Below are 72,089 nucleotides of genomic sequence, written 5' to 3'. Positions count from 1 at the left end.
TTTTTGATGGGCTAGATTATTTGGCTGCAGGCAAGCTTTGCACCATGGCAGAAGGCTGCAGCAGGAGAGTAGCACAAGGCCAGCAGGGGACAGGAGGAAGCAGCAGGTAGAGTGGATTCCCATGCTGCCCCTCCATCCCTTCCAAGCTCCAAAAAGCAGACAGCTGCAGCAGAAGAGGTGGGAAAGGAGAAGAAGATGCTGTCACTTCCTCCAACAGCTTATGCCTCTTTCTCCTTCAGGGGGTAGGGAGCAGATCGGTGTTTCCTCTTCCACCGTCCTCACCTGAGTCCACACAGCCCTTCACGCTGCCACTGCCCACCTTTTAAACTTTGCAGCTCCAGTGAACCTTACCCCCACCCCACCCCCTTTGCTTCAGTTTGGGAAGATTTGTGGTTTGACATTGGGATTCTCTAGTTTGACATTGGGATTCTCTAGTTGACATAGGTTCTCTTGCTTCACTTTGGTTCTGTTGGGCTTTGTTGATTTAACTTGCATTAGCAGTGCGTCTAGCACTAGGACTGGCTTTTGGCTTTGCTTAAGATATCTCTGCCTGGAAAGCTTGGGAAATGTATCCCCCATAGGAAACAATGGAGAGTGGCTGAGGGCATCACAGAATTGGACCCAGGGGTTCAATCTTCCTGAAAGTTGGGGGATCTTTCATGGACAGGAAGGAGTTAGTTCTCTGGAAATTTGATGGTGTTTCCTTGAATACGTCCCCTCTCAGTCCCCTGAATAGTTTCCCCCATATGGAAATAATTTTCACCATAGGAAATCACTGCTCACTTCTGTAGGTATTGTGAAATATCACTAAGTGAATGAATGTTATATTAAAATTTGTCTATTTATTCCTCTTTATCAGTTTGACAGTGATACAGTCTAATTCTAAAATGAAAATAGACTTCATTAAAAGAACTAGCAGTTTTCTGAGGACATGCAAAATAAACCCTCGATAATAGTTTTCAAACTGATTGTATTATGTGCAGCTAATTCTGAAAGCAGTGGCTCAATATGCGGGTGCTCAGTAGGTTACTCGAAAATTTGAAAATGACATTATTTAATGGTAGCATAAATGTCTAGAATTATGCATGTATCTTGACAGGGACTTTGACCTCACTGCTGTGCAAGCATAAACTGGGGGGCTTTAAATAGATACTCTGAGTTGTCAGCCAGTCCATTCTTACTCTGAGGAACCCATTCATTCAACATGCTTTCAGTCACAGTGTGATCTTTGCCTTGATTCCCATCACTAGATTCATATGCAAATGACTTTTATGAATGCTTCAAAGAATGAACTCCTTTGCTGACAGCTCTGGGAATGGCAACTTGTGCCTGTAAGGCGTAGCTGTTCCTGGGCCCATTGATGAGCTGGTTTCTTAACAGGAGCTCTTCGTGCATTATATGTTTTGTATATATACAGTTTATATATGTGCTGGGGGGGGGGCGGAAGATAGCTTGTTTCCATTTATGACTTACATCCATGGAGCTTCAAAAGAATTTGTGCATGTGATGGTTGCAGTGAAGTGACCCACTGGGATAGATCAAAGTAGAGAAGAGTTATGACTGATCAACTAGAAGCTTACATAATAAATCTGGTTGTAAACAGATGAGGAGGAAGGCTAAGAGCATGTCACCACTCAGTTCCTAGTATGGTGGCTTATGATGGTGAACAAATTTGCAATTTCTGCTCACCTATACACACAGTAGCCATATACCGCCAGACCACGGATCTATCAAGGTTGGTGTTAGCTACTCTGACTGGTAGTAACTTTCCAGGATCCCAAGCAGAGGTGTCTCACATCACCTGTTACCTAGGGTTGCCAAATCTGGGCTAGGAAATTCCTGCAGATTTGTAGACTGAACATCAGTTATGATCTCCAGGCTCCATCCGGAGACTGGAAAACCAATTACTGGATCATTTTAAAAGTGGAGTAGTTGGAGACTGAATCTAGGACTTTATGCCTGCAAAACATTCTTTGCCATTGAGTCACAGCCCCTCCCTGAAAACCCCTGATGATCTCCACCATGAGCATGAAGCTGCCACTAGAAGTGAATTCATAATGTTATTGTGCCTTTGTTACATCTGGATACTTCACAAGTGTAGAACCCAATGTACCTCTAATATGAGATTGCCAGATAGGACAGATGACATTTAAAATGTAAAAATATCAGGGCTCATTTGGAGGGGGAACACACCGAAACGGCATTCCAGAACATCTGAAAAGAGATCACGTGGGTTTTGGCCCCGCCCACGTGATTCCTTTTCCTCCCCGCTGCCTCCCCGCTGCCTGTGTCTTTAGCTACAGAACCCAGGGTGAGGGCGGCCACATGGGCAAGGGGGGTAGTCGCACGGGAGGGGGGGCAGCTGCATGGGTGTGTGTGTGTACGCGCTGGCGGCCACATGGCCCGTCCTCCGGGCCTGCAAGTGGTGAGGGCTCTCCAGAGGAGGGTAAGCTGCTTTCAGTTCATTCTGCTTTATTTTCATTCCTGACGAGTGAGTGAGTGAGTGAGTGAGTGAGTGAGTGAGTGAGTGAGTGAGTGAGTGCAACTGAGCTGCTGGCACTGGCACTCCAGAGGAGGGTAAGCTGCTTTGAGTTCATTCTGCTTTATTTTCATTCGTGACGTGTGTCAGTGAGAGAATGAGTGAATGCAAGCCGGGCTGCTGGGGCTGGCTCTCGAAAGGAGGGTAATCTGCTTTCAGTTTATTCTGCTTTATTTCATTTGTGACTCATGAATGTGTGTGTGTGTGTGTGAGAGAGTGAGTGAGTGAGTGCAAGTAGGGCTGCTGGGGCTGGCTCTCCAGAGGAGGGTAAGCTGCTTTCAGACCATTCTGTGTTATTTTCAGGAAATACCTGGAGATTTTTTGGGAAAGGGGCCTGAGGGGTGGGTGTTGCCTTCACTGTGTGGCATATGCAAATCAGTTATGCCAATGACACACTTCCGGTGATGTCAAGGGGCATGGCATATGCTAATGAGATATGCTAATGAATTATGCTAATGAGTTCCTGCAGTTCTTTTTCTATGAAATGACCCCTGAAAAATATTGTTACATTTAAAATACCCCAAATATATCTGTACCCCCATCCAGTAAGTGTTTTTCTGTAAACTTGCTATTCATTATTTTGCTTTTGTCCTCTCTATTATGCATAGGACAAAGCAGGGCACAGCACTTGGTGATGATGTCAGGAACTCTGTCTCTCTGACAACTGAACCATCTCACTTCATTCATTTCAAAAAAGCAAGGAAAAAAACTGACACCAGATCTTGGTGCCTGAAGGACATTGAGTTAGTAAAGGAAGGATGATTAGATTCTCGGGGGAGAAAGGACAACAGGTCAGCTGCTGTCATTAAATATTTTACCCTGATATATTTCACATGAGAAAGGCTCTTTCTCAAATTGCATTCGCAGTATACCTACTTGTCTCTTTTACACGTTGTATTGGGAATAATGCATCAAGATGAAGAGCACTGAGTATTAAACTGCAAATTCTTTGGTGATTCTAGGTTGACATTACTTGCAAAGCAAATACTTGATTGTAAATATATAAAGTATTGTAAATGTATAGAGGAAGAAACTAACCTGATTGGGAGATGGGGGGAGTATAACATGGGGGAAAGCAGCCTGAATGCTTTATGCCACAGTGAGCAGGGAGTTGTGGTATATCTGCATGGGAAAATGGGGTTGGTAGCCTGCTTGTAGCTTAGAATGAGGCCTGTGACCTTGCCTGTCTCTCCTGTGATGTACTGATGTCACAACTTATTCCTTGGCCCTGTAGACCTTGGACTGTGAATCTCACTTTGAATCTTACTTCCAACAAACCAGCCAAAAAGAATGACCATTAGTACCCAGAATTGTCAATCTCAATACTTTAGTGTAAACTTTAGCATTTAGTGGTATTGTCCATGGTGGGTCTTGGTTTCTCTCATCCCAAAAGGGAGACAGCTACTTGGTGTAGCTGACTTGGTGAAGTTCAGCTTGTATTGTTCTATTCTGTTTAAAGAAAATAACACCTGCATTTCCACCTATGGTGTTGTTGCTGAACTCAGAATGAAATCTCTTTCAACACCTGAATATGTGTAGTGTGGGACAGAGACTGTGGTGGGACCCAGAAAATCTGAGAGTTTGGCCTCAAGCTGATTAAAGTGAGTCATTTGGTGGTTCTTTGGATAGCCTCTTCCTCTTATCTTATTATACACACTTGTGCAAGTATATAACAAGCCTCGGTTTTCACAACTCCTTTTAAAGTGTTCCTGGGATCTAGGTACTATTATTCCAGGAAGCTATTTTATTTTCAAATGGAAACTAAACTCAATCACTTTGTGTTCCCAGAAAACAGATACTTGGCAGAGCATTTTCAATCTCACTGGTTCTAATTCATGAGGAGCGTTTGGATATTAACAAACCACAGGATAAAATAGCACAGTGTAAAAGCAGTATCCAGGAGTAGAGATGGGCACGAACTGCATCACGAGCATCAAAAACCCACAAAAATGGCAATCACGCGATCGTGACCTGGTGGATCGTGATAGTCCACGACCAATGATCCAGCGGTCGGGAGAGGCCTGAATCGTTGCATTCGGGCTCAGTTCAGGAATCCAGACACTCAGATGCCAGCAATCTATTCCCCTGGCAACGGAGCCAGGGGAATGCTTGAGCTCTGTTTGCCCTTCTTCTGTTGCCCTGGAAACCCGAATGGAAGCCCAGCTTTCCTTGATCAGCAGGGCTTCTTTCCAACCACACAGCAGCAAAGGAGTTACAAGTTGGGAGAAGATACCCAGGGGAGGGAGGGGGAAGGGGGTGTTCTGTAGCCATGTGAGCTCCAATCTCATCCCTGCAAACCCTGATAGGCAGCTCTGACGGCCAAACACAGACCTCCTGTGTTGCTGAATGGGACCCATGCTTATAAATAGCCATGGTCTCCCAGGCTGGGTTTCACTTTCTGTTAGCAGTGGAGTGGGACAGAGCTCTTGCTTGCCACTTGCTAGCCTTTGGAGAGAGAGACTGAGAGAGTACAATTGAGCTTGGCTTTGGTGGATAGGGATCTATCTCCTCTGGTTCTAGGGCTGCTGCCTGGCTCTGGGACACCCCTCTGCTTTGGCCTCCATGATCCATGAGCCATGGTTCAGTTCAGGAACGGGAGATGTTCGTTGCTGTTCAGGAATTCGGGATCGTGGTCTGCACTGAACCACAATCCTCTGGATCGTTAATTTTTTTTGGTTCGTGCCCATGTCTATCCAGGAGCAATTGAACAATTCAGGACATAAAACAGCAATCAGGCTAGATGCAGCCATAAAATACGATGGGACGATCCTGCAACTAAAAGCCTGAGTAAAGAGAAAAGTGTTATCCTGGTATTGACAAACTTCCTGGTATGCACCAGTCTAGCTAAGGTACCATCACTGAGAAAGCCCTGTCTCTAGTCTCTACTGACCTCACTGAGGAGACATAGTGAGCAGGGCTTGGGAGGAAGACCTTGAAAATATAACTGGCCAGAGCAAAGGTCAGAAAAGTAGCATTTGTCGCAACAAGCCAGGATTTGAGTGGTCACCTGTGAGCTGAATTCCAGCTTCACAAGCTAACTGTAGCAATAAATTGTAGGTTTGTATTACACTGAAGCAAGCTAGTGTGCATGCAAAATATTTAACCACATTGCTGTGTATTTGGAGACGGAAAGATCAAATTGTCAAATTTTTCAGTACTGCACTACATTTTGGGTTGTATCTTTAAAATTCATGATCCTTGTAAATTTCAGGTACCAATTTCCTCTCCTCCTTTTTTTCTTCCTTCCGCCTCCAGCTGTGATAAATCTTCAATCTTTCAGTCATTTGTTAGGATAAATCATAATGGAACACGGCACTGGTATGACTGACATAGCAAAATGTGATGTACATTATGGAAAAAATTACCCAAGGTACCTAAAAATAGTCTTTTGAGATTCTTGTTCTTACAAGTAAAGCATCTTCTTCCTCCCATTACAATTTCTGTGATAATTAATTGATACCAGTGGTCTCAGCTGGTTAAAGATGCTTTAGCTGATTAATCACTTAGCTGTCAATTAATGGTTAAATTTAAGTAAACTTGCAAATTGCAAAACTTCAAAGGAGTTATCTTTTGAATGATTTCAGAGAAAATCATAGTATTTTTCAAAAGTATGAGATTAATTTACAGATTTAAAAAAACTAGAGCTATCATTTATTGTTAAAAACGATATTTTCAAGCAATATTTCCATTGCTTGTGAGGGAAGGCAGCGTGGTATAATCTGATCTCATCAGATCTTGGAAGCTAAACAGGGTCAGTATTTGAATGGGCGACCATCAAGGAAGAGTCTACGGAGGAAGCAACTGGCAAACCACCTCTGCTTCTCACTTGACTCGGAAGCCCCTTGCTGAGGTTGCCATAAGTGGCTGTGATGTGACAGGACATATATGTATGCATTTTCATTGCTTAAAGAGTCAGAATTATAATCCATTCCTTATTTCAGTAAACTGCCAGGATAAAACTGAATTGTCAGGTTCAAATCCCATTTATACTATGTAGTTTAAAAGATTATTGACATTGATTTCAAACAAGAAGCATCAGTTTCAGTTGCCTCCCAGTCTCCTTACTATAAAATGAAACCCATAGTGAAACTCAAAATGTTTGCTAGCTTGGCATACAAACTGGCAGAGAAGGTATTTTAAGTTTCATGTTTTTAAAATATAAATTTGACACCCAGATGAGGGAACCTGCAGATCTATACAACATGCATTCTTGTATGACTTTCAATCTAAGCCACCATCTATTATTGTATCAAAATAAATCTATTAAATTTCATATCTCAGGATATGAAATGGTATTTATATCTCAGGATATAAAATGATATAAAACATTTTATTCTAATATAATTCACTTAAATTTTTATTGCCCTTTTACATACAATGATTCCATAGTGTGGTCATATATACATATTGTGATTATATAATTTCTTCTAATACAGTACTCCACAAATACCAATTTTATTATAACATGTTGGAGAATATTTTGTAACATTTTCAAATTGCAGTACATTGGTAAGTACTCTGTGTTAACGTTTTAACATGTAGTGATCTATCATTCTCTTCAGCCTTTCTAAATGAATCTGAATGGCACAAATTCATATTTTGAAGTGAAATATTAAGTTATCAACACCCACTGTAATAATACAGAATATCTGGATCTGTCTAATATCTACTTGGGCCTTTTCATTTGGTATGCTTCATATGGTTTACCCAGTACTTCAGTCCTAATTGGAGTTGCATTGCTGTTTACTTGAACATCAGCTGGGTTGCTGGGGATCTCGCTTTGTCCATCTTTAGCGTGTGCCACCCCTCTCTTCAACTGGATTACGGGGAGGGGAAAGGTAATTCTGCCACCTCTGCAACTAGCACAAACAGTAACTCATGCTACAGAACTTCTCCTCCAAGGAACAGGGAAATACATTTGCGAAACATATTAATAACATTCCAACTAGAATAGGCTCTTGAATGATTATTATAGACAACTGGGTGAACATTAGTTAACATTTAGCTACTTGGTTAGATGGAAGTCAGACAGTTAGGGAGACCCTCCTGGCATCACTGAAAAAGAGAAGAACTTAATGAGCTCCCTTCAGTCTCTTTGGCAGCCTTAGGCAGCGTTGCTAGCTGTTAAATGGTCAGGCAGAATACACTGTTATAGCCCCTTTACAGAAGGAATAGACACAGTTGAGTGGATACATTCATAAGGGTATTAGAGGACACAGTTCTACCCTATTAAGCAATGTGTTAATTAAGAATTGGATCAAGTCCTGCACAGAGGTTCATGATGATGCTGGCTGGCCCCACCCCTTTGCTTGCCCACTGTCCACATATAAATGTTAGCTTGGGTTTCTACATGGCTAATTAGTGTTTCTGAGCATGTGAACCTCAAAAAGGCAGTGAAGTGCCAAAGGTTGGGGACCATACAGATTAAAAGTGATGCAACATGGATGGCTGCTCTGAAGAAGGGGAGGTGAGGGAAATCGCCTGTTCCATCAACAGAGACTGAAAGCAATACTGGGTAACAGGCAGGCAGGACAATTTTTCCCAGTTCTCTCTCTTCAGCATAGGCTCCAATGTGGCATGGCTTTTCACAATGTGTCTCCTAAACTCTGGCATTCACTGTTGGATGCTTACAGCCAGCTTTGGAGATAGGGAGTAATCTGCTTCTGCCAGCCTCTTATCCTGGCCCTCCAGAGCCCAGCCCCTAATGTTTACACATTCAGGCTCCGAAGAAGGATCCATGGTCTTCCGTTCGTTTCTATTTATTAAGTGTGCAAATGTCTTCCATGTTATGCTCCAAACTTTTAGAACAGAAATTTTATTGCCAATACTTTGACAAGAACTATACAGCCTTTCTGGGATTTATACTGTCTTGTAGCTAGAATTATGTGAATCATTGAGAACAGGTGCAAACTTGACTTTCTATCATGTACAAAACCTGTAGCAGTTGTAAGATTTTTACATTAGTGCCACTTCACTTGCTGCCGGCACTGCCAAAGATATAACAGCACTAATATCTCGTGGCCCTGGAGTCCAGATTCTTGTTTACAAAGAGCGAGGCTGGTTTCATTACTGGTTTAATATAATATCACTAGCTTAATCATATAGAAAGAATATTATTTAAATTTGAGAGCTGAAATAGAAAAATGTCAAGGAAATGTTACATTTTGTTGGGTTTTTTTAGCAATTCTTTCAAAGCTACTATAATAGCATGTACCACAATGGATAGCACTTCAACGTGTTTTTTAAAAATTATTTATTTGTCACATAATAGCTCTTTTGTAAATACAACACACACATAGAGCATATCTTGGCTGCTTTATAATGGAAATATCATAAGTGTATTTCCAAAGTATTAAAGAATCCAATAGCATCTTAAGACTAACCAACTTTATTGTAGCATAAGCTTTTGAGAACCACAGCTCTCTTCATCAGATGCTTCAGCTTTCTGTTCCTGAACTGAAACATGCAGTCAGAGCCAACAATACACCTGTTTTGGCTCCCCAAAATGGCATGGAAAAGAAAGGTGAAGCCCCTCGTCCCTCCACACTACTGTCCCAAGCTGAATCAGGTCCTAGTGTGTTTGGAAATTTTAGATCCCTGACATAATATGTGTCTGCAAGTCAGGTTGGGAAACCCAACCCAGCTTGAGGCAGATGTATCACTCAGTTTGGACCTTAAGCTCTGTCATTGAACACCTGCATGACATTCCCTTTTTCCTCTACTTTCAAAATCCGTCCTGAAACCCCACATGTTCTATGAGGCCTTTGGTACAATTTGTCAACTGGACTAAATTCCTGTTCACTCCTACTGTGTTCTGCTGTGCCTTCATTTTTCTCTTTCCTCTCTTGTATCAAATGTTATATTGAATGATCCTCATGGCAGGGACTTTTATTCTTGCTGTTACACCTACCCTTTGGTGCATTATATAAATAAGTATTAATACCAGTGATTAAGATTGCGGTCTCCTTATCCTTCTGGAAGGAGAGAGGAGATATGGAGGTAACCCTTTTCAACATCTTTGCACATGAGCTTTGCATGTGCGCTCCCACGGTAATACAATGACGTCTCTTCTGGGAAGTGATTTCACTGTGCAGGGGGTGGGAGAGTTCCCACGCTTCACAGTTATCTGATGGGGCTCCAAATGGGCCTGATTTGGTCTGCTTGTGGCCCAAATTGGTCTGCTACAAAGCATGAGATCACTCCCAGAGTGGCGCGATGATATCACTTCTGGAAGTGACAGGTCATATGAATGGTGGTAGGTTGTGGAGGGTGAGAGCAGGGATCCCCTGACCCCACCAGGGGACCTGGGATCCCTTCCAGTGATTAGTATAAACTACAGAATAACTTGGTGATGGACTAGGAGCAGAACCACAAGTGACAAAAGGCACAGATTGGACACTTGTCTGCTTCCCTCAAGTTTTGATGGGAAATGTAGGCGTCCTGGTCTCGCAGCTTCGCTCTCTGACTGCTGTCCAATGGACTTTTCAACTGCCACTTGTCCAACATTCCGCCAAGCTGCCTACATTTCCCATCAAAACTTGAGGGAAGCAGACAAGTGTCCAATCTGTGCCTTTTGTCACTTGTGGTTCTGCTCTGATTTTTAATTTACTCCATGTTGCCACAACTTGCTAAACAAGAAGTGAAGGAAGAAAGACTACTGAGAGAAGTAGGCCCTTTCCCAGCCAGATGAGCAGTGGCTTGGGTGGGGGCCGCATTTGCTGACCCGGAAGAAGGAAAGGCAGTGTGAGCCTCTCCCAGGCATCTGGGTATCACTGGGGTGGGAAGAGCAAATGACATATAAACCTGTTCTGCCCCTTCACTGCTGTTGAGGTGCTGGGTTTGCTTGGCCCACCACCCTCCCTATTACAGTGCAGGATTAGCCGGTTGCTATTAATCTGGTCCAGATAGGAATTTTTTCTTTTCTCCCAATTGGCAATCAGAGAGAGGGGGTTTCTGCCTACCCTGCACTGTGGGATGTGTTTATGTAATTGGTTGGTGGAGCTATAAATAGTTTGGCCACTGGCAGGTTAAGATGGAAAAATGAGCGGGCCGGGGACCCCCTTGACACATCCTCATTGGTGAGGAATTGGGGTCTGTCAGGAGTGGCTGGTGGGCTGTACAGCAGCTAGCTGTGAGGGCAGACTGCTGCGAGGCTCCCCTGTACAAGTAAAGCTCTCCTGCTGTACGGCGAGGTGCTGAAGGCTTGGAGAGGGAACCATTTGCCTGGTCGCCAGGTACAGTCATTTGTTTGGATAGCTCACCCCTGGGGCAGTGGGGGCTCACCCACACAGGTCAAGGCGGAGGTCTGGAGTGACCCCAGGGCTTGACCTGTACCACCAGTTAGCTAGATCCCTTGCTGTAGTGACAAGTTATGTTGTAATCAATAAAGTGGCCCAATGTTATTCCCAAGCTTTGGAATGTAGAACTACCTGAACAATGAAGTGTGTGATTGTTTAGCTAAATTTCTTAGCACATAAATAATGTTTCATTTCTTTGAAAAACATATGTGTACAATATGCTATGAACTCCTATTAGCAGTATACACAACCAGCAAATTGTAGAAAAAAGTTTCAGATGCCTTTGCCATTGCAGTCAGGAATATGGAAGAGAATGTACTCTGAAAGGCAGTTAGAGCTAATTACTACACTAGCAGCCATTGTAATGACTATGCAAGAAGAATCAAACCAAAATGTATAAACTGCATGAGAACATTTTGACCAGTTGTGATGGCATTTCACAGGTGTCTTTATTGCTGAGAAATCTCAACAAGCCAGTTATGAAACCGCAAACTAAGTATATACAAACTAATGAATAATATTCACAGAGCCATATCATTTCCAAGACTAGATAAATGAAAAACAGTTCAACATTTGGATGGGCCCTTAAGGGAATCAAGAGTCTGAAATGTTTCCTGCAGCCTAATTTCTTACAGCCTCTTGAAGTATCTTAGATCCCTCCTCCCCCGCACACATACCAAGCTGCTGGCAGCCTAGCCTTCTTTTTCAACAATATGCACACACTAAAGTGAAAATTAACTGTAACTAATGATCAGTTTAGACATTCATAGTAATAGACAACATGTGGAGAAGCATGAGCCCAGGTCTTGGAATTGTGGCAACCACCGTCATATACATGTTTGATTAACCTGGTGACTAAAATTCTTCCTTGTTGAAAATTCTTCCTTCTTGAAAGACAGTTCCTGGTCCAAGATCACTAGACTACCATGGCTGAATAGAGATTTGAATCCAGGTTTCTCAATCCAAATCTTATACTCTACACCACGCTGGTTATCAAATAAGGATTTTTTCATATTTGCAATGGTTTCAAAAATGTCTCTGGGGAAAATGAATTCTGGATGGACTACCAGTATGTTTTTTTTAAAAGCTATGTAGGGGTTACTTAGCAGAAATACAATACATGTTAGAATAATATCTGTTAGCTTGTTAGTAATCATGTGTGTGTGGTCAAGGGGGTGATTAGGAAATTACACATCCAGGAGCATGATAGTATGACTCTGCTGAGCTGTGAGACGCTATTAGCAGAAGTGCTCTTTCACATATCCTTATTAGTCCTGCTTGATCACCTATTTGTTCAGCCCATGTCCTACTTGCTGCTTGTTAGCAGGAAGCCAATAGTTTGACAAACTGTGGATGAATCTTAGTGAATGTGGAAGTGCCAGATATGCTCAATTACAGTGATTTCTTGTAAAATTAGATTGCTCCCCCTCCCCAATTTTAAAATGCATCTAATAAAAAGAAAAAAACAGTCTGAGAATTTTTAGTTAAGACTTCCTACTTAAGTGTAAGGATGCATAAGCACCCACTTGTTCAGTGCATATTTTTCTTGCCAAACATGAGTATGTAACCATTTTTCATTGAACAATGCAGGGAGCTCAAACAGGGAGCAAGGAGCTGTTTGGTAGGTTACCATGTATTCAAATAGTACAGTACAGTACAGCATTTCACATATACACATTTGCACACAGCCCAATGGGAGTTCTAGTTTCCCTCACTACAGACTTGTTGTTGCTGCTCCAAGCCATTTAGGACCTGAAAGCTAAAACCAGTACTTTGAAATTCAACAGGCAGCCAGTACAAGATACTTCAGCACAGAGGGATATGATCCCTCTGTTGTCAAAGGATAGATACTACCCTTTGACAACAGCCTGACTACTACATTTTGGACCTATTGAGGTTTCAGGATGTTTTGTAAAGGCAGCCTCATATAATGTACATTGCAGTAATCGAACCTGTATGTGATCAGGGGATCCTCTGTAAACCCCCCTTCTCTATAGTGTTTTATGCATGGTCACTTTATAGCATCTTTGAATCAGTTCTGCTTCCCATGTTCTCCAGAGTTCTGCATGTGTTGGGGGGTCATGGGAAGCAGAAACAGGGTTTGACCAGTTTTAACCGGTTTTTCCACCTGCACTCATTCCCCGATTTTTTTTAAAAAGCCGATGGCATGCCACAAGCATTTTGGGTTCTGTCAGTGCAGAATCAAATACTCCAGTTCTGCTTTTGAGCCCCCCCCCTTTTTCCTCGGGAGCTGATTGGTTTATCATCCTCAGCTCCTGTTACTTTTTCCGCCATTTTCCTTATTAGTGATACCTCAGTAATGCTGCAGTGATATGAGAACCAATTTTTTTTAAATTAGCAGAGACGCAGTAACGCTGCTATAATATGACCACTCTTTTTTGTTTGGCGAAGAAGTAGTATTGCTGCTATGATATGTAAACAATTTTGTCCATTTTTTTGGGTGTTGGGGGGGAGTCAGTGGTACTGTGGTAATGCTGCTGTGAAACGTAATACATTTGTAATGCATGATTTTCCTCAGAAAAGTGTCATAATTTGAAATTACAGCACTGAAAATGCCATGAAGCATAAAACATCTAATATGGAATAAGTTTAGTGTTCCTCCTGAAATGGCGGCTCTTCACCCCTGCCTTTTTAATCTAATAATGAGGTAACATTTCTGCGCTGTAGATTTCAATCCTGTTAGGTAAATTGTCCTCTTGGCGCCAAAAGCATTTCCCCCTCACTGTGCTGTTTAGTGTCATCCTCCTCATAACAGGTTCATGGATATGGCTGCTTTTAGAGCCCCTGGAGGCAGAGGGGTATCTTGGAGAGAGCGGAAGATGCTTCATCTCCTTGATACATGCAGGGAGGAGAAGGCGCAGGAGGCTCTGGCAGTGAGTCACCAGAACATCAACACCTTGAGAAGATTGCATGGGAGACGTTGGTCAGGGGGCACAGGAGGACGGCTTTTGAATGCCGCACAAAAACCAAGGCTATGTGGCAGGAATACAAAAAGGTGGTGACATACTGGAAAGGAGGGGAGGAAAAGTGATAAGTTCTTTGGGGGACTGGGGGTGGGGTTGGGATGGAATAATGACAGAAGAAAGCAAAGGGAACGGGAAAGGAGAAAGTGGGAAGGACCTGGAGAAACAGCTGCCCCTCTGGGTGTGTGCTTTGAATGAGCTGCTGAAGATGCAATCCTTCTTCCAGGCACAAGCCTACTGGACGCAAGGGCACCCAAAGACCATTCCGGGGGTGGGCTGCTGCTGCTCTCTCCCAGAATGCCTTCGAGTTGGGGATGGGGAGGGGGGCTTGTGCCTGGAAGAAGGATTTGCATCTTCAGCAGCTCATTCAAAGCGCAAACCCTGAAGCACAGCTGTTTCTCTAGATTCTTCCCGCTTTCCCTTTCCCCTTCCCCTTTGCTTTCTTCCATCAGTATTCTGTCCCCTTCCCTTCCGCAGTCCCCCCCCCCAAATTTGCTGCTGCCACCGCCGCCACTAGTACACAGCTGCGGGCCATGAGGAAGGGTCTGCTGAAGTAGTGTAGCAACGAAACTACGCAATCATGAATAAAAAAACCAAACACCCCCCCCCCAGAAAACATGCCACTACATTGATTCATTCAAACGAGGTATTCGATATGTGTATAATTACACCCAGACTCCAACTCGAAGCTGCTTCTGACGGTGCAGAATGCAGGAGAGCCATGCTGACTCCATTTCAAACAGATCGAATACTGATTTACTGGCTTCATGCAAAAAACACTTATGTTCCTTATAAGTATGAATCTCTAAATTATAACAATTGCAATGCTGGACTACTGTTGTGGCTGTTAAAATGTTGCAGGACAGCCCATCATTGACTGGCCTATTGTGCTGAAGAATGAGTGAGTCAAGAGTTTTGATTACCTTACAAATAAATCTGGTTAACTGTTATATTAATTAAAATGTGCAGAACTGAGGCTATTCTGAACTATTTATACGTGATTTAATTCATATCAGCAGCTAATTTGTATTTAATGCAAACTAATGGGTTTTATGTAAATGGAGCATGTGGCAGTCTATTTAAAAAACAAATTATCTCTAGTTTCATTTCAGTTATTTTAATTAAATTTAGAACGTGTGGGTGTGGGGGAGGGGATATGGGATGCATTATATATGAAAGGATGATGGTTAAATCCAATTTAACTCTACTGCATAAGAAACAAGTAATTCTCCTAGCAGAAACACTAAATCATGTTCTAACCTTTGATGATGTTAAAGTTGATGGCATGTTAAAATAAAATGTCTATAGTATGTGTTGAGGATATACAGAATGGATGAAGCATACTGGGATTTTAGGGGGCTGTAGGGAAGTACAAATAAGATGGTCCAGGTAGGATGATCCAGATAGCTGATCTCATCAGATCTTGGAAGCTAAGCAGTGTTGTCTGGTCAGTATTTGGATTGGAGACCACCAAGGAAGGCCAGGTTGCTATGGAAAAGCAGCCACTGGCAAACCACCTCTGAACATCTCTTGCCCTGAAAACCTTGCAGGGTTGCCACTTGAAAGAGGGGGGAGTATACGATATCTAATCAGATATCTAATCAGATATCTAATCAGTAGTCCTATGAACTTTTATTCGTTAATATTCATTAAAACCTTTGAAGATAATTGTGAACATATTGTATGAGCATGTGTGTACACAAACAGGTATCTGAACTAAATAGTGGTGGGATGGCAGGGTTTGTAAGAATGTGATATGTGACCTGAATTTTCCATATGATATTATAATTATTATTCAGTTTATAAAACAATTTACACATGCTGCCTCATTTGTCATTTGCTAGTTTGGTGTGGGAACCACTTTGGTGTAGTGGTTAATACTGGCAGGACTTTAACCTGGGGAACCGGGTTTGATTCCCCACTCCTCTGCTTGAAGCCAGCTGAGTGACCTTGGGTTAGTCACAGGTTCTAGGAGCTCTCTCAACCGCACCCACCCAGGGCCGGTGCATCAATGGAGGCAGGTCCGGCAATTGCCTCCAGTGCAGAGGTGCCGGAGGGGGCGCGGGGGCATGCACTGCAGAGCAACTGAGTGGGAGGGCTGGGAGGACACATGCACGCCAAGCATTCCCCCCTATCTCCTGCCCATTGCCTCACAAACTGGAAAGGAGCATAGGGAAATTGATGTTTGTTTGGGGGAACTGGGGGTGGGGATGGGACGGAATAATGACAGAAGAAAGCAAAGGGGAAGGGAAAGGAGAAAGCAGGAAGGACCTTCTTCTAGGCACAAGCCTGCTGGACATGGGGGCACCCAAAGACCATTCCGGGGTGGGCTGCTGCTGCTCTCTCCCAGGATGCCCTCACATCGGGGGGTGGGGAGGGGGGTTTGTGCGTGGAAGAAGGATTTGCATCTTCAGCAGCTCATTCAAAGCACACACCCTGAGGTGCAGCTGTTTCTCCAGGACCTTCCCGCTTTCTCCTTTCCCTTCCCCTTTGCTTTCTTCTGTCATTATTCTGTCCCATCCCTCCAAGAAAACTTGCATGACCCTCGTCTTGTTTGGTTCAGCTCTAAGTTGCCCCATGCTGCTGCTGCTGCCGCCGCTAGCACACAGCAGTGGGCCAGGTGTGGCAGGTGGCCAGGGCGGTGCAGGGCAACTGAGCAGTCTGGGTGTGCACATGTGTGTGCATGCATGCACGCACACATGGGGGCAGCAACAGCTCTGAAGCTGCCCCCGAACTCAGGCACCAGAAACTCTGGCACCAGTCCTGCTCTCACCTCATAGGGTATTTGTTGTGGGGATAATAATAACATACTTTGTAAACCACTCTGAGTGGGTGTTAAGTTGTCCTGAAGAGTGGGATATAAATTGAATGTTGTTGTTGTTGTTGTTGTTGTTGTTATATGAATCCTGAGAAATAAATTAATGGGGAGTTAGTTACTTGCATGGATGTGTATATAGAACATAACTAATCAAAATCTAACCTAAATATGCCCTGTTCACATGTGTCCCATGTGGGCTTTGATTTTCATTTTCCTGCAATGGTAAGAGAACAGGCAAGATTACTATATGATGAGAAAGTGACAGGTTAGATGTGTGACTGACTAGAACCTTTTCCAATCAGAAAACTTGCCAATTTCACACCAAATGGGATCATCCTGAACAGCACAACTATTCGCAACAAGCATATTTTCCAAACATTGCATAGACATGTGGAGGACTTTCTCAACTTTGTATAGAATAGGGCATGTTAGCCGGAACTATTCCATTGCCTGGGGCTTCACATATGTTAGGCAGGCAACAGTAAAGCTGAGCTACAGCAGGGGACAGTAGAAGCAGAAAACCATGTTTTGCCTAACTACATTCAGCATGTTGGCTTTTGCAATGAGTAAGATAGAAGCTGCATTGGGGACCCTGTAAAGAAACAGCATCTCTTGCCTCACATGTGGTTTGAGAACACTAGATAACATCTGGGCAGTATGTAATTGATGGAGTACAGTGTGGTTGTGAATCAAATCCAATGTTAATTAACCTGATTCTGGATATAACAAGCATGAAATCCTCAAACTTCTACCTTCAGATATAAAGAATTAATATGCTTCTGGAAATACTTTATAAGAATGAAATATAAATATTAAGCAATTAAATTTACTAACCATGGGAAGATTATGCAGGATGTTGGCTTTATTTGGTAAGAGACTATTGAGGGATATTTATTCAGGACAGTAATATATTACTTCCTATATCTGATGAGCCAGTTTTGCATTCTGAAGTATCAGATTACTATCTTACATCTTATTTGTTTGGCTTTCCTCAAAGAGGTGGAATAAATAGATTGAGTCCTTCCTCTACTGGGAGGAAATCTGGCTCAGAAATTCAGGTCAGTTTCTTGCCAATTCATTTCTGACCACTCTTGACAATTAAGATGATTTTTTTTTGAAATGTTGTAATAGTTGTAATAATTCAAGCATATGAGCTGTTTCTTTCTTCATCGCACCATATGATTTTTTGTCAATTTATATTAATATTGTCCAATTATTCTCCAGTCTTTTAGTTTTCTTAATAATCTGAACAGACAGATAGGCAGACAGACAGACAGAAATAGTGAGATAGAGAGATAGGGATGGGTTAGAACCAGACAGATGAGTTGCAGGAATGACAACTATTTAAGGGGAATAAAGGATCAGGGGGAAATGTGGGCACTGAATGCTTGTGTAAGGAAACAAAATATAATCCTTAAAACTAATATGGGATGGGGAAAGATAGAGGGAGGTTGTTATCCCTGAATGTAAACTATACATAAAGGTAGGGAAGAACTCTGGGGTTAGTCAGAGAGAACATAGAGTCAAATAAACTAGAAATATTGACTATGTGTAATACTGGTAAAAAGGGAAATTCTACATGTGGTATTATTACCAAGGGACAAAAAATACATCAGTCACTATCATGTACAGATTTGTGGTGTGGTTTTGTTTAGAATACTCTGTACAGTGCTGGTAGCTATAACTTGGAAAGAATTTTATGGGGCTGAAAAAGATGAAAAGAAGGCAAGCAAAGTGATCAAGAAGTTAGAGCATCTTCCTTATGAGCAAAACTACATGGTTCGAGCATTTTTAGTTTAGGCAAAAGATGACTAATTCTCTACAGGCAATGCAGCCATGGGAACACCAATCTTAGCCCTCAAAACCTTGATAGGCAGCTCTACCTGCTAACCAGAGAGCTCCCATTCTTCTCTATGTGAGCAAGGAGCGTGAATTAATTCCCTAGGCAATGGCTGGGAAGGTGTTTGTGTGGTGAGAGAGGGGGCTCTTCCCCCACTGTTTTCTGTTTGATTTTGCTTCATTGCAACTTTTTGGTGCTGCAAGACAATACAAGTCAATTGGCATTTGCGACCCCTAGTATCTACTGGAAGTTTTCTGGGGGCAACTGCTTTTGGGATCTGTAACTCGGACCTCTGAAATGCAATCTTGACCAAACTTGGAGGGTAGCTGGAGGAGAGGCTACTGAAGTTTTACTGTGGGTGTGGGCTCTTTGGGTGAGAAAGGGCAGTACCAGGGCCTGCAGAAATGACAGAACATGGACCGACGAACCGGTCTGGGGACATGCTAGTCAGGGAAAATTTCGTGGTACGTGGTCTGTGAAAATCAACGGACCACAGACCAGCAGTTCATGGAATTTTCCCAGTACGTGCCCACCTCTACTCGTGATGACAGACAAAAACAGTACTTTTTAACTCAAATAATAATTAACTTTCAGAATATGCTTCTATAGGATGTACTGATGGACTCTTTCATTTGCCTTGAAAGGCAATTAGACTCATTCATGGAGGATAGCTTCATAAATGGCTCTTAGATATGATGACTAAAGAGAATATCCATGTTTAGAAGGAGTAGCCTTCTGAATACCAGTGCCAAGGGGAAACATGAGTGAGAGACTCTGTTTCCTACTTGTAGGTCTTTCACTGGCTTCTGGTTGGTAACTGCGTGAAATAGGATGCTGGACTAAGTGGAACATTTATTGTCTTCTACCTTATGTATTCAATGTCTGCTGTGGTTCATTGCTCATTGTTGAAATAAGACATGAGTAGTAGCTTATTAAGCTTTGCTGTAGACAGCAGGGTTTCTTGCTACTGCAATTGAAAAGTGGTTTCAAAATCTTTTAAATATGGATATATATAGACCTTTAGTTGGTCAGGTTAATAAAGTAGCTTCAGGCATATGCCTTCACTTCTCAGATTGTGCTTAGACTCTGCAGAATTCTGGGTAGGGCTGGCCCACCCATTGAGGCCAGCCTGGCAGCCGTCTCAAGTGCAAAGGTGCTGGAGGGGGTGCCGGCCCAGGCATGGGGTCCCGTGCCACGGAGCTCAATCGCCCCGTGCTGCTGCACCCTGCTAGGATCATGTGCTGGCAGCAGCAGTGCGGGGCCACTGAGCGGGATGCCTCCCAGCCCTCCCGCCCAGTTGCTCTGTGCTGCCACTGCCAGCACCAGCACACAGCTGCGGGCCAGGTGTGGCAGGCGGCTGAGGTGGCGCATGGAGCATCTGAGCTGGAGGGCTGGGAGGATGCATGCTGCTGCATGCTGCCCCAGCTGCCTGCTGCGCCTGGCCTGCAGCTGCTGCGCCTGGTCAGGAGCGTGTGCTGATGGCAGCAGTGTGGGGCAGCTGAGCCGGCAGCCTCCCGTTCAGTTGCTCTGTGGGCCAGGTGCAACCGGCGGCCATGGCAGCCGGCTGCGCCTGGCCCGCAGAACAACTGAATGGGATGGCTGGAAGGCCCCCCACGTGCGCACCCAGCCCTGCATGATGATGTCACATGCAGTGACGTTAACATGCAATCCGGCGCACATGCATGCACACAGTGACACGCCTTAAGCTGCCTCAGGTGCTAGTAACACTGGAGCCAGTCCTGATTCTGGGTATTACCCATTGAAGATCTGAGCACAATTAAAATCCTGTGGTGGAGATTAACCACATTCCCCTTTTAGGGTGTGGTAAAAAATGGGAAGAGAAAAGAAATCATACCAGTTTGGCAGCTGTCACCAAAATCTGCTAGCACAATGAAATGTACAGGGACTTTGTAGGACTGCATTGACCATCAATTTACTGAAACAAAATACATGCCAATTATTAAAGTTGTTTTCTGGCTTGATTCATGTATTGGCCTTTCTGATTCAAATGATCTCTTAAAATCCATTTCAGTGATGATAAACTCATTATTAGCAATTGAAAGCATATTTCTCATTGATGGCAAATGCCAGCAGTACACATACTAAGTCCTGTGAAATAGACTGCATATTAAGGAACTGTGGACATTTTACCAGTAATATGAAGAATGATGCCAAAAATAACCTTAAAATGTACATTTAAAGGGGGTAGCAGTAGATAAAAACAACTGATTCAAAAATAATCTTCCTACTTTGTATGTTGCATTAATGTTCAGAAGACACATTGGCAGATAGGAAACTTTTTAGTATCCTGTGAAAAAGAATTTAATTAGCAAGGAACAAGGAAGTGGGCATGATCTCCTTTGAAAAGCTGATGACATGACAATGTGGAACAGGAGTGGCTGACAGACAGAACTTATCTTTCCTCTTACCTCCTTGCTCCAATCAAAGGTACGTAAGGTAACATAAACAGCACCGTAAAGCACTGGAAGTCAAAGAAATTATTGGCTGAATTAGGTTTTATTCAGCAAATTTTGCTGAACAAACTTAGATGGTATAGGATAACATAAATTAACTCATTCAGTTATGACCATATTATAAGTAAGGTAATATATACAACCAAACAAAGTTGCTGCATATTGACAGACATAAATATAAGCTGACTGTAAATGTTTTCAACAACAACAACAAATCAATACTTTTTCCTTCTTTGTTGGAATTGTGCTCTACCCATGAAGTCTAAAATTGTTTAAACATAATTCCTGAATAATTATTATGAGATAATCTGACTGATAAATAATGCAAAGCTATTAAGGTCCTTTCCTGATATCATTTACATAAATGAGTATATAAATATAGTGAACAAAATTACATTAAAATCCCAAAAGCTAAAATACAGTTCTTTGTATTACTTCTTTTACTAACCTTTGAAATACTTCCTGACACACATTCATACAAGCATCCAATTACATTTCTGTTCCATGATGAGAGATACCATTTAACATATTGATCTTTTGTTTTGTTGTTAGGAAGAAAATATATGCTTATTTTTGTAGCTTTTAGCACAGGAAACCATCTGGGAAATAGAGAGATTTGGTACGTTTTAAAAAAATAAATCTAATGATATATCTTGGGCTAGTAGTTTGTCTGCTGAAGTCTACCTTCCAGCTTAGAGATATTTCCCTTGATTGATTTGGTTCTTATCTTTCTGACCATTGCTTGCTTGTCTCTTCAGTCTTATGATTTTTTCCTGACTTTTTAAATCGGTTTGGAGATTGGATTGGTTTGTATCACAAAAAAGCAAAAGCCTGTTCCCTTGGTTCCAATTTGATGCCAGTCCTAACTGTTTATTTTGGATGACAGGATTTGTTGACATCATGAATTATTCTTTATACCTGCCAACTATACTTTGTTGTAGTCTGTCTCCAGTTAGATGTTTTGGATTATTTTGTGCTGTCTTTGCTGCCTCATTTTTGGACTGATATTAGTCATGGATGAACAGGAATGCTTTTTCAGATTATATGGCTGGTGATGTTATCAGAGTTCATCAATAGATTAGGACAAATTCACACTTGCCTTAACTCCAGTGACTTTAGTATTGCAGTAGCCGAGAATTTGTCTCCTATTCCCTTATAGTTATTTAAAAATTGAATAGAAATATGAAATACATTGTGTTGAGTTTACATTTGTTGTATGCCAGTTTGAGTGTCCTGAGTGGCACGGACAGCCAACTGTCGAAGCTAAATAAATAAAATAAATAAATAAATTTGTTGTCTGCCCACAAGTCTGTATTTCAAATATATTTAAGACACTTGTAAATATTTGTTAATGTAAACTTATGGGTACATAAAAAAATATGCTTTGATTGATATCCTTATGCTTTAACAATCTACATTATACATTCTATCTGGCAACCCTGGGTCTCTCTCAAATAATGACAGGCCCTATGCATGAAAGAGGCTATACTTCGGACTTAATATTTTGAACTAGCATTTGAGAGAAAGTCTTGTTTCAGCATTGGAGACTGGGCCAGAACTGTGGTCAGACCATCATCTGTTGAAGGCAAAAGTGAATATAGTCCCAACACCTGGCAAAATGGGGGTGGGGGTGGGGTTCCTAGTTAAAATAATTCACCCACAAATGTTCATGGATCTTGAAGAACATTGTACTTCCCACTTTCGCTGTAGTTCATCTGACCGTTGCAGACTCGGTTAAAAACCTAGGGGTTATACTGGATTCAGCATGACTATTATAAAAGCAAGTTAAGGCAGCTGCAAAAAATGCTTTCTACAATCTCACTCTAGCCAATCTGGCCATCTGGATCCACGCTATGGTAGCATCAAGACTTGACTATTGTAATGCACTATACATAGGTCTCCTGTCTAATTTAACTAGGAGACTCTAGTTAGTGCAAAATGCTGCTGCTCAGCTATTATCAGGAGCAAGCAGGATCATGAATATCACTCCCATCCTGCAGTCACCCCATTGGCTACCTATCAGTTATTGTGCTCAGTTCAAGGTATTGGCTATCACATACAAGACTCTTCATGGCTTTGGTCTGGCATGCCTATGGGACTGCTTGTCTCCTTATGTTCCTCCACGGCAGCTTCACTCATATGAACAGGGTCTCCTGCAGGTGCCACCCTGCACATAGGTGAAATCAACAGCTGCCTGAACATGTGCATTCTCTGTGGTGGCCCCCGTCCTATGGAATGGCTTGTCTGAGGAGGTAAGGGGAGCCCCCACTCTCCTGGCTTTAACAACAACAACATTCTATTTATATACTGCCCTTCAGGACAACTTAACGCCCACTCAGAGTGGTTTACAAAGAGTGTTATTATTATCCCCACAACAAACATCCTGTGAGGTGGGTGGGGCTGAGAGAGCTCCAGGAAGCTGTGACTGACCCAAGGTCACCCAGCTGGCTTCAAGTGGAGGAGTGGGGAATCAAACCTGGTTCTCTAGATTAGAGTCCTGTGCGCTTAACCACTACACCAAACTGGTTTTCTGCAAATGATGCAAAACTGAATTATTTAAAAGGGCTTTTTACTCAGATAGGTGAGTAGGTGTATTGTAGGGATGTGGTCTCAAAGAGATGCTTCACTAATAAGTTAGGGACCATAGACTTCACCACTATGTTGCATTATGTCCTGTCTGTTCTTTTAAGTATGTGCTCCTATGTACTACCTGTTGCTTTAAGTATGAGTTCTATGTAGTTCTATGTTGTCTAATGTCAGTCCTAGAAATGCTTATGCTCTGTTTCAGCATTTCTTCAGCTCTGAATTGGACTTTTGCTAACATTATATATTTGGAAACTTGCATTTATTTACTCTATGGCATCATTTATTGAAATGTTCTTGATATTGACTGTACTAATCTCATGCTATATAATCTGCCTTGAGTTTCAGTGAGGAAGGTAGACTATAAACAAACAAACAAACAATCAAACAAACAAACAAATAAATAAATAAATATCCCGTTAATAAGATGGCAAAGGGGGTAGGGGATTGATTTCTGTGTCAATTTCTTTCTTTAGAAAGAAATTCTAAAGGTAAAACATAAGATAGGGCATCAAAGATATTGTGTCAAACCAGAGAGATATGAAGGCCTTAGAATTCAGAGCTTCATGTTTCAGAACTCCTTGCCATAATGTAGGAGTTCATTTTTGGGTATTCAAATTATGTGCTATGGAAAGGGAAATGAATTGTGTTTGAAAGGAACCAGGTGTGGCTGAATTACAGTTTTATTTATTATTTATTTACTTCATTTATACCCCACCTCTCCCCAGTGGAGATCCAAAGCAGCTTACATCAATATCCCCTCCTTCATTATAACCTCACAACATGCCTGTGATGTAGGTTAGGCGAAGAGCATGTAATCAGCAAGTTTCCATAGCAGATCGGGGAATGAGCCCTGGGTTTCCCAGATCTGAGTCTAACATTCTAACCTCTATGCTATGCAGCGTGAAAGGAATCAAGTATGACTGAATTCCTAGGAAGCTCAACTATGTGGCTCATGACTGAAAATGACTACATGTAGCTGAAGTAAACTCTCATATATGTATGTTGAAATACTAAATATATACATGTACGTTCTAACAAGACTTCCATCCAAAGAAGCAATATCTTCCAACAGAACAAGTGAGATCTTCCAACAGAACTCCAAGTGAGATTCTCTACCAAACTGTCAGGGTAGTTAGGTGGAGAAAAGCACAATTATCTATCAAAATTTGAGAGAAGGAAAAAAAACTTGTTGAAGTTGTGGAAAATGCAAAGTCTTTTGAATAAGACATAAATCAGTTCTTGCATTGTTGGACAACAGACAAATTGTTGGTTCACATCGTTATATTGGGAAGGTACTATGGCAGAAGAATGAGAGGCCCTTCCCCTCCACCAGAAAGAACAGCTTCCAAGATCAGGTCCCTCTATTTGAGTGCCTGATTTCCCCCCACCCCACCCCCATCGGAATGAAAAGGCAGACACAAGTGTTGGGAATTAAAGGGCCGCTTTATTAAATTATAACAACATATTTGTCAACACGGCAAGGGCCTAACTAGTGGTACAGGTCAGGCCCTGGGGTCACCCTGGCCCTCCACCCTGACCTGTTTGGGAGATCCACCAACTGCCCTGGGGGCAAGCCATCCATCATATGGTGGTGACTCGGCTGGCCTGGTGAAGTGGTTCACCCCCTTAATGCTCCCCCACCCAGCCATAAAGCTGCAGGGAGGACCAGCTTGTCCAGGGGTTCCCCACCAGGGTGTCTGACTGCACAACTGGGCTGTACAGCAGCCAGCTGCTCCTGACAAACCCCAATTCCCACCAATGGGGATATGCCAAGTGTGGTCACCAGCCCGCTCATTTTCCCCAACTCCTAACCTGTCACCGCTAAGGCCAAGCCTCTGCTTAGGACTTCGTGCCTCACAGGAGGCGTAAAGCCACCTAAACCCTTGCTGCGCCTCCTCTAAACAGTTGTTCCACAATCCCCTCTGTAGAGGTCAGCAATTGCATCCCTGATTTGCAGATGGGGAGCCCCTACATAATACCTCCACCCTCTTCTAAGTTCCTTGTGTACCACGGACGGGCGCCTTGGACTAACGCAACCCAGGGCCCAAGCTTCTTGCACACACCCGGCAGGGAAACAAAACAACAACAGAACATCCTGCACAACAGGCAGGGAATATGCGCACCCAGGGCAAAGCTACAAGTGACAAATGACACTTGAACGGCAAGTGTATTTCTCCCTGTTCACTTGCGCTCCACTCAATCCACTTGCCGTTCAAGTGTCATTCGTCACTTGTAGCTTGGCCCTCAGACACACAGGCCATGGGCCCACAACAAAACAACTCCAAGCTTCTTGCACACACCCAGTGGGGAAGCATTGGATTTCAGCATACCCACAGCACAGGCTGAGGGCCCAAAACAAACAATCTCCAAGCTTCTTGCACACACCTGGTGGGGAAGCCTTGGAACATACCTGGTCCTGCAACAACTGCAAGAGCCACAAGCGCCAGACCTGCAAACAACAACTCGAAACATTCAGCCATCCAAGCCTCAATAGTCACTCCGGCCCTCAAATGACCACACCTAGGGAAAAAACACAACTATTAACATCCATAAACCAGGCAACTGAACTGAACCTGCACTCTTGCTCTTTCATTGTGGCAATGGCCCCTTGCCTGCCTGTTGCTGGGAAAACCCAGGACAGTCCAGCCCACGACTCTTACCTTGCCCCACATGCTTACATGCCATAAAGGCATGGGGGCCAGAACAAATTGGGCACACGTGGTGGAACTTGCACGGAACAAACCCCTTGGGATGCAAACTCCCAGCAGAGCATACGAGCCCCTCCAGCCTGATCCCCAGGGGGGCGAGAGCCTGGAGGGGCAAAACACGGCCCCCAGCCGCAGCGGCTGTTGCCACTGGCTGGGAATACCATATTGTGGGGCCTGGTTTTTGTGATTTTTCCTCCTCAACAAATAAGGAACTGTTGGACTTCCACAGAATGGGACCGTTTCTTCCTGTAGGCTATATGGTCAGAGAGAAAAGGACTAGTTGCATCTTGACTACATTATTTCACTGCTGCTTCCAACTGCAAATAAGTAAGAACAAAACTTGTCTTCTGCATGCCCCGTTTCTGAGCTTTCCAGGCTGTTTTGCTAAGCTGTACTGAAAACCAAATACTGGAATTTAGATGAATGTTAGGTTCAGTCCAGCAGGAGTCTTCTCGTATTCTAAAGATTAAACAATCTGCAGATTTTAGACAGACTGGAGACAAGCCATTCACTAATTCTTCCCAGAGATTTCTCTGGTTTTGTAGTCTAGAACAAAACCTGGAAGAGACTACCCTGCAGGATACTTGGAAATATATGGTAAGGGTTATGGAATGGATTGATCATAAACACTCCAAAAGGCACAGTAGTGATAGCTGAAAAAGTGTTTGAATACAGTCAAATTATTAAACACATTTATATGGCTGTCCAGAACGCAAAGGAGACCTTCAGGAACACAAAATGGTCTCCCGCTCAATAAACACACGAGATCTTTTTTTTTTTTTTTTAACCAAGAGAAACAGTCACAAGAAACCAACATAATGACTATGACATTCTCGAGAGATGCGAGCTGGAACTTAAACTGGAGAAGAACAGATTGCTTGAGGGGAGGAGGAAACTCCTGCCTAAGTATAGAGACATTATTGTATTATTTGTCATCATTATCATCATTATCTAAATGACTATTGGGGACAGCACTCTGTACGAATAATACACTTTTATGTTGTAGGAGACACATTCCTTAAGGGCATGGTTCATGAATCCTGTTGCTAATCCCTCTGTTCCTTCAGAGGAAAATTATAATGCATATATCTAGCCAGCAGATCCATCACTGAAAGAACCTTTAGCATCCTGAAAATGAGATTCAGGTGTCTAGATTGATTGGGTAGCACATTACTTCATAGGCTTGAAGTAGTATATGATTTAATCTTGGCATGTTGCTTTTTGTACAATGTGTCCAGAAGACATGGATTAGATCTGATATGGAACTGTCCCGCCCAGAGGATCACAATCATCCATAACATGAAGCTATTTACCTGGTAAGCCACAGATTTACTTTTATAGTCTGGTAGTTACAAGCTGAATGGATGCTGTTATTAAAAAAGAAACTCCCTAACCTGTTTTCAGTGTTGAGTCTTTTATTTAAGGGAGAAGACATTTCCCTTTTTTTCATTCTGTTTTTTCTTTTCCCTGTCTTAATCTTTTGACATTCCATTGCTCTGAAGTTGGATGATTATGTTAGTAGATATGAATTCAAAAATAAATATCAGTCCCAGAAATAGCTTAAGATATTTGACATCCACACAGAAAAGCTAAATGTCCCCTCTGAGCAGTAAATGTTGTAATAGCTAATGACAATTTGCATAGTTTAATGATTCCCAAATATGCTTTCTGAGGCACAGTTTCTTATTCTTCACTCCTGCTGTCTCCTAAGATTTTATAATTGCATCTCCCCTTTATAGTCTACTGTTGCCACTGCTGATATTATTATTATTACTTACTTAATGATTATTATCTATTATTATCTGTTATTATCTATTATTGTTGTTGTTGTTATTATTGTTGTTATTGTTATTATTTAGGGCAAACAATATAGAAGTGACATAAGCCCTCTGCACCTGATCTGTTCATGCATTCAATCAACGTGCATGGAGCAGTCACAGCCCAAAGCTTTCTGGCCCTGCTCCCTGCAGCCTTGTGATTGTCAGCTCATTATTACCATCTAAGAAATGTACACACACAGGCTCCCTTTCCATGACTAGGAACTCTGCTTTACATATGGTTCCTGAACACAGGGAGGGAGCTTACACATGTAGACTTACTTCAAGTGTAGATGCCGTGCTGGTGAGCTGAGCGCACATTCATCCTGTGCTGTGCCAGCTGCACTGGCTCCTAGTGGAGTTCTGGATCCAGTTCAAGGTGTTAACCTTGATGTTTAAAGCCCTTCACGGACTGGAACCTGCATACCTGTGGGACCGCCTCTTCCATTACGTCCCCTGCGGGGTGTTGCGCTCTGCAGACAAGCAACTCCTGGTGGTCCCCAAAGGACATCCAGAAAAAGCCCTGGCCTCAACCAGGGCCAGGGCTTTTTCTGCCCTGGCCCTGGCCTGGTGGAATGCTCTCCTGCTGGAGATCTGGGCCCTGCGGGACCTGTTACAGTTTTGTAGGGCCTGTAAAATGTAGATGTTCTGCCGGGCCTTCGGCTGAGTGCCAGCGAGTGTCCTCCTTCTTCCATCTAAGACCACCACGTCTTCTGGGGCTGCCCTCAGCCATCTGCTATGCTTGTATACAGACTCCCAATATTTGTCTAAATAGCCTGCTCCTGGACTATTTTAATGATTTTTAAAAATTATTGTTGATTTTATGTTTTTTTTGTGATTTTAATGTATTTTAATGTTGTTAGCCGCCTTGAGCCCATCTGTAGGGAGGGCGGGGTATAAATCGAATAAAATAAATAAATAAATAGAGGTATCTGCTCCCCATCTACATATGGTGAGTGAACACATGGAGAGGTTATGCCTAAAGAGTCTACTGAGTAGGATCAGGTACAAACAACACAAGGCACTGGAGTTAGATTACTGGACCTCCAGATGTATAATAATCTAAAAAGCTGCCATGGACAGACTAGAAGGTGAAGGAACAGGAAAAGGGAAGAGGAGGGAACTTGTTTTAAGGGTACCTCTCACCTCCCAGTACTTAAAACAGCCCATAGAAGTCATCTGTATCTTCCCCCCAGCTGGTTTTAAGGCTCAGTTTCACGTATGGTGTTCTTGCCACGGAACTCCTGCCTCTCATGTTGGGGCAGTCTTAGCCAAAGAGATATCCAGGGCAGCTGCCTCAGGCACTACACTGGAAGGGGGGGGGAGGGCCATGCTGGGAGCCTCCACTGACCTGCCACCAAACAGCTGCCCTGAAGCTCCCACCACTGTGGATTCACTGGAGATCCCCAACACTGCCTAAGACACAGGATGGGGGAGAGAGCAATCTGCTTTAGAGTGGTGGTGAGGCCCCTGCCCATTCTATAGCTTATCCTTCTCCCCCCACAGCTCTGAGCTGATCACCGTCCCCCCACAGCCTGAGTGATTCTGGGGACAGCCCTAATCTCATGTGTTTAGTCCTATATGGGATGGACAAGTCAGAGATAAGAAAAAAGCATGACAATGGCTGTGCAGATGGGACTGAAGCAGGGCAGAATCTGAACTTGGATTCAAATGTGGATTTTTTCCCCCTTCTCTCATGTTTGGCATTCATACACATAAAAACTGATCATGCAAAGAGCACCTTTCCTTCACCACTGAAGTGATACATTGAGACCCTATGTAGGGTATAGGACCAGGTGTGTTTTCAGGTTAAAGGGTGTAGCCTCTGGCAGATTTAAGCTTCAGCTCTTCTTTTAAGAAAATATTAGAAAAAAGATAGATAGACCAAAGAATATAGAACTACAGATAGGCAGTATGTTAAAATGTATTCAATTTATGGTCTTCACAGATTCCTAAGTAATATACTTGGTATTATAGTTATTTTTCTTCATAAACAAAGTATTTCTATTTAATCCTGGAATGTCTATTTGTAGGTGAGGTGTTATGTTTTTAAAAACTTGGGATGTTATAGAAATTTGTATGTTTTTCAGTGTTGTTGACTTGAACTTGTTTTGTAACAGCTTTCTGAATTGACTGCAATTTTTTAACCTGCTGTTTGAAAATTCACTTCAAGAATTCCAGAAACTCAGCTGAGACCAAGGTGGAGGAGTTTATTTTAATTATATACAAGTCACAAGTTTATAATACCTTCAGTTCAAAGTAATGATGTTAGAATTTGCTAATGCTAGCTTTGCACAATTATTTTTCTCCAGTTCAGTATATAATTAGTGAAATATTAATCCAGACTTTTCTATTGTGTCCCAGAAAAAGGGTCCTATAAATTATAGCATTTTGAAACAAAGGTGGAAAAATTCAGAGGTTTTCCATAGAAATCAAAGGTGACAAACTTTAGGTGTTAAGCTGCACAAAACACAAAGAGTTTATAATGAAAAGGCAAGTTTTGCTATTGAAATGTACAGGATAAAAACATTGTGCATGATAATGAGTTTCCATGCCAAAATAAAAGAGATAATTTTTTTGTTTTGTACATATGAACTCAGGGACTTTTTTTGTTGCATTCTGCTTTTGTTTTAATTAAGAGATGCTCGATCAGAGTGAGCTTAATTGTTCACCTAAAATGCTAGGACACAGCCTAGCTACAGATTGAGGTGAATAAGATCAGATGTTTCGTGTCTGGTATTCACATTCCATTCACTGACATGGACAATAGTAATGCTTCTTAGCGGCTTCCTTTGTGCTCTGCTTCTGAAATCAATATTTTGCCCAGAGGAATAGACAAGAAAACTGTAGCATTGTGCTATTTTGCTGCAGACATTGTTTCCCCCATCGTATGATATGCTGTCATTGTGAAGATGCAGGCACGAAACTCCTCTCCCCTCTCCAGTTCAAGGAAAGGGGCAAAATACACATATAGGAGTGGATGGAAGGTTCTGGGCTGGATCAAAACAGGCTGAATCACAGCTTATTTACCATACAATAGCACCATTTAAGAGAATTGTGAAACATAGGCTCAGAAAGGAACAAAAAAAATCCTTTTGTGCTGGCCCAGATAAAGATTTGAGAACATTGTAAGGACTCAGTTACTTTGCGTGAGATCTAAAATTATACATTTCACAAAAATAATTGGGAAGCAGAAAGTAAGGTTGTTGCTATGCCATTTATTACTTTTATGAATCACAGCCTAAGAAACTTTCACTGAACAGCACTAAATAAGGTTTGGAAAATACCATGCAAATTCTTTATAAAGTACAAAGGCAAACTCATATTTCTGAATGACATACATGTTAATACTATTTCACAGCACACTGAAAGACAGCCACACTTCATTATATAATAATAGTAGTATATAAATAGCATTAGAAAGCTTAACTTTTTAATACAGAATGTGGAAAGAGAAAAACAACAACAGAATGGACTCTTAAGTTAAACTTAAATGTTTACTCATTATTTAGGGACCATTTAATCGGTCCTACTATTGCTTTGGTGGATTTTTACTCTAATGCTCTACAATGTTTACCTTACAATTGATTCAGTCTTAATAATTATTACAGATAATATTTAATAATTATTATGAATATAGATGTTGTTGTACATTAGTAGTAGAAGCAAAGGCAGGGAACAACAGTCACAGTAAAATGTCTATAATTAAACAGTGTTGTTGACTGTAGATATTCATTCTCAAAATGCTGTGTTGAAGTATACAACATACATTGACAACTGCAGTCACTTGTGACTTGAGCCCCAGCTCTCTTCAACTCACCATCATCCATGCTCAAACTGTTTTGCAACTGCCAAACATTTTTGTGCAAGTATCATCTCTGTGCAAGTAGTTTTATGATCTAACTGTCTGTCTGTCTGAACATTTTTACCCTGCCTTTCGTTGTGGTTCAAAGTGGTTTAGAATAATTGATTTAAAAACCAGAGTAAAATAACAAAACCAGAATAAAATAACAGTCTTCAAAGTGTAGTAACTGCTGTAACAGTTGTAGTTCAATTTCATTTCCATCTGCCATGCAAGTTGCTTTTGAATCTGCACATTAGGAGAAACAGATTGTCTCCCAGAGTCATACATATTTAGATCAGGTAATTAAATGGCATGGGGGGACTGTCCGGGGTCCACAGCCCAGCCGCCGGACTTACCTGGAGGAGGGGACGGGAGACGGCCGGGAGACAGCCGCCCAGTTGCCCCAGCAGGCTCCCAGGGCCAGAACCTACCTAAACAGGAGGGAGGGAAAGAGGCGCCCAAGCCTCAGAGGGTTAAAAGGGGCAGATGGAGGCCAGCTAGTCCCACCCTCCAATGGGAGTCTAGGAGCCCAGGCAGGGAGATTGGGGTCAGCCCAGAGGGGGCCAGAGCAGAGGGAGAGGGAAAAGGCAGTGGGGACAGACAGACTGCAGCTGACCATCCCCACAGCAAGCCCTGACAAGTTGGTGGCCCGTACGGGGAACTTGGATCAGCTTCCTGTGCTGGGGAAAAGGGCGTGCCCCAGCGGAGCGAACCTGGCTGAACTCAGACAGTGGCTAACGGAGCGCCTGGAGAAGATATGAGCGAGGCTGATGGCCTTACATGAAGGTGATTGGGTGGGAAGGGTGCAAGAGATGGAGCGGTGGAGGCAGGCCCGTGCGCCAGGGAGCAGCTCGCCGGCGGAGTGTGCTCAAATACCTGGGCTTTGTTGTGGGGGGAGGGCTGATCCGGGTGCTCCCTGAGAAGGTAGCCTCAATAGGGGATGTGCCTCAACTGCAGACCAAGCGTCAGCTCAGACGGTTTCTGGGACTCAGGGTATTACGGGCACTTTGTCCCCCATTTCACGACTCGCTCAGCCCCCCTGACAGACTGCCTGAAGGGCAGCCCCAATTGTATCAGCTGGACCCCAGCACGGGAAGCTGCCTTCAATGACCTGCACACCACCCTATCGGACACCATGAAGCTCTGGAATCCAGACTTTGAAAGGCCGTTCATTTTGGCGACTGATGCATCGGCCTCAAGCCTTGGGGCTGTCCTGGTGCAGGAGCAGGATGGGGCAGAGGTGCCGATCCTGTTCCTGAGTCCCAAGCTCCAACCAGCTGAGCAAAAGTATGTGACAGTTGAGAGGAAAGCACTTGCTGTCAAGTGGGCAATAGGGGCCCTACAATATTACTTGGCCAACAACCCCTTCATGCTGTTGACAGACCATGCCCCCCTCCAATGGATGTACCGAATGAAGGAACACAACCCCCGCATCCTGAGGTGGTATCTCTCCCTGCTCCCGTACCAGTTCTCCGTCAAGTATCGCCATGGGACCAGCAACCTTGACGCAGACTTTATGTCAATACTATTTGAGCCAGACACGGCTGAACCAATGTCCAGGCTAAGAGGGAGTGTATGTCCGGGGTCCACAGCCCAGCCCCCAGACTTACCTGGAGGAGGGGACGGGAGACGGCCAGGAGACAGATGCCCAGTTGCCTCAGCAGGCTCCCAGGGCCAGAACCTACCTAAACAGGAGGGAGGGAATGAGGCGCCCAAGCCTCAGAGGGTTAGAAGGGGCAGGTGGAGGCCAGCTAGTCCTACCCTCCAGTGGGAGTCTAGGAGCCCAGGCAGGGAGATTGGGGTCAGCCCAGAGGGGGCCAGAGCAGAGGGAGAGGGAAAAGGCAGTGGGGACAGACAGACAGCAGCTGACCAAACAGAAACCTGACCAGCCAGGGAGGAGAAGCAGCCTCAGCAACTCAGTGGGGATAGGCAACCAGCAGCCAGGCAAACTGAAGTCTTACCAGCTAGGGAAGAGAAGCAGCCTCAGCAACCCAGAGCCACAACAAGCCTGCAGCCCAGCTTGAAAGCAATAACCTAGCCCAGGGAATGCCAGGAGCAAAGCAACACCAGGTGGAGCTGCTTAAGGCAATCTGAGGGAAAAGATGGGCAGTCAGCCCAGGAGGCTCAGCTGGACCTGCCTTCAGCCGTCAGCCCAGCCAGAGAGGCTGGATAGCCAGCCAATGAGGCACAAGTGGCCTGGCCCAGTGCTTCCAGACAAATGAACACAGGTGCAGCTGCCTAAGCTAGCTAGGGCCATGGTTAGAAGGCAGCAGGAGGGAGTGGTCAGCAGGTGGAGCATGGCAAGGCTGAGGGGATAAAAGGGAAGCCCTCCCACAGGGCAGGGTGGGTTGAGTAGGAGTGATGGAGTGGAGTTGGAAGGGCGCAGAGCAATCAAGTGAGACGAGGCAAGGAGGATCCCTAATGCTGCATGCTTATGAGCAAGGCAGACTCCCAGACTGAACAGCTGCCTGAGGCAGGATGCTCCAAGAGCTGGGCTGGAACTGCAGTTTGAGTGGCACAACAGGTCTCCCTGTTGAATTGCCACCTGCAGTTAAGAAAGAGGGATCACATCTCCATGGTGGTGGGAGGGGGGTGCCTGGAGACCTTACCAAGGCAGATGCTGTTGCCATCCAAATGACACCCATTCAGTGTAGAATTGCTCTGTGAGTCCAAAAGATGGATGTATTCTTGCTGCTGCTGCACTGGACTCTGATCCTGCAAGGGACTGAATCCCAGTGTTACTTTGCCATTTTATTGAGGGAGAACAGTGGAGCAGCTTCCAGCCACCTCAACTCACACTTGTGCCCTATCTTCCACCCAAGGGAAAGAGTTCCTGTTCAGTGCATATGTTAACCCATCTGAGGCAGCTCTCCCACTTACACTTTTCTGGGAGCCTGCCCCATTGCATGACACGGGCCACGATGCCTGAAGTGCCAGGCTCAGGCCATCCTCAATGAACATTCTGCTGGTTTTGGTTGTAGAAGCTGGCATTTGGGGGACAGTGCCTAGTCTCATGCCTCATGCGAGGGGAATGGGGGAGGCTGATGTGGACGTCTGGGCTGAAGCAGCAAATTCCCAGCTCTTGCTTACCTGATCGTGCATCCTCACCCTTTTGAGCAGAACCTTTGAGCACTGTTAGGGGTCTGTAGTGCTAAGTGCCCACTCTGTGCTTTCCCCACCACTGAAGTGCCACACATTCTATGTCTGCACTTCAGGGAGCTTAGCAACTGAGTCTCACACTTTGTGCCCTACCTAATGAGTTATAGGGCATCCTGGCAGGAGTTTATGCAGGGTGGGAAGGCATGATCTGGTGCTAGGGAGGGGCCTTGTCCAGTGCAGGGAAGGGAGGGCATTGGTTGCAGCTATAGACAGTATCCTGTGCTCCTTCAGGCCATAGGGCAGGGCTGTATAAGTGCAGAGACCGTTGACTTTTCCCTTTGCATTGGAAGCCCATGGGCTATGCCATCTTTTTTCATGGTGTAATTTTTTGCTGGGGGTATTCCTGAGATAAAGCGGCTTACGGAACTGACTAACCTCACCCATGACCCACCCAATCCCATGCCAATGCAGTTGTTTCTGCCCCTGCCCTACACGTGAGCTTTTGTGGCAGGGGGGCACTGCTGGGGAGCTGTGCCAGAGTAACACTGACTTATAGCAATGTATATGGGAGATATGTTGGAGTTAGGGCTAGTTGGGTCCCTGAGCACTTTTGCCTCCCTCCCTCCCCCCCCCCCCATTTTATTGTAAAATTCCCATAAGGTGTGAAAATTAATGTGTATGGCATAAGCTCAATAAGCACGTAAATGTCAAAGACTACAAAATTGTTGGAATAAAACTGCTGTTCACTGTCACCAGAGCCATTTTTTATTCCCTTTAACCATTTAACTATTATTACCAACCTCAGCTGAGAAATGCTTGCTTGAAATCTTAATGTAATTAGCTTCTAATGTGTTAATTGAATTCACCTTCCTCTCAAAATTAGGGATACTTGTCAGTTTGACTTGCATCTTGTTTACCAGCTGTGAACAGGGAGCTGATTTTCAGTGAACAGTGTGACAGTTGATCAACTCATTTGTGGCTGCTTGGCATGTTGCTTCCCTGTAGTTCTTCTTAACCATTGGCTTTATCATTAGAAGTGCATGAACACTTGCCAGTTCGGCATGCCTCCTGTTCACCAATCCTGAACAAAGTGATGAGTTTGCCGGTATCATCTTATAGTCAAATTGAGTTTTACTGCTCCCTGTCCTTGCTGCATAACTGTTCTACTCAGAAACAATAGTTTAAGTAGTCAATTAAATTGATAAAAAATCATATAAATCAATCATAAATAAATACTGTGATTTAATAAAACCCTACCCTTTGGTATCTATCTAAGTAGTCCCTAGTGATGTTAATGGTTGCCAACTGGTTCGAACTGATAGCATCTTTGCATGTGCACAGTTTGTAAAAACCCAATGGCTTAAACTAGGCTTTATTAAATGGCTGATCTGCATCATCAAATAATTCACTTAATTTTTAAGTGTGAATTGCAACTAAACCAGCACATAGTTTACCAGCATATGGGCAGCACCACCCTAACTTCAAACTTGCCAGCATTATTTCCAACATTGTTTATTGCAGCCTGTACATTATCTGTGCTGAGAAAGGCCACACTTCATTCCCCCCCCCCCCCGCCCCAGTGCTGCTCAAGCAAATAAGGATTGGTTAATGAATGTTCTCCTTAACCCACCAAGTTGCTCAGATGTATAATGGGATGTTTTAAGAATGCCTTTTTTGCCTCTGGGTGCTGATCTATTAACCCAGCTGTGCTCTTAGCAATCAATGCTGCTTCTGCCTTTCCTCCTCATATGCCATTCTGATATATGATACCCTTCCCTAAAACAACATTAAGCAGACAAAAAGAGATGTCCCCCAGTGCCATTTCAGAAAGATCCTTAAAATTCCTACTTTGCTCTACAATTAACCAGCTAATCCCATGTTGCTCAAAATGGGACCATGAACCAGTAGCATATGGTGCATGCCTGCATAGGAAGGTCAGAGGCTGGTTTTCCTTCAAGCCTTCCCCCTTCCATTGGTGGGCCCAGTAATCCTGTGATACTTTGTGCCACATTTGAGTTAGTGGGACCGATACAATGATATCATCCATGGATGAAGCAAAGCCATGACCGAATTTCTCAAACAAACTGATGTAATGCTTAGTTGATGTATCTTGTTCATTTCTTGTATTGACTTTTGCAGCCAAGTTTCCTCCTCCCACCCTTCTTAATTTAAATTGCACTCTTGTTTTACTTTCTTCCATGCTTCTGTTTCCTTCATTCTCTTCCTGAAAACTCTCATTTTTCTTCCAGAAAGAATCCAAGAAATAGATCTGAAGAAAAGAGCTTCTTCAGACTGCCTGGGCATAAAGGCATGACGAATTAAAGTTGACAAATGTTAACACACACAGCATAGAACATTATTTTAGGTATTCAGTTACAATCCAATGAGAAACACACACCTTGATTGAACATATCTTGAATCTGGAAGAAGAAAGAACGTTCAGCATCCTTCATGCCTGACCTCCCACCCTCTCAGATTAGCTGTGGACACTCATCAAAATTTCATGCAGAGTTTCAAAAAGTCATATAGAGTTCACAAAATCAAATTACCTCTCAAATTACCTTTTTTCTGCCCTTAATACCTTCCTCTCTCTTCTACAAAGCATCCTCTAAAGCTGTACCACTTGCCTGATAAGGTTTCCCATTGTCACACCTGTCTACAAAGAGAAATGCATCACAGAGGTTTCCCTTCATCTATTTACCCACATTAGCATAATGAATGCTTCTAGTATATGCTGAATGACATTCCTTTTAGCATAGCCCAGAGCCAGGATTTTCAAAGGCTGATCATAGTTTGCCTTACTGTCCATATGGTCAATCTACAAGATGTAATTTAGCTTTCTTTAATAAGCTGGAATCATCTTCTACTTCCTTTAGAGAATTTCAATATGTATCTACAGTCCAGCTGTCAATTAAAACATCTCCCTCTTTGATCATATGGACAGAATACAATATCATTTTGCTACTCTAAACCAGGTTGTTATCTGGAATAATCATGAATGGAAGATTTTTTGAGGTGATTATGGTAAGTTTATTGCCTGCTTACTTCAATGAACTCACAGGGGCAGATTTTTCCTGCCTTCCCCTTTATCTACAAGCCCCCTTTAAAAAACTGGGCCCCCAAAAGCTGATGTTGCAGGTTGGAGAATCCTCATGGTGAAAATAATAGATGACGAGTAACAAAGCTGTTGTGGGAAAAAATACAATGGACTCTAGAAAGGGGAGGGCAGGTAGGCAAGCACTGCATCCTCCTCTATGACTGATCCTGGCTGGGTGAAGATGGAAGGCAGACATTGCCACCTGCTCCACTCCTGATCCCAGCCAAGTGAAGGGAGGTGGGCATTGCCACCTGCTCTGCTACTGATCCCAGCTGGGTGAAGTGGGGTGGGCATTGCCACCTGCTCTGCTCCTGATCCCCACCAGTTGAAGTGGGGAGGGCATTGCCACCTGCTCTGCACCTGATTCTGTCCAGATAAAGGGGTGCAGGCATTGCTGCCTGCTCTGTGTATGATCCGTATGGGGTGAAGGGCATTGCCGCCTGCTCTGCTACTGATCCCAGCTGGGTGAAGTGGGGTGGGCATTGCCACCTGCTCTGCTCCTGATCCCCACCAGTTGAAGTGGGGAGGGCATTGCCACCTGCTCTGCACCTGATTCTGTCCAGATAAAGGGGTGCAGGCATTGCTGCCTGCTCTGTGTATGATCCGTATGGGGTGAAGGGCATTGCTGCCTGCTCTGTGCCTGATCCCAGCTGGGCTGGTGGGGGGGGGGGGCTGGCATTGCTGTCAGATCCATGTCTGATCACAGCTGGGTGAAGGGAAGGTGGGCATTGCCACCTGCTCTGCAATTGATTCCATCCAGGTAAAGGGGGGGTAGGCATTGCTGGCTGCTCTGTGTCTGATCTGGATGGGGTGAAGGGCATTGCCACCTTCTCCATGCGTTATCCCAGCTGGGCCAAGGGGGGGCTGACATAGCTGTCTGCTCCATGCCTGATCACAGCTGGGTGAAGGAGAGGTGGGCATTGCCACCTGCTCAGCTCCTGATCCCAGCTGGGTGAAGGCAAGGGGTGGGTATTGCCACCTGCTCCACTCCTGATCCTAGGTGGGTGAAGTCAGGGAGTGGGTATTGCCACCTGCTCCACACCTAATCCCAGCCTGGGCTTCCCACTGTGGTGTGCTGTTGGAGGTATGGGCTGCCTCTTCTGGGATGCCCTCCACGGCAGTGCCTTCTAGGGTTTCACCAGGGTAGGAAGTGAGTTCCTTTTATATAATAGGAGTGCGCTGCAGTAAAGAATGAGGATCAGCATCACTCTTCCTTCTTTTACTGGTGCATGGAGCTCAAAATGTCACTCTAAGCATAGTTATACCCTTCTAAGCCCATTCACTTCTGTGGACTTGGAAGGGTTCAACTCCGCTTAGCACAACACTGTCAGTGAAGCAAGCTTTCTACTACCTCAAAACAGAGGGTGACCATTTCACCTAATTCATAATACAGTGAAAGAAGGCACTTTTTCATTTTTAAATGTTCATCTTTGTTGTAGTCATCTAAGGTATTAATAGGTATGAGTGGAAAGCTGAACCAACACCTTCATTTGCCCAAACTCCATCTGCCTTTCATCACCTAGGCTTGGAAACTTGCATTGCAGCTCTAGTGGGATTTCCCCAATTTCATCAGCCTGGTCTGCGGCGGCGCAGGCTACCAAGCGGGAGAGCTTGGAGGCTGCCTGCCGCAGCAATCAGGCCAGCGGCAGCGCGCTCTCTCCCGTGATGATGTCACATGTGACATCATCACGCAGCCCAGTGTGTGCGCGCTTTTGCATGCGCGGGCGGGGGGACACCCGGCCAGCCGACCACGAGCGCCACAAACCTTTGTGCCGCCCCTGATGACAGTTATTTTGTTCAATCCTGATTATTTATATTTATGAGATTACCAATAATTGTTAAAAGTCCATCTAGTCCAGCTTCCTGTTTCCCACAGTAGTCAACCAGCTGGACCTGGAAAGCTGACAAACAGGATAAGAAGGCAACAGCTTTCCTTACTGTTCTTGGTCCAGCAACTGGTTTTCAGTGGCCTCTGAATCCAGAGGTTCTGTCTCTCCTGAGTCTAGTATCCATCAGATTCATTGGATTATAGTATCATGGAAGATAGAGAAAATGACTTTCAGACAATTTCTGTAATTCATAAATTACATTTTATCATATATCCTCTTTGTCCTCTTTTTTTTTCTCAACTAAGAGATCCCACACACCTTTGCCTTTCCAGATAGGTAAAGTGCTCCAAACCTGTGATCATTTTGGTTTCCTCTGCAAGGTTGTCACTGGCAGGATAGAGTTTGGGTGGTGAGTAGGCTGGTGAGCACCCTTGGCACATCCCCACTGTTGAGGGAATTGGGGTCTGTCAGGATTGGCTGGCATGTTTGATGGCAACCAACTGTGAGGGCAGACTGCTGGATGGGACCCCCTGTACAAGTCCTTCCCTCAGAGCCAGTTTTGTGCAGTGGTTAAGAACATGGGACTCTAATCTGGAGAACTGGGTTTGATTCCCCACTCCTCCACTTGAAGCCAGCTGGGTGACCTTGCGTCAGTCACAGCTTCTAGGAGCTCTCTCAGCCCCACCAACCTCACAGGGTGTTTGTTGCTGTGGGGATATTAATAACAAACTTTGTAAACAGCTCTGAGTGGGTGTTAAGTTGTCCTGAAGGGCGGTATATAAATTGAATGTTAATGTTGTTGTTGTTGTTGTTGTTGTTGTTGTTGTTGTTGTTGTTGTTGTTGTTGTTGTTGTTGTTAATGTTTGACAGCTTGGGGTGGCTGGAGCTTGTAGCGGGGAACCCCTTTTGCCTGGCCAGCTGGATCCCACCTATAAGTATGGATGGCTCGTGCCCAGGGCAGTGGGGTTTGCCCAAACAGGTCAAGGCGGAACTCCTGGGTGACCCCAGGGCTTGACCTGTATTACTAGTTAGGCCCTTGCTGTGTTTATATTAATGTTTGATGTTAATGTTGCTGCAAAATAAAATAGCTTTTAATTGCCCAATACTTTGTCTGCCTCTTTATTCTTTCAGGGAGGAGGGCAAAGTGCTTGGCTCTTTTGAAAAAAATAGCCCATATTATAAATAATTTTTGTGAGTTTTGTAAATTTTGCTCTTTTCATGGGCTCAGTCTTCCTCTCTGCTCTTGATAATTGTATCCTTGGCTTGTACCCCATTCCTGACCCCTTTCCCTTCTTTCTGAATTGTATTCTAAATTTCAATATTGAACGTAATTGCATTTTCTCACTAGGATGACTCAGTGTTAATTTACACAGCTAAGAGGATGTTCACTGGATGAAGGCCCTAAATCTTCATGGGAGGTAATAAAAGTCTGTCATCCTATTATAGGATATTTTTATACCACAGAGAAATATGACATCTCATAAAACTGTATTCATTTATCATACAATATATTGCATCCATACATTTGGTCAAATTCCACCAAGGTGTAACAGTACTAACTTCATTTGAGTTACTCCATACATAACTTTTGTTTTATAGTTATGTGAAATGCATGCATCAAGTCAAGATTGATCAAGTATAAGAACACTGGATGCCTAACATTTTGAAGAATGCAGCTAAAGTGTAATCATAAATGGAAGGTCAAAAAATAATACAGATTTAACATGGCTGAATTGTTTATACTCGAAGAAGAAAAAGCACAAATGTCAGAGTAAATAAGTACCAAACAATACAGTGTATCATGCTGCTATGTTCTTCCTCAGATTCTGGTGATAAGTTTCTCCCTATGTTTACTTACTCATACTGAATCTACTGTATAGTTGCCATTTATATAGATGAGACTGTCCATCATCTAGATAGTTTTAAACAAAATGGCAGCACTGTATCCAGTATAAAGGGAGTGCTCTGTTTTGCTGTTTTCTCGAGGTCCTTCAGAATACAGAACAATGTCACTCACAGTTATCCTACAAAATTGTATGGTACTGTCAAAATGTAGTGCATTTAAAACTTCCCCCTGCAGTGTTTATATATTAAGGAAACCCATGATAATGCAATATTTTGTGACTGGATTCAGTTTGTTCTCCAGAAAAACCAAGCTTCCCATCTTTGAAGCAGATGAAGCCCCATTCAATCTGATGTATAAAGAAAATGTTCAGTTGGCAAACTGTATTACATTGCTGACTTGATCATTCTATCTACAACCCCCAAATCTCCGTTCTCAATCATTACCTAGATAATATGAAGGATAGAATCTTAAGTGTGACTACACATATAGTATCTATGCAAAGTAATATGTAATAATAAAACAATTCAATCTGATCTGGCTTTGCTGCAGTAGCACACACACTGACCTTTCATGCATGGGCTCTTTGCTCTCTGTTTGGCCCTGTACTGTATCGGATGTTTTTCTGATTTATGCATAGCATTTGATACCTGCAGTGGTGATCTCAAACCTATTCTGGGGTTTGTCTGAGTTTAGTGGATGCTGGTTTTCAGTGTGAGAACATGCTTGGTCTGACCCCTGTGGAGATGTTTACATTTGCCTTTCCTCCAATCCCCATAAACCCACCCCGTGTGATGATTGGTATGTTCACCTCCTCTATACATCCTTTCCTCCTCCTCTCCTTTCCTTCCATCTCTGGCTTCTTGGGGGCACTCAGTCTGTCCATTGCACACTGCAGTCCTTTTGCCTTGTTTTGGCTATTCTGAGGAGTGTCTCCCGCATCAGCACCTACATTCTAGCTATACACATGTAATCTAAATGTTTCTGGATGACTTGAGACCCAAGTCATCTCTGCTATAGGCCACTCTGCTTGCAATCACAGCACGTAGGAGCACCCAGAGCAAAAAATGCAAAATGGACCATCAAGGCTCAGCAACTGTGCCCTGAGGAGATTCCACAAGACTTCACAACAGATTCTAGCCTTAGTGGAGATACTGCCTTCATCTCTCAATACAAGATGGCTTTAGCTAGAACTTGTATATGCTAAAGTTGTGAGAGGAGAGAGAGAAAGAGAAATTCTTAGGCAGGATGTTGGTAATTGGTTGCTTTAGTGGTTTAACAAATGTGCAAAACATGACATGAGGAATTAGATAAACATTTCAGAGGATTTTCTTCCAATCAAAATTCTTTTTCTAGTAAGTGTGTTTGTGGGGGGGGGGGGAGCTGTTGGACAGAAATCTAACATTGAGGCAGAGGTGCAAAATGCACCAAAGAAAAATGGGCCGAATAAATGAGCTTTCACTTTTGAAAAGATCAGCAGCAAGGGAAGAGTGCAAAAAGAGCAACTGACTTGAATTGCTGTAACTAATGTCAGAGCCAGCCCATGTATTTTGGTGCCCTAGGCTGCATGCCCAAGCCACCTCCCACATAGGGAGGCAAGAAAACAGTACCTGCTCTCCTTGCTCCTCTGTAGTGGGGGGCAGTGCCCATCCTCCTCACCACCTTGCACCATGGTGAAAAGTTGCTGACCTCCTTGCCCTTCTGCACCAAGGTGAGGCATAGCATGGCTGTGGTAAGTAGAAAGAGAGCAACGCTCACTGCTTTCTCCCTGATTGACAGAGGGAGGAAAGCAGAGAACAGACTTTTCACCAGCTGCCCATGAGGGTAAGGGCACCTCCCAAGGCAGACTCCTGATGCTATGGGTGGGTGTGGGTGGGGTGTGAAAGGAGGAAGCCAGAGAGCCTCCACCATTGGCACCCTAGGTGATTGTCCAGGACTACCTAGTGGATGGGCCAGCTCTGACTGATGTTTGAGCCTGTCTAAGAGCCCAATGCCATTTTGTTATTTTTGCATTTATTTGACATATTTTTTCAAGAAAGATCGGATAGTGTATGAGTGTAGCAAATGGAACCCCCCCCCCCACTGCATGCTGGCTCTACAGTTTTATAATGACATTTTTCACAGTGCAGCTGCAATTCAGTATGGACAGGGAATATAGGTGCTAGAGTAATATTATCACTGAATGCTCCTGCACAACAGGTGATACCAGACATAAGTTCTAGAACTGATTCAATCTTAAGTTTTCTCTTAGCACTGTTGATTATTTTTAAATACTGAATCCTACTAGCTGCTGCCACAGCAACATGGTTCAGAAGAAGCATTACTTTCACAGCAATATTTTAATGATTACTAAGAGATAAAACTTGCTACATTAACAATATAAGTTTGTCAATAGTGTGAACACAACTTCATATTTTGTCATCATCTTTGTGTTTCTTCATCTCCAAAGCCATAAATGCATTTCTGTGCACGCTTGCTTACGATTACACAGTATGCTGCACTGCAGGATACCTGGCTCTTAGAAAATGATTCGTGAATGAAGCAGAATGTGGTATTACCTAGCCATTCTTTTTTGTGTAAATGTAATTTATTAACACTTGTTATGTGCAGCAACCACTGCAAATTACTTTGCTAACACTGACCTATAGAAAGTCCCATTGTCTCTACTGCATATCACTGGCACTGAGAATAAAATTAGAAATTTAAGGATGTAGAGTGAAAATTTTGTTACACAGCAGAGACAGGAATACCAGAGAATACATGAGAAGAATGAATATAGAGAATGAATTCCTATGTTACTTCCTAAGTAGGTAGTATTGTCGTTTTTTTAAGGAACTTTCTCTATATGCTGCTTAAGTTGCCTGCAACAAGGCCAAGAAATAATTCACATTTTCCCAGGTACACAGATATTCTGAGAGAACAGAAATCAGAGAAGATATAATACAGAGCATTAGATTTGTCTCTCTTCTCTTCTGCACTAGTTATTGTAGTCCCCCTCCATATCCCTCATTAGGCTTCCTGAAAGCAATTTTCCCATAGTAGAATCCTACACATAGCACAGTTTGAGGGAATCTGAAATCTTATGAAGGAGACTACTGCATTTATTTTTACCTGATTGCCACCCTGGTAGGTAAGGAGAAGCCTGTGTAGGAAAGATGCATGCAAATTATGCCTACTACATATGCTCACATACTACCATAGAATAATAGCTCCATATGGCTATGGTCATAGAATTAGCTGGATTTAACAAAAAGAGTGTGTGAATTCTTATTAATTGCTTTTTAGAAAAAATCTGAAAAAGTTGGTTATAAATATCATGCATATAAATAAATAAGCCAAGTGATGCTTGTTGGGAAGTCAGATATTCTCAATGACATTGTACTCCCCACTTTTGATGGAGTTTGTTTGACCCTCGCTGACTCAGTTAAGAGCCTAGGGGTTATAATGGATCCAGTGCTACTACTAGAAAAACAAGTTAAGGCAGCTGCAAAAAATGCTTTCTACAATCTCACTCTAGCCTGGAAGATGGCTTTGTACCTCGACACAGCCTACCTGGCCAGCTGGATCCATGCTATGGTAACATCAAAACTTGACAATTGTAATATAATATAATCTTCCATCTAAGTTAACTATTAAGTTAACTACGAGGCTCCAATTGGTGCAAAATGCTGCATTTCGACTGTTAGCAGGTGCAAGTAGGAGCATGAACATCACTCCCATCCTGCAGTCAGTCCATTGGCTACCTATCAGCTACCGTGCTCAATTCAAGGTACTGGTTATTACATACAAAGCTCTTCATGGCCTTGGCTCGACATACCTACGGGACCACCAGCCTGCACATGAGCAAAATCAACTGCAGCCCGTACACGGGCCTTCTCTGTGGTGGCCCCTACCCTATGGAACAGCCTGCCTGAGGAGGTCAGGAGAGCTCCCATGCTCTTGGCTTTCCGCAAACAATGCAAAACTGAATTATTCAAAAAGGCTTTTTTACTCAGATAGGAGGGCGGTATTGTAGGGAGGGGGTTTCAGATGTTTTACCAATGAGTTGGGAACCATGGGCTCCACCATTATGTTGCTTTAATATGCTTTACATATTATCTGTTGCTTTGTATATGTACTCATATATACTGCTTGTGCTTCATGTTGTCTAAAGTCAATCCTAGAATGGATTGTTCTGTTTCAGCAATCCTTCAACCCTGTATTGGATCCTTGCTAATACTATGTCTATGTAAACTTGTATTCATCTACCCTATGACACTGTTTATGGAAATGTCCTTGACACTGTATGGAAATTCCTACCCTTGTCCTTGCTACTGATTGTGCTAATCTCATACTATGTAATCTGCCTTGAGTCTCAGTGAGAAAGGTGGACTATAAATGAAATAAATAAATAAATAAATATGGGCATTATAAGCTGTAAGCTGCTTCTTAAGTAAATCACAGAAATATATATCAGCAAGGATAAATATTAGGTAAGGTAAAGGTAGTCCCCTGTGCAAGCACTGAGTCATTACTGATCCATGGGGGGACACTGCATCACGATGTTTTCTTGACAGACTTTGTTACGGGGTGGTTTGCCATTGCCTTCCCTAGTCATCTACACTTTACACCCAGGAAACTGGGTACTCATTTTACCGACCTCAGAAGGACGGAAGACTGAGGGCCAAGCTACAAGTGACAAATGACACTTGAACGGCAAGTGGATTGAGTGGAGGGCAAGTGAACAGGGAGAAATACACTTGCCGTTCAAGTGTCATTCGTCACTTATAGCTTGGCCCTGAGTCAATCTTGAGCTGGCTACCTGAACCCAGCTTCCGCCGGGATCGAACTCAGGTCGTGAGCAGAGCTTGGGCTGCAGTACTGCAGCTTACCACTCTGCGCCATGAGGCAGCATAAATATTAACTAACTGTTCTGGATGGATAAGATGCCTGCCGGGATCATACCTGCTTAGTCTTTCTCTACCTTCCCTGCCCTCCTCCTTGTCTCTAAGGGGAAACATAAACTTAAAGATGAAGTGGGGGAAATGGAAATTGAAATCAGCGTGCAACTGTAGACATTACAGTTCTGGAAAAATGGCCAGAGGTGGTCTAGTTAGTCTGGGTCCCGAAGATGAAGGATTAATGAATAGATTTTGTTTTAAGATAGGTTTAGATTCCCAAGTTCAGTTCTTGTTAGTTCCAGTTAAAGGATCTCTGGTAGCAGATATTAGGAAGAAAGCTGCTGACAACCAGAATACACAGTACTGAACGAGATGGGATATCGATCTGTCAGTGTAAGGAAGCTTCATATGTTATTTGTAATGTTTTGCATGTAAATACATTTCTGGGTTTTATTTATTTGTATTAACAGGGGGGTTTGAATATAAGTTTATTGTGGCTAGAAGTGCAGGCTTCTCATGTAAGAAGGAGGGAGACTGGATGGGTGAGTGAAGTGTGTTGTATCCTAGGGGTGAACTGCAGTTTTTAATCAAACTGCTCAGAGAAGCAGTCATTCTGTCTAAGTCAGGCAAACTGTGTGAAAGCCTGAATCAATCTGTGTGTCTCTTGGAGAAAAGTTATTCTGTCTAGTTCAATGATTCTGTGTGAAACTGAGTGTGGCTGAAATGACTTTGTGAGTGAAGAACTGTGTGGAAAATTGGACTTTGTGACTGGGTCTGTGAAGATATTTTCAAGAATATATAATGATTTTTGAAACCAACGAAGTTTATGAATGTTTTCTGAAACCAACACACTTATCAATACTCTGCAGCCATCACACATACATACTTATAAATTCTACATCTGGATCTACATTAGGAATAAAGAGCCTTTTTAACCTCACAGCCACCTCCACACGCTGACGATTCTATCATACTACCATGTATAAATAAGTAGCAAACAGAAACTCTATAAATACTGCCCTTCATTGCAGCTTTCAGTTCCTTGACTCAAGTGTTTAATCCAGTAAACAGTTGCTTCATCCTTTTTGCTAAATTACACAGAATGAATATTAACTTAGACTCAACTCTAGTCCTGCAGAAATGTTTAACAGGCAACCCAATTGTATGAGAAGTCATAGGGAAGTACATTTCAATGAACATCAGAATGCACATCCTTTTCAAAGCAGTACTGTGTGAATAGACTGCACACGCATTAAGATGTGCCTTTATATTTGCATTTTAATTATTGGTTTTTTAGTAATTTTATTGAAATTGTAAGATCTATAACAACAGTGAGATAGCAATAAATAGCAATAAATAACAATAGATAGCAATAAATAGAAATAACAATAATATTAGTAATAACAATAATTAATATAAACAATGTGTAGCTCTCTAAAAAACAAGAAGATATATTTAGTTATATAATTGCTTTTTTGGGGAGAATATGTTAACAATATCAAATGTGGTGCTTCAATATATAAGTGTCTTACATATTTGCGTATAAATTAAAGATTTTTAATCCAGGTAGAGAACTATTAGTTTCAAAGTAATCAAAGAAAGGGAACCATTTCTCAATAAAGTTCATTGTGTTCAGGAAATGTTCTGCTTGATATAGTTTATCATATAGTTTTTCGGAGATATAAGGGTCCAATATTTTAGAATACCAATTATCAATTGAGGGAATGGATTTTGCTTTCCAGTGCATGGCTATTGCACTTTTTGCTGCTACTAACAAAGTGCCTATGAGATCTTTTCTTATCGGGGGAATGGGGACGTGATGTTTATCCCACTGATCTAAGAAAATAATCTCCGGTGATAGAGGAATCTCAAATCCCGTAAAACATTTAACTTCCCTTAAGACCATGTTCCAAAATTTTTCAATAAAGGGACATCTCCACCAACAGTGTATATTGTTTTAATGTTGTGTTTTAATGGTTTTAATACAAGATTTTTGTTTGTTTGTTTTATATTCACTGTTATTATCCACCTTGGGTCCTGACTCTATTAGGAGAAATCAGGTTATAAAAAATGCTCTAAATAAATAAATACATCTGAATAAATATTGCATTTATGCCTGCAGTTCCCAATCCAGCAAGTGATACAAGTCTATTTATGCACAAGAATTTCTTTAGCTGGGCTCGGGTTTCCATGATTTTCTGACCTGATTCATTTTCTATAGACAGACTAACCTCTCATGTGAGAGAGTTATAGGTCTCTGACAAATATTCTTCATGATGAAAGCAAATACTTTGCAGTCCTTGAAAATCTGAGTATGCATGCTTTCAGGACAAATTCAATCCTATATAAATTCCATTTCTTCAGTCATTCTAGATATGCTTAGCAGCATCACTTTTCCAACATATTTAGCAACCCCTACTGTTTAATAATGTCAGCTCTGTGCAAAGGTAGCAGGAATGCAATAGCTATGAAGAGATATTTCATCCAGAAGAGAGGAGTAAATTGACTCTTAATATGTAATTTATCCTAATGTTTTCCCTTTCATGTCTAAATGTCCAGGATGTATAACAGTCATTATTACTAATATCAAGGCTGGATCTGTTTCTTGCATTCTAAGCCACTAAAGAGTTCTGAAAGAACAATGGCATTTTTATTTAAGGATCACTTGTGATGGACAAGAAGCACCACTGGAAATATCTCAAGATTAGAAGAATAATAGGAATGCAGCTCAACATCAAGGGATACAGAGAAAACAAAATACCTGCTACCTGCCGTGAAATCTACATACCCCCTGGGAATGCCAAAGCTCTTTGGCAAGGTAAGCTGTCATTTAGATGTGCATCTGGAAATGACCCCACAGCATCAGCTGAACATTGTTTCTAAGGCTACAGTGTTCCTGGCAGGTAGCGCTGACATAGATGCATTCCAATCAGCCTACTCAGTGATTTGCAGATGTATTCCAGAGGTAAGCTTAGAGCAGAGGGTGAAGCCAAGGAACTGTTCAAAAACAATGTAAAACAAATGCCCCCAAAAGTTTAAAAGAAGATTAAGGAATTGAAACAGGCAATGAATTGCACAGTCCATGCCATAAAATTAGTATGCTTGGTGCTATACAGCAGTTACTGTATCATAGATGACAACAGATAAAATTGCTCAAGAAAATGAACTATTTCATGCCATCTTGTGTTAGAAGTTTAGAGAAAGTTTGTATGATCCAATATACATTTATTGTTGTTGCTGGGTCTTTATTTTTGTTTTTTGCAAGCATTTTCTTTACTAACCAAAGGCATCAGCTACATCGAAAGAGGGGAAGACAGTCAAGATTTAAGAATCAGTGTGTAATATTGACAAGCTGTATGGTGGAAAGGATGGACTACTTCTTTACAATTTAAGCAGAAGAGGGACAAGGCCCTAAGCCATTTCTATTTCTCAGCCATCATGTTATTTTTCCCCCATTTTGGCTTGGACCGTGATTTGAAACAGGGGGCCCAGTAACCTCATGTTAGCCATTTTAAAAATGGAGGGCTCCTTCTGAGTTTTTTAAAAACATATTTAAACATACAAAGCCTTTCTGTTGATAAGTAATCATGGCAGAATTCACATGCTATTTGGTCAATGTGAGATGTTTCAGGTTACACAGAAGAGACTCACACTATGAGCCAAACTAGGTGTTACAGCATTCATGGGTTCAGCCTGTGGATGCTGTTGTCATTTTAGATTTCAGCCAATCGTATAAGAGGCACCCACTCGAATTCAAATGGTAAACAATGAAGGGTGAAAAACACACGAGTAGGGTAGACCACAAATTAATAGCAGCAATCAATTGTTTCAAAGCAATAAATGTACTCTAGATGTAATAATTCACAAAGCTTCAATGAATGAATGAATATATACACACAGAGGTGCAACAAAGTAGGAAATCATTCTAAGGTAAATACAATAAAGTCAGTAAAGTTAGTAAAGTAAATAGGCCAGTCACAAAAATGTCCAATAAAGAACAATTTCTATTGCAGGTGGAGCTGGTGAAGGCGGGGTGCCCACAGCAAACCCTCTCCACCCTACATGCAGCACTGGTTTGACTCCGCAGTTTCGTCTCAATGACCTCTTCAGGGGCGAAACGCAACCACCGTAGAACACAATATAGAAAAAATTACAGCACCATCAAAAATACAGAACACAGTGAAATTTGGCATCTTCACATGCAATGATCTTGAGCCATTTAAAAATGCTGTGAGGGTCCGATCCTGATCAAGTGCCAAAACACTTGATTCTTTTCAAATGCAAAACCAGCCTGTTTAAGCATTTGAAAAAGTGAGGGGGGGGCAAAATCACCTGTTCCCACCAGGCTAAAGACCTAGTTGGGCCCCCACATTATTTTAAATGGCCCTAACACTAAAATGGTGTTTCCATCCACACATTGGACCTGCAGATGCTATAACATCTAGTCTGGCCCTATGACTTTTCCCACCCCAGTGTCACCCCTCTAAAACCTGGGGCAATGTTGGTAGATGGGCAAGCTCCAACATAATTTGGGACTTCTCATATCATTTCAGGTCCATGGGAAACACATACTGTTTCAGGTGGACAGCTGTGTTGGTCTCTAACAAAAGAGCAAGATTCAGGTCCAGAAGCACCTTAAAGACCCACTAGATTTCCAGGGTATGAGCTTTTCAAAGTCACATACCCTGGAAATCTAGTGGGTCTTTACGATACTACTGGACCTGAATCTTGCTCTAATCACACACTGCTAGTTCCTATATCACAAATGCCACACAGAAGATGGCTTTCTATAACTGGTTATATGGAACTCCACGCCTTCCATTTACAGAGATTTCAGTAATAACATGGAGATGTGAGCCTAGGATGATCACTTTTTCCTGTTTTTTAAGTGAATTAAGTATGCCCTACTTTAGCTAAAAGTTTAAAATGGTTTACAATGCATAAATAATTAAAATGTTAAAAACAGAATTAGCAATATAAAATAAAAAGCTAAAAACACAAAAATTGATGCAAAACACATTTAAGACAGTTAAAATGCCTAGATTAAAAATGAGGAATGCATTAATCCAACCACCTTATCAGATACATTTCTCCAGAAAATGGCTATTTTGCAGATCCTCCTAAACACAGGTAATGGAACTGCCTTCCAGACTTCTTTTAGTAGTCTGTTCTATAGAACTAGGGGGGAGGGGATGGCCTCATAGAGGACTCCATGCTTGGAATAGAGAGAACAACAAGCAGGGCCTGTGGGTGTGTGGGTTCATTCATATTCTGACAACTACATTCTATACTCTTACAGATACCACATGATATTTTAAAGTGATAAACAAATGGTTTTCTGTCATCTTCTTGCTTCTTCAGAGAATAAAATACACTGTTCTTTACAAAATCTCTTCATTAGGTTGATCCATCCTGCTGGTCTCAAATATTTTACTAATACTAGTGATGTCTCCTGATTTTTGGAGTGTTCTGTGCATGAGAGAGTGAACTAAACTTGAGGCTCCTGTAAGTGACATCATTGTTTTTAACAAGAGATGTGATGGATTTGCTAGGATTCATCAGGATTAATTGATGCTATACATCTGCCTGATGCTAGGACTATATTAACAGCTGATCATCAGATATCAAAACCTACTTAAGGCTATGGATGTAACCCTAGACCAAAAAAATGAGTATCAAAAACCACAAAAGGAAAACCTATCCTTTCAGTGGCAACCCATATTACCACCTGAAATTGATAATGTAAACAGCAATCCATTCTGATGTTGGAACAATTTGCCAGGGGACCCTCTCCTCCTGTTTATATAAGTTCTAGGGTTCTCTTGATGGGGCACTTCTCCATTCATTTTCCCTGGTATAATACCACTTCCTGCCCTATACTTTTCACATCTTAATGTTCAACTTTCCCCTTCTAAGATAAACATACCTTGATTTGAATGCTGTCTGAAAATTGGGAACCATTGCACTGACCCTGAATGCTCCCCAAAAGGCCTCTGAGGTTTCTGTCTTAAACAGACACAGATCCAAAGCAGAAATGCTGTTACCTATTGCACATCTTCCAGTTTTAGCAGATCACATACTGACTTTGAATAATGTTTTCCACTATTCTGTTTATCCTTTGACAATCCCAAGAAACCCAAAACAAGTTCTGATAGAAAATGGACTGCTGAATGGTCTGCTGAATTCAGTAAAGAAATGTCTGTCAATGATGGATTCAGCACTTATTAGAAAGTATTATGTGTACACCAGGAATAAAAATTTTCATGACGGATGAAAAAAAATATCATCTTAAGAGAAAAATACAAACTGAACTGAGAGTTCTGGACATTTGTGCTTAGATAACTGCCCCTCCCCCAGTTCCTGCATTAATTTAAGCAACTTCAAGAACCTGTGTTAATGAGAAACCAAGGTAGAGGGGAAAGCCCAGAAGGAACCGATGCCCGACTTACCAGCGGAGGCTTTGCAGCCGGCGGCGTGGAGGGAGGAACGGCTGCTGGCCCCGGGCAGCCAATTGGTTTAAATCTTGGCCACCCAATCAGAGCGGCCGGGGGGGGGGGGGTGGCTGCCAGGGGCGGGGCTAACCGCCGGACTTGGAAGGGGAGGTTTTCCCTCTGGTCCGGCGGCTGTGCATTTAAGCGGCCCCGGCCCCGCCTCCCAGCAGTGGGCACCTGGACGTGCTTGAGTGAGGACCTGAGCGGTGGCAAGGAGAGGACTTGCAGCGTGGGACGACGAGCCTAGCCGTCCCGTCCATCGGCTCCCTGACTCAGGTCAGGTGGGAGTGTCGCTGCCGGAGGTCGGGAGTAGCTGAGCCCGAACCTCAGCGCGGTGAAGACAGGAGCAGCGGCGGGGCGAGCGAGGAGCGAGTGGAACCTGCAATGGTCCCAGCGACCGGCTCCCTGACCCAGTCAGGTGGGAGCGCCGCGGCCAGAGGATGGGTGTGGCTGAGCCCGAACCTCGGCGCGGTGAAGGAAGGAGCAGCGGTCCGGCAGCAGCAGCTTTGGCCGTGTGACTCCTTGGGAGCCACGTGGCAGGCACAAATTGCCCCCCCTCTTTTTCTTTTCTTTTTTCTTAGCTTAGCCTGAAAAGCGGCCGCTTCTTGCCCGCCCCCCCGCACCATCCTTGGGTAGCAGGGCAGCCCTCTTGGGGGGACCTCCACCACTGATGGCACCCACTCAGGGTGGTAAGGGAGCCAGGCCCAAGGCTGGGGGAAGCAGCACCAGGCCAGCTCCTTCAGGCAGGACCAGGATGCCAGGGCCCTCGCAGTGGAGGCAGGTGGCCACCAGCAAACCCGCTGCCTCCCAGTCGACGGCCAAAACCAAACTGCCTGGGGGGCAAAAAGGGAAGGCTGGAGGGGCTGGTGGGGGTTCAGCCTGGCTCTCCTCCTCCCCACCCAGCAGCTTCTAAAGGCAGCAGGGGGCAGAAGGCCGGGGCACGCACCAGGCCAACAAGGCAAGGCAGAGCTGGGGGACGGGGCAGGGCCAATGACCTTGACCCATCTCCCAGCTCACTTCAGGAGATCAGGCGGGCCTTGGAGTTGCTCACAGCCAGGGTTGAGCAATTGGGGAACTCCGGGCATGGGGGAGCCCCCCCCCAGGGCCAGTTGAGGTCCAGAAGGATCCTGGAGGTCGGGCGGCAGGAGACAAGGCCGGCAGAGGACACCGGTCACCAAGCCCAAGCTCCAGCGACTCCAGTGGTGAGCGTCAGCCAGCCAGCAAGAGGAAGAGGACATCCAAGAAAAAGGCTCGGAGGCACAGACGGCATGAGGAGTCAGACAGCGGAGGATCATCAGGTGAGTCATCTTCCTCTGACAAAGAGGCCCCTGGGGAGAACTATTGGGAGGCAGCTGCCTCCATCCCAGGGCTCCCTGGGTGGGCGCTGCGCAGAAGGGCGGGAAGCGCCAACAGCGGGGACACACGCGTAGTTTGGGGCGCAAGCCAGGACCGGGGCTCCCCTCTCCCTAAATTGTTTGGTGACAATGAAGACCCTCCCGGGATTCACTTGGCCCGTAAGGTCAGAGAGCGCATACTTGAGGGGGATTATGTGCACGTCCTTTCCCTGCTAAAGCCTGAGGCCGAGGACGGGAGGACCGGTCCTCCGTCCAGGAAAGAGAGAAAAGGGGTTAAGAAGGAGGTTGCCGAGTGTACATTTAATAATTGGCTGAAGGGATTTACTGTTTATATGGGGGTGGTGCAGGCAGCTTACCCGGACAGGGGGTGGCATCTTTCTAACCACCTGGGGTATGTTCTCCTGACTCGGGCACTTGCGGGAGATGGGGCGGCCCTGAACTATGATGAGGCCTTCCGTAAGAGGGCCTCCCATAACCCCAGAGCCCACTGGGACTTAATCAGCCAGAAGCTATGGCTGTGGCTGGTTGGTCCTCACATGAAAGGAAAAGGGGAGGGCTCCCGGGCTGGGCGGTGGTTCGGACGGTGGGAAAAAACCCGCTGGCTGTGCTGGGAATTCAATCAGGGCAAGTGTCAACGGCAGAAATGCTGCTACGAGCACAGCTGCGAGTCCTGTGGGGCCCCACATCCCCGTTCCACATGTTCCAGGGGTCCAGTCTCCTCGGCCCCCTTTCGGGGTGGCTGGGCCTCCAACAGCGGCTCCCATAAGGATGGAGGTCCCGGTACCAGCACTGCCGCAGCCAACGGCAGTGGCAAGTAGCACGGGCCATAAGGACTTGGGCCTGGCATTCACCCCCGTACACGTCGAGGCCCTGAGCCCACTCCTGGCACGGTACCCTGATAGGCAGGCCACTGGTTACTTGCTGGAGGGTTTTATGTCTGGATTTAGGATCCCTTGCACAGGGCCCCGCCTTGCCACCTCCTCTGGCAACCTTAAGTCCGCTAGGGAATTGCCAGAGGTGGTGGCCACCAAGATAGCTAAGGAGGTGGCAGCGGGCTGAGTGGCAGGCCCCTTCGCTGCCCCACCCCTTCCTAACCTTAGGGTCTCCCCCCTGGGGGTGGTGCCCAAGAAGGCCCCGGGGGAGTTCTGGCTGATCCATCATTTATCCTACCCATGGGGTTCCTCGGTTAATGACGCTATCCCGCCGGAGCTATGCTCGGTAAAATACGCCTCCTTTGATCACGCCATGCGGCTGGTCCGGTCTTGCGGTCCCGGGGCGCTCATGGCCAAATGTGATGTGGAATCTGCCTTCAGGTTGCTGCCAGTCAACCCCCGGGGTTTCTGCCTGCTGGGGTTCAAATTCCAGGGTTACTGGTATGTGGATAGGGCCATGCCCATGGGGTGCTCGGTGGCATGCGCCGCGTTTGAATCCTTTAGCACTTTCATCGAGTGGGCGGCTAAGGATCGCATGGATTCCCCCCATATTACTCATTATTTGGACGATTTTTTGATAATGGCTCCCCAGGGGTCCCCCGCATGCGCAGACCGACTTCGCATCTTCCAGTCGCTGGCTCGGGAATTGGGCGTTCCCCTGGTGCAGGATAAAATAGAAGGTCCTGCTTCCAGGTTAACATACCTGGGAATCGAGCTCGATTCACTGGCGGGTGTCTCCCGCCTCCCCCCCGACAAACTGGCCCGTTTAAGAGCGCTCATCTCGCAGTCATTGGTGTGCCAGAAGTGCACGTTAAGGGAATTGCAGGCCATCATTGGGCACCTTAACTTTGCCTGCAAGGTGGTCTCTCCAGGGCGGGCCTTCTGCGCCCGCCTTTCCTGGGCGTGCAGGGGGGCCTCTTCCCCTCACCACCACATCCGCCTGACACGAGGGATCAAGGAGGACCTTAGGGTGTGGCTGGATTTTTTGACAAGCTTTAATGGTGTGTCCTTATGGCAAGATTCCCTGACCCCGGGCTCGGACCTGCAAGTCCGATCAGAGGCGGCAGGTAGTCTTGGGTTTGGGGTGTACTTCAAAGGCAGGTGGTGTGCACAGCGATGGCCCCCATCTTGGGTCAGGACGGGTATGCTAAAAGACCTCACCTTTCTGGAACTCTTCCCCCTCTTGGTCGCCGTTACAATCTGGAAGGGGGAGTTCCAGAACAGACGCGTCCTCTTTTGGTGCGATAATCAGGCCTCGGTCAGGGTCATCAACAGGCAGTCATCTCGCTCTGAGCGGGTCATGCGCCTGGTGTGCCGGTTTGTTTTGGCTTGCCTTGCTTCTAACATCTCCTTTTCAGCACGTCACATAGCAGGGGTAGACAACGGCTTAGCAGACACGCTGTCTCGCTTCCAGATGGAGAGGTTCTTCGCCCTGGCTCCCGAGGCTCATCGGACACCCGACCCTTTCCCGACGGAACTGTGGACGGTTGGTGAGACATCATCATGCAGGGAATCTGCAGCTCCGTAGCACCATCTACTCTGCGGGCCTACTCAGCGGCGGTGGCAAGATTCCTCGCCTTCGTGGCAGGGACAAGGGGCCAGGCCCCATGGCCGGCTTCACAGGATTTGGTCTTGCAGTATCTGGCCCACTTGCGGGGCCGGGGGAGTGCTCCTAGGACCATGCAGCGGGACTTGGCCGCGATCTCCTTCTTTAGCAAGGCCCAGGGGTTCCCCGATCCCTGCCAGAGTTTCGCTGCGCACCGGGATGGAGGCGGGTCGCCCCCCTCGCCCTGACCAGCGGAGGCCCATCACCCTGCCCATCCTGGGAGCAATATTGCAAGTGGTGTCAGGCCTTTGCTGGTCCCCTTTCGAGGCCCGGCTCTTCCGAGCAGCCTTTGCTCTGGCCTTCTTTGGGGCCCTCCAGGTCGGCGAGCTGGTCGCAGGCTCCCGCACGGACTCATCCGGCAGGGCTCTCGCATGGGCTGACATGGTCCTGTCACGGCAGAAGGTCACCCTTACTATCCGCCGGTCAAAAACCGATTAGCTCGGCCAGGGAACATCCATTGTCCTATGGGCCTCCCCACGCGGGTTGGCCTGCCCTGTCTCCACCGTGCGGGACTACCTCGAGATCCGCCCATGCCCTGCGGGCTCCTTTTTGGTTCACGCAAACGGGGATCCCCTCACCCGTTTCCAGTTCGCTTCCGTGCTCCGTGCGTGTCTACAGGCAGCTGGGCTCCCTGCCCGGGAGTTCGCCGCACATTCCTTCCGCATCGGGGCTGCCACAGTGGCAGCGGATCTGGGCATCTCATCTCCCCTCATCCAGCGAATTGGCCGGTGGCAGTCCAGGGCCTTCCAGTCGTACATCCGCCCCGCACGGGTCATGCCTTACTAATTTTGTTGTTCCCCCCCTCTTTTCATTTCCAGGCAAGCGGAGGACAGTCTGGATTTGCGGCCACAGCATTGTGCATTGGGCCAGGCAGTACGCGGCGGGTTCTGGATGGGGAAGCAACCTCGGCCTGGAACGGCACGTCAATGTTCTGTGGTTTGGCCAGCGTGGCATGCGGTGGGAGTCGCTGGTCCCAACCCTCGAGCGCCAGGCCCGGCGACGGGGCCCACCAGATGCGCTGTTCATCCAACTCGGCAAGAACGACCTGGTTCAGCGGGGATGCCTGGATCTGAAGCTCTCCATGTGCAACTATTTGGACCACCTTTTCTCCATCTTTCCAAGGACTTATTTCCTGTGGTCTGACTTGCTCCAAAGGCACGTGTGGCGAGGGGCCTTGCACCCGGAGAAGATTGATGGGAGCAGGCAACAGCTGGCCCGGGCCATCGGGCACCACGTCACCACAGCTGGGGGGTGCCTCATCATGCACACGGACATTTCCTTTTGCCTGGAGGCACTGTACCGGCCGGATGGAGTCCATCTGTCCAGCTGGGGGCATGGCATCTGGCTCCAGGACCTGAGAGATGCCTTGCTGGGATGGCTTGGTTGTTAGGAGCCTTGGCGGGAGCCACTCGTGGCTCTGGTGGCGGGTAGCATTGGATCGGATCTCTATCTGGGGGACCAGGGCCACGGCCTTGGTACCCTGTTCAGGGGATTCCCATATGGAATCTTGGGAGTGAGGTGAGGAGCAGACCCGGACGGGGGTTGCCGAGGTGCTCACTCCCAGGTGGCAGGGGTATCAGGCAGGGGTACACACCCATCTGATCCCCCGCTAATGTCACTCCTTGGTGCCCCCCCTTCAGCGGGGGTCCTGAAGGGGGGGAGGGCTCAGTGGCTAGCAGGCAGGCCAGCCTTTGCTCAGGATCCAATCCATATGCTTGCCAATGCTCCTTGTATGTTCTGTTCTTAATAAAGTTGTGGCCTAGTTACCTCCAGCTCTTGTGTGGTTCTGAGTTCTTCAGCGCACCGTCCTCCCGCCGGGCCTCAGCATAGGCTGCAAGGAACCGACGCCCGACTTACCGGCGGAGGCTTTGCAGCCGGCATTGCGGAGGGAGGAACGGCTGCTGGCCCCGGCTTCCTCCTCTCCGGCGTGCTCGTCGGTCCAGGCGGCCAATCGGTTTAAATCTTGGCCGCCCAATCAGAGCGGACGGGGGGGGGGGTAGCTGCAGGGGGCGGGGCTAACCGCCGGACTTGGAAGGGGAGGTTTTCCCTCTGGTCCGGCGGCTGTGCATTTAAGCAGACCCGGACCTGCCTCCCGGCAGTCGGCGCCTGGACGTGCTTCCCACCCTCCACTCCCGGTATTATGCTGTTTTTTGTTTCTTTTGTCACAACTTTTGCGGGTAGCATTGGATCGGATCTCTATCTGGGGGACCAGGGCCATGGCCTTGGTACCCTGTTCAGGGGATTCCCATATGGAATCTTGGGAGTGAGGTGAGGAGCAGACCCGGACGGGGGTTGCCGAGGTGCTCACTCCCAGGTGGCAGGGGTATCAGGCAGGGGTACACACCCATCTGATCCCCCGCTAATGTCACTCCTTGGTGCCCCCCCTTCAGCGGGGGTCCTGAAGGGGGGGAGGGCTCAGGGGCTGGCAGGTGGGCCAGCCTTTGCTCGGGATCCGATCCATATGCTTGCCAATGCTCCTTGTATGTTCTGTTCTTAATAAAGTTGTGGCCTAGTTACCTCCAGCTCTTGTGTGGTTCTGAGTTCTTCAGCGCGCCGTCCTCCCGCCGGGCCTCAGCATAGGCTGCAATAAGATTAAAAACAAGTGTTTATTGTAGTGATGATGATTAGACATGAGCACGAACAGCATTACGAATGGAAAAAAGCCATGAACAGGCCGCTCGGCTGCTCACAAACGGGCCGTTCGTGATGTACCATTCCAGCCGAACAGGTGGTTGGCGCAATCCTTGTTTGTTGCACTTGGCCGCCATTTGGGAAGCTAGACACTCAGGCACCTTCAATCAATTGCCTCGGCAACGGGGGGGGGAGTGCCTGAACTCTGTCTGCACTCCCTCTGTTGCCCTGGACACCCCAATCAAAGTCCAACTTAGCTTGATGGGTAGGTCTTTCTTCGAAGCGTGGAGCTGCAAATCGGTTACGTGGGAGCAGACACCAGGGGGGATAGAGGGAGGAGGGAGGTGTTCTGTGGCCATGGGGACTCCAATCTCATCCCTGCAAACCCTGTTAGGCAGTTCTGACTGCCAACCACAGGCCTCCTGCGTTTCTCAATGAGTCCTCAGCTTATAAAAGGGCACTGCGCTCCCAGTTTTGGTTTCACTTTCAGCAAGCAGTGGAGTGAGACAGAGCTGTTAATAGCGTTTGAAGAGAGGGAGAGTGCATTGGAGCTGGGCTTTTTTCTGTGTGTGGTGGGTGGTATAGGGAGCTATCCCCTCTGGTTCCAGGACTGCTGCCAGGCCCTGGGGCCAAGCTCAGTGGGCACCTTGGCTGAGGGCTCACCCTGATCATCATCATCATCATCATCATCAGGATCAGACAGTGCCTGATCTGGTGGTCAGGCTTGTGTGTGTGCTGGGCTAGTACTCTAGCCTCAGCCTCCTGTTCCAGGGCTGCTGCCAGGCCCTGGGGCCAAGCTCAGTGGGCACCTTGGCTGAGGGCTCACCCTGATTATCATCATCATCATCATCATCAGGATCAGACAGTGCCTGATCTGGTGGTCAGGCTTGTGTGTGTGCTGGGCTAGGGCTCTAGCCTCAGCCTCCAGTTCCAGGGCTGCTGCCAGGCTCTGGGGCCAAGCTCAGTGGGCACTTTGGCTGAGGGCTCATAGTGTTCTCTCCTTTTCTGTCCTCCTTAATTCTAGTTTGGTGGCACAATGAGTCTTCTTGTTGTGTTGGCCGCCAAGGGTGGTTGTGGGGTGAAGTGCAAAGGCAGTCCTCCTGGTTCAGTTGTGGAAAGCAGTATTGGGTGTGGCTCAGGGCAGCAGAGAGTCCTCCCGCTCCCCCAAATTCACCTGTGGGGGCTGTGGAGGAGGCCAAAGAGGTCTTTCCGCTGGGGGAAGATCTCTCTCAACATTTTGAGGAGGGGGTGGGTGACGGATCCCTGGAGGAATGGTTTGTGTTTTATGAAACATCCCTCCCATCCCCATCTCAAACTCGTGGTGGTGTCCCCGCCTGCAGTCCACCCCTCACCCCATTGTCCGTGGCTAGCTCCGCAGCACAGCCTGTAACCATTCGTCCTCCTTCCCCTGGGACAGTTAGTGGTCCACGTTTCAATGCCTCCACGCCATATGGAGGCACTTTCAGGCCCTTCCTAATGATCTCCGTGTGGTGTGTTGCCGTTCCTGTGATGTCCTGATGCACAGGGGCAAAACCCTGAAGCACCTGTTGTCGATGGCCCTGACTCGGCACCTGAAGATGCCCCACCTGAGCCTTTGTTCTCCATCCTCGCCCCGTGAGACATCCGTTGGGGGGAGAAAGGGGGCAACCAGCTCTTCTGAGCAGGGATCAGTGGGAGGGTCACCTTGCCCTGAGGGTGATGCTGGTGGGAGAGGAGCGCTCTGGCAAGCCATGCTTGCGGAGGTTGTCCCCTCGGGGTCTAGGAAAGCACCGCTTAGAACGCTGAGGTTGAGGGCTCAGGAGGCGGGCCTTCACGTCTTGGCAGAGACGATTGCCCTACATGGATTGCCCATATCCATTGTGGAGTGCGTGGGCTTCTGCAGGCTACTATAGCATCTTGCCCCTTGGTTCTCCATGCCATCACCACACACCCTTGCCTGTCGAGTCCTGTGGGTATCTCGAATGAGGGCTGGCACATTTGGGTCAGGTTTAGCCAGGTCCACTTTCACAGCTAACAGGCTTCTGAGACCTTGATAGGCCTTCCTGGCACAGCCAGATCATCATGACATCTCCTTTCTGTGAAGGCAGGAAAGTGGGTGATGCTGGCAGCAGCCTCCTTTGGGCACTTGCGCAACAGCTCAGGAATTGTTGCACATGTAGTTGAGCTGCACGGTACCCCTATCCATAGCAAACACTGTGCCCTCTGAGCAGGGGGGAATGGGTCCCTCAACTCCTGTCCTTCCCGCAAAGGCAGGAAGGTGGCCGATGTTAGCTGCTGCTGCTATCCCATTTCTGTCTCTCTTTCTCTGGAACCACTCTGACCCATCCAAGCAATGTCTCCTGTCCCGTCCATCCCCTCCTTTCCGCGAAGGCAGGAAGGCGGTTGGTGTCTGGCGGTGCTGTAAGAAAAAGTTTCATGTGAATACTCGGTAAGGGTCACTTTAAGCAGTCTAGCACCTGTGGATAATGTTCTATCGGGGGCGTTTGTATTTAAATCCCGCCCACTTTGTAGCAGCACCGAACAGGAGACTTGGTGAATGATTGAGGCTTTATGCACGGGATCAAACTATAAATTACTCCTATCCAGTGATTGTTACATAATTATCGGTAATTATACATGGAGAGCAGCCTTTGGCGTTTCTATTGGGCAATTTAAGTTTTAAATTCATCGTGTAAATGTTGTATTTATTACATGTGTATATGCTTTCAGGCAAACTATCGAAGGCTTTGGAAGAAGCGTTTGTACAGCGAAACGGGATATCTAGCCGGGCATACCCGTTGCCATTCTCCCGTCGGGAGCAGTCCCCGGTGGGTGGACACTCCTAGACTTTAAATTTTTGTTTATCACAATGTTTATTTGTGCCTGAAATAAAGGAAAAGATTGAAATTTGCAACATAACGGTCTGTGCGGCTTTCGCTTTTTTTTTTTTTACGTTTTTAAGACCGTTCCCCTCTTTGACTTTACCACCAGGATAACACCTAGATGGATGCTACATTTCCTGCCATCCTGCAGTGTTGAGGTTGTGACTGGGGAAGATGTGCCATCGGATGGCAGGTAGGTTGTTTGATGCCGTGGATCCTGCCCTATGCCATGCCAATTTCTCAATGGCTGTAATCAATAAAGTTGTTGCCTATCTTCATCAAAAAATCTGTGTTGTGCATTCATTACCTGGGACCAGCCTCATGCATAGGCTATACAGCTGCAATAGCTAGCTTTTCTTTTTCCTTAGAGGACACAATTGTGTTTTCTGGGATGGGGAAAGAAGAAGTTGCTTTGTTGTTATTAATATACTGTTCTGCTTTAACTGATGTTAAAATAAGTTTGATTGATTGAACTGGTCACTTGCACCCCACCCAGCTGCACTTTTCTTCACAGTGACTAATTGGCCAAGTACTCTGATGGGAGTAGGGGAGACAGACCAGTGCCTGGGTGGTGTCACAAAAAAGAAATGCGCTCATGTGCACTTTCCCCCTATCCCCCAACCAAGTTAATTAGGTGGTATAACACAAGGGCTCTCTCCCCTTGGGATCTGATTGGTAGAATGCCATTAAGGAAAACAAAATGCTGCTGGTCCAGTTTCTGCCTGCTGCTGTTGCTGCACAATAAGAACCAAAACACACAAGCTTTTCAGTGGGAGGGTACCATTATAACTTGGTTTATCAAATTTGGTTCACCATTCCAAAAGCTGCTTTAACAAAACAAAACAGTAATTTCTTGGTGTATTTCCAGCTTTTTTGTTTTGTTTTGCACACCCCCTACTAGTCATGCTCGAAGTCTGCACAAAGCATAGGAAAAGGAAAATCTTGGTGAATTATTACTTTTAAACTCTGTGTAAGATAAATTATTATTATTTTTAAACAAATAAAAGAAGAAGGAAAACACCGGCCTTAGCTAAACTAAGGCTATGATTTAATATTGTTTTATTTCTTCTTTGCGCTGCTGTTTACCCATAAGAGGAGAAGCAGCTGTTAATAGCACAGTTTAAATGTTCTAACAGCTTCTTTGTAAAAATATATCATTTTATAAACATAGGATTTGGCATACTGCTAAAGTAATGGAAACGCACATTGTGATGCCTTTTCTTTGTAAGCATTTGTGACAGCTCACAAGTCATAAGTCCTATTAATAAGTTAGATAATATTTCACAATGTGTCCTAGCTTACAACTATGATGTCAATAAACACAGCTAATCAGTTTAACATGCTTTAGGCTGAGACTAGCTATGCATACAAATGCTGAGATAACAGAAAAACGTAGTTATCCCTCTTTACTGATCCTATTCCTTTTTGGTGGAGCTTATCTAGCCATCCTAACATTGCTGTCTTGGAAATCATCTATTAAAATTATCACTTCCATTTCAGAGTTTTGCTGTATTATATTCTGCTTTAATTTACATTCACCCAATAAAGGTAATCGTAAAGCAATAAGGGCTATAGTACAGTTTTTCTCCAAAATTTAGTTAGTTAAAAAAACCCAAACACTTCCCACTTTTATCAAACCCATAACTGCTGGTATCTAAAAATCTCTTTTTTAAAATTAGGAAGCATTTATAATAAAGTTCATTAGGTTTTTTCCATTTATCATTTAATTCATATATCAGAATGTTGTTCTGCACTGTTACAATCCTGGTTTAACTATGAAAAAGTTCTAAAATCAATTCCCAAATTGGAACTGGTGGAATTTACAACTTTTAATTGCTGCCATTTTATTTTCAGTTTGTTCTCTCTCTTCATTACTGATGTAAACATGCAGATTGAGAAAACACTGATAAATGGCTATCTTGATTAGAGATACTTGAAAACCTGTTGGCTTGGCTCACATTCAGAGTTAAACTACATGAGATACCTGACACATGTTGGGTTCCCACAAGTTTATTTGGAAAGTGTAGTGAGGCCTGTACCCAAGCTCCCAGAGGAAAGTCTGAGTAGAGTGGGGGCAGGTCCAACTACACTTCCCAGGTAAACTTATAGGAGCTCAACTCATGTTGGACATCTCATGTAGTTTAGCTCTCAGTTCTTCAGTGGTGATCAGTAAGGGTGTTCACTGAAAAAAAATTCCTTTCAGTTTCAAATCCAGGGTTTTCGAATGAACTATGTACCATTTTTGTTTTTTTCTGGGTGGGAAGTTGCCAGTTTGGATCTAGTCCATTTGTTTTCTTTCATTATCATGAGTTTCAGCCCTGTTCTTTGCAATGAGGGTTTCCAGGCTCCTTGGGGCGGCTATTTTTGCTGTTAACGGCACCAAAATCAGAGTACACTGTCCTTCATCTAAACTATCAATCCATGGAGTTTGAGTGCACACACAACAGGGTTCATTGTTTATGGACCCCAAAGAATGCTTGGGTAAGGCAAGTGTTGGCATCATGCATACACTGTTCTTTTCAAGGGGCAGAGGGGGGAAATGAGGGTCTGAGGCAGTTATATTTGCTTTTAACAAAAACCCATATCGACCATTAATCCCCCTCCCTCTAAACCATTAATCCCCTGGATTTTTCCTTAGTTCCACTACACACTCACACACTCACATACCAATAGGAGGTAAGCATCAACAGTTGCACACAATGGTGGGAAATTGACTGACAAAGCTGTAGCGGGGTGGCTTTGGTGGCATTAAAAACAATTCTGCTTCATGTAATCCTAAAAAGATTTATTCAGATGTAACCCATGTTATTCAATATTGCTTACTCACAGAGGAATCTCTTTAGAATTGCAGCCTATGACTGAAGTCTTCCAGGGCTTTTATCAAGTTTGATTTATTGAACAGACTAATTGCACTCACCACCCAGTGATACTTTCCCTCATACCTACTGACCTTCCAAGTTCCCTGATGGAGGTGGGGAAGATAGACCAGTACCAGGGTAGTTCCATAAACAAACAAGCAAGCAAGGAAATAAGAAAACAAGCAAGCAAACAAACAAACACGATGCACAGTCCCCTTCCAAACTTTCCAAAATCAATAGGCAAAATGAGGTGTCTCCTTGCAATGACCTAATTGGCAGGGAGACAATGCCCTTGCCCAAGTAGCACAGAAAAAAAAGATATACTCATGCGCATTGTGCACATTTCCTCTTTCCACCAATTGAGTTAGTTAGTAAAGGTAGAGCTCTCTCCCCTCGAAATCCAACTGGTGAATGTCATTAAGGAAAACAATATTCTTTCATGCCAGACCAATGCCTGCCTACTGCTCCAAACTAAGAACCACAACAAAACACAGAAACTTTTTGCTGGGAGAATATCATTATAATTTAGTTTCTGTTATAGTTTAATATTTGGTACTGCCAACTTGACTTCGGGTTTTTTTTTGTCTTGTACTATTTTAAATCTTATTCTTAATTTCATTCCATACAAATCCTTTTCTGCCACTTTTTCAGAATTTTTTCATCTATATGGATGAAACTATTAAAAGACAAGATGGTACTCATATTATGAGGGATGGACTATTAAGAATATGGTTTCAATGAAGAAATAGATTGCCTGTTACTTTTGCCATTGTCATTACCAATAGATGCCTATTATGATATTACTACAAGTAAAATCAATCATGTAAATTATGAATATGTGATAGACAAGTATGGAAAAATAAAAACATGGCAAGAAATTCAAGCTCAAGTGAAAAACATTCTATGGTTGATATATCAAGTGGTGTCCAAACTTAAAGAACAGCTATCCAAAGAAGGTGGTCTATTAAGAGAAAAAAATTTCAAACAACTAATCAGTGGAGATCTAAAACACCTATTGGGAAAAGTATATAAAATTCTATTGAAATATGAAATAGAGTCAGAACAAGTTAAAAACTGTATGATAAAATGGATGCACTCACATGACTCACTGACTTAATGAAAGATGGTAGAAGAGAAAGTAGGGGAAAGAATATCCAGTTTCAGTTTTTACAAATTCAACATTTGATGAGGGCCCTTCAACTCATTGCCACATTTAGGAAACTCCTTACAGAGCTCAAGTATCTTATTAAGAATACCAATGATAATATAAAAGTCTTATATCCCGTATTTATAAAATCTTAATGAAACAGAAAACAGAAAAAAAGGAAGAATTGCCAAGTGCTCTGGTAAATGGACTGCCAACACAGAATCCCGGAAACTGATTGGCCAAAAATCATAAATTCTCCAAGTTATAAATCTAAAAATTTTAGTATATGCTTTAATTCATTTAAGGGGTTAAGCAGATGGCATTTACCCCCAACCAGGCTTCATAGAATCCATCAAACAGTTAGTCCTAAATGTTGGAAAGACTGTGGTCAGGTGGGTGATTTTATACATGGTGGTGGCAGCGCCCAATTATTCAACATTTTGGAGGGACAAATTTTAATGGAGATAAAGAAAATTATGGGATGTAATTCGCCAACCTTACCTGAAACGGTTTTGCTATCTTACTGTCAGGCATTGAATTGCTTCAAAATAAAAGCCACATGAATTACAACTCTCCTAGTCATTGCTAGAATCGCAATTGTGAAAAAATGGAAGGAGAAACAGGGCCTGACATTACATATGTGACATATCAGTCTGTGGGAACATTTTATTCATAGCAGAATTATGAGTAGTACAACTATGCCAGATTTGGAAACATATCAAAGATCTTTCCAAGAATTTGGGCTCCCAGTGGTGGAATATCTTGCTGAACAAGACATGGTTCCAGCAAATCCATACTCCCGAGATCTGATGTTTTCCTGATGAATGGGAGCTTTAAATGTTTATTTAGTAATGCTGCATGTTTCTATGGATTCAACAGATTGTACATGTAGTTTATTCTGTTATTGTTAGTTAATTTCTATTGAACAGTTATCAATCAATCAAAGGTTTATTACAGTCGCAAGACCAGCCAAGTTATCAATGTTGATACCATGTTGTATTTTTTTTAAATAAAATAAATAAATAAAATGGATGCCAATTGGAAAATTTATAGATTAAAGAAATTAAATTTACAGACTGTCAAATGTCAAGCAAGAATTGATATAAAATGTTTTTAATTGGTATATTATTCCTAAGGAAATTGCAAAAATGAATAAGGATTATAATGGAAAGTGCTGGAAATGTCAATGTGTGGATGCAACATTCTGTCATATGTGGTTGACATGCATGAAGGCAAGAAGATACTGGATAAAAATATCCGAAGAGATGCAAAAGATATTAAAGTTTCACTTTGTGCTGGACCCTAAAAATATGTTATTAAATATTTTACCAAGTAATATTACAAAAGTACACAGTGAACTTTTTAAATATATGGTGATGATGGCAAGAGTAGTATATGCAACAAAATGGAAGACAGAATCTTGTCCAGGTGTGAGTGAATGGATGCACAAATTGTATGTATATGTGTAAATGGCTAAATTAACATCTTATATACACAATAAAGCAATTTCAGAATTTCAGAAAAAAATGGAAAGTTTTTTTTTTACCACGTAGCTGTAATTTAAGCAAAACTTTATAAAAATTATAATTAAAATAAATCAATTGTTAAACCAGTAATCTAAACCTGTGGAATTTAAAATGATGAATACAATGTTAAGTGCTGAATATAAAATGTTAAGTATAATGTATTTTACTATGAATAAGTATGTGGAAAGAGAGGAGAAATATTTTGTAGCTTTAATACTCTATTACATATTCCATTTTTGATATTTTGCTCACTGTCTTATGTTAGTTTCTGTGTTAAATAAAATAAATAAATTCTAGATTCACTGTTCTAGAAGTCCCACTTTAATGAAATGAAGCAGCGAATTCCATTTCTGGCTCATTTATTTTGTTTTGCACAGCCCCTAGTGATCAAACTGGCAATTAATCAACAGGCTGCTTGCAACCTGTATGTGTACTTGCAGCCATCAGAACCTAAGTGCCTGTTGATGAGGAATCAGCTGAGAGCCAGCTGGGGAAATTTTACTGTATAATGGTAATTTACTTGGTGGAGTGGAGGAGGAGCCAACTCTCAGCTGATTACAGAGATAAGCTAAAAGTTGGGTTCTACTGATCTCTCAGCCTGTAAAGTTTGATGCATCCCAAACCTCCTGTGATGTAGCAAATCTCCGTGACCCAAATTGTCAGCTTTGGGTGTAGCCAAAACTGTAGAGGAGAAAATTATTTTTCTTTTCTCACCATGTGAAATTGACAGCTTGTTGTGGGGAAAACCAGAGTGACAGCTTGGGGAGGGGGAAAGAGAAACAATCCACTCCCCCTTTCCCAAGCTGACATTTTGGGCTGCAAGAGAACCAGAGCAATCTGCTCCTTTTCTCTGCAGCCCAAGATGACAGTTTTGAAGCAGAGAGGGAAAGAAACCCATTGATCCTATTCTCCACATCCCAAGCTTCTCCCTATGTTCCAGCCTTGATGACATAGACAGAGAAGCTTGGGTGCTAGAATGGAGAACTGACTCAGAAGCTCAGCTGATATCTCCATCTCCAAGTTCTTGCTAGGTGCCTGCAAGTTGAGGACTCAGTAAGAATTCTGAAAGATAGCATCTGTTTAGCAGTTGTTTGAGTTGTTCATCAGGAGCTGAACAGACTGGGTGATTGGCTCACTTATGTTTGGAACACAGTAAGTTCAGCTGTTGAACACACCCACTGTGAAATTTGTGGCTTTCCCAGTTACGATTAAGAATACTATGAATTTCACCACAAACAAGTTTGACAGTCAAATATACCATGTTCAAAGTCGATCAGATGAGTGTATAACACCCAATCTGTTCAGGTCATGCCAAATATCTGTGAACACCCATTGAATTGGTTTACATTGAATGTATGCAGAACTGCACATGGGCAAAGATACTGCTGACTCAAACTGACTGGCAACCATTAGCATCTCTAAGGACTACTTAGGTGGACATCAAAGTGTAGGATTTCCAGATTTCCTCTGGGAACAGAATGACATAATGCTGAACACTAAAAACTTGGAATAAACTTGACTTGGAATGATTTTCAAACTATCTCTGGTTTGCAGTTAAGTTGTTTGAATATTTTATTGTTTGTGTGAACTAGCATAAAGAGCTGGTGTAGCATGTTGATTAAGAGATGGAGACTGCAGTCCAGTGCCCATTTCTCTGGAAGTAATGGAGCTTACTTCTGAAAAAGTAAGGATTGCACTGAAACTGTCAACTAGAAAGTCTGTTTTTGTGCAGAAGTTTTACCTAATTGCTACACGTGAAACCTTTCTAAAAGAGAACACTGCAGCAAAATCTACATATGCCAGCCAAAGGCAACAAAAAGTGAGTTGCTGGGTATGTAAGCACATGTACATACTACCTCTATAGTATCATAGACTAAAGTCTAGAAAATCTTATCAAAATCTCTCTACATCCCTCAACATCTGACATAGGTTTCATCTATGGAGGAACCTCAATTTTTTCTTAAGAATTTTGAGTGGCAACTCTACTTCCAAGGAATCCCAGCACAATTTGAAAACCACATAATTAGTCATTTTCTATTGCTTAATGGGAGTGAAGAAGCATTTAGATACCCGAAGAGCAAAAGAAGGTCTTTTCAGAATACAATCCAGAAAAGGTGTCATAATCAGAATTAACTCGTAGACAGCACAAATATCTAGGCCTCCATCACTGATAGCCATACTGACGTTTCCCGACCACACAGCTTTTAAAGGAATGTTAGTTGGTAAATTCTTTTTCTTGTTGAACTGAACATCCATTTCTACTTTATGTTTTGGACCATACTATGGGACAAGCATTGCATGGGGGAATAAGACAACACACACAAGTGTATTTTAAAGACTAACAGATGAAAAAGTAAACAATATTTTTAATCTCTTTACCTTCCAAGCTTCCAGTGTGAAACTGCATCATGATGGCAAATTGAGTATCAGGAACAAATCTATAATTTCAGAGTATCCATAATATCATGTGTTTATGTTACATATTCCTTCTCCAGAGGTATATTCCTTTCCATAAAAGTCAATTAGGACATTTCAAACTAAAGAGTAGAGGTGGGCACAAACTATGAAAAAACTGAACCATGTGGTTCATGGTTCGTGTGTTTTCACAAACCACAAAATTCCATGAACTGAGGCAAGTTTTCGAACTGGTTCGTGGGGTTTAAATGCTCCTTTCCACGCCATTTCGCAGCAGCACAGAAAAAGGGGATTTAAACCCGCAGATCAGCTGCTTATCAGGGAGATCCCTGACAAGCAGCTGATCATTTCAACAGCAGGGCTGTTTAAATGGCCTCTCCGAGTGTCGGGGAAATGGCCATTTAAACTGCGGAGCTTGGCTAGCCGGCCGGGAAGAGGAAAAATTGCCATTTAAACTGTGGGTGGGGCTTGGCTGGCCAGTCGGCCAGGAACTCCCAGCTGGGCAGCCAAGCCCCACTCACAGTTTAAATGGCCATTTCCCCACTGCTCCAAGCGGCCATTTAAACTGCTGGTGAGGCTTGGCTGGCCAGCCAGGAACTCCTCGCCGGGCATCCAACCCTCCCTGTTTAAATGATCAGCTGCTTGTTGCGGATCTCCCGACAAGCAGCTGATCCGGGGGTTTAAATGCCCCTTTCCGTGCCGCCTTGCAGCAGCACGGAAAGAAGCATATTAGTTTAACATGAACCAAATGAACGAGTAGACTAGTTTGTGGAAGTTCGTGGAAAACGAGCTTCCATGAACCGCTGGTTCTTTATGGCTATATATAAAATGGCTTTTCACTACTGTATGTGTACATGACCATTGGTGTCTTTAATGCAGCATTAAAACTAGTACTGTAAGTCAAAATAGTTACCATATGTCATCTCAGCAGAGTCTTTCTCCAGGCCACAAAGAGTTTATCTTTCTCTGAAACAATTTTTTGACATCCCATATACTTTTTTGCACCTTACTTGTGAATATGGATTCCTTATAGCAGATGTTGCATAGGCTGATGATGATATCAACTGAATTGGAAGTAAGATTTAAAATTTTGCTTGAGAAACACTAGGGAATACGTAAATGATGTGTCAAAACCAAAGTGTTGTTTTTTAAAACTGGTTTTAGTTCTCAAGATGTCTGGAAGATCCTGGCCTTTTCCTCACTGGGCTTTTTTGTTAGTTCTGGCCCCATTCAACTTTGATTTATCCCCCCATCCCCAGTGCTGCATGCATGGTTGGTTCAGTCTTCAAATTGCTTCCCATAGACTTTCGAGATTCATCCACTGCAGAAACGATCTTTCCCTAGGTTTTCTGCAGCTTTTCTTCCTGTGGATATGCTCCACTTTTTTTGTTACAGCAAAGTTAAATGACAGCTTTTACTAAGTACAGAATGTTTTCTTCAGTGTAGGACCAGCCCTGCCTTACACCCTCCTCTTTATCCCCGTGTGTTCTGATTGGTAGAACAGCAATGTAAAATCACGCCCTTTCCCCCCTTTCTTCCCCCACCACTCTTAGCTCTCATCCTCTAAAAAAGTCGTCATTTGTTATTTGTTGTATGTGTACATGCTAACCTT

The sequence above is a fragment of the Eublepharis macularius genome, chromosome 8, assembly GCF_028583425.1.
Source record: "Eublepharis macularius isolate TG4126 chromosome 8, MPM_Emac_v1.0, whole genome shotgun sequence".
NCBI lineage: Eukaryota > Metazoa > Chordata > Lepidosauria > Squamata > Eublepharidae > Eublepharis > Eublepharis macularius.
This window is presented reverse-complemented; position numbering follows the sequence as displayed.